At 45.3% G+C, this 72,089-nt stretch overlaps 1 protein-coding gene and 2 pseudogenes across 1 annotated transcript; 2 read left to right on the forward strand and 1 right to left on the reverse strand.

Annotated features, from left to right (window-relative positions):
* Nucleotides 1-14,079: 14,079 nt before the first annotated feature.
* LOC146863056 (TBC1 domain family member 1-like) lies at nt 14,080-53,073 on the reverse strand (the record flags this gene model as incomplete). The annotated part of the gene is made up of 5 exons (XM_085643142.1): nt 14,080-14,186; nt 16,468-16,566; nt 18,227-18,457; nt 51,441-52,872; nt 52,924-53,073. Coding segments are annotated over 5 exons (2,019 nt in total), but the record flags the coding sequence as incomplete, so codon positions are not given.
* Nucleotide 53,074: 1 nt separating this feature from the next.
* LOC146863057 (TBC1 domain family member 1 pseudogene) lies at nt 53,075-57,042 on the forward strand (annotated as a pseudogene).
* A 14,236-nt stretch (nt 57,043-71,278) lies between these two features.
* On the forward strand, nt 71,279-71,924 carry LOC146863058 (uncharacterized; annotated as a pseudogene).
* The last annotated feature ends 165 nt before the right edge of the window (nt 71,925-72,089 follow it).

The following is a 72,089-nucleotide window of genomic DNA, read 5'->3' on the forward strand; positions in this document are numbered from 1 at the left end:
GAAAGAACTGAAAACGAAGGTCCTCTTGCAGCAGGCTTATCCACCACGTGGAGGACAGAATAATTATAGGCAAACACAAGGTGTCTATCAGCAACCCCAACAATTTCAGAATAATCAACAAATGAATGGGTATTATCAACCACATATCCCTGTAGGTCCCAATCAATGTTCATATTGCAGAGAGGAAGGTCATTTCAAGTATAGTTGTCCTAAATTAATGCAGCGTACTAGTAATGCGTATGGCGCAAGAGGTAGAGGTGGTCAGCAAGCTCCTAGAGGCAGAGGGCGTGGAAATGTTCCCCAGAACGCGCGTCCTCTTCCACCTCAAAATACCATAAATAGCTTTGATCAGCAAGCCAATGCACCTGGTAATACAGCTCAGTACTATAACAATGATTATTATGCAGAAGACGACAATGTGGAAGGTAATGATTACTAGGACAGCCGTAGACAGAGAGAGGGAGTTGTTTCAGTGCCAGTGGATCAGAGCGGACCATATGTTAAAGTGACTACAGCGGGTGTAACAGAGCCCTTTCTGCTAGACACTGGTGCTGCAAAGAGTTCAATCATGCATTCAAAACTCCCTGGGGCGCCTTTGTCTGGCGAAATGAATGTTTCAGTAGGTTTTTCTGGCGCCCCAGTTAGGAACCCGATTTCTAGTCCTATGTCACTTTCTGTTGGACCTTGCGAGTTAAAAGCACCCCTCATCCTAACGACAGGTTGTGGTGAAAATCTGTTAGGATTAGATTTGTTAAAAAGATTGCATGCAACGCTATATTGTTCTCCCTCAGGAGTACAACTTACATTAGGTAAGAAGGTGATTTCCCCAATGTATTTGTCTAAGAACGCAATGCCACCTGAGTTGTCATCCCTTCCGGATGTCCTTTGGGCTACTGGTCCCAATGATGTGGGTCTCTTGGAAATACCGCCATACGTGGTCACTTTAAAAGCCAATGTCAGATTGCCACGCATTCCCCAGTATAAGATCTCCAATGAGGGTCAAAAAGCGTTGTTAGCAATTGTCAGTGATTTGATTAAAAAGGGTGTAATTGAAGAGACAAGAGGCAACGTTTGCAACAGTCCTGTTTTACCTGTCTTAAAACGAACGGACCCTTCACAGCCACCTGTTTACAGATTTGTGATTGATCTTAGAGAGGTTAATAAGATTGTTGTGCCACAGTTTCCAGTTGTCCCTGATATAACTGCTTTGTTAACTATGATTCCAGCCTCCGCTGCATGGTTCTCAGTGATCGATCTAAAGAATGCTTTCTTTAGCATCCCAATTGCAGAGGAAAGCAGAGCCATCTTTGGCTTCAGTTTAGGAGGTCGCAGCTTCCGCTTTAAACGCGCTCCACAGGGCTACTGTGAAAGTCCATCAATATAGTCAAGCTTTAAAAGCGCAGCTTGATGCACTGGTTTTACCCAGTGGCGCTATCCTTATTCAGTACGTTGACGATTTACTAATCGCCGCGGATACTGAAAAGATTTGCAAAGAAGCTACATTGTCATTGTTGCGTCATTTGTCTGCCTTTCATCACAAAGTGTCTCTCTCAAAGCTGCAATATTGTCGACAAGAAGTGACCTACTTAGGTCATCTCTTATCGAAGGAGGGAAGGAAACTGACCCCAGAAAGAATTCAAGCCATTACACAGTTGAGTGTGCCAAGAACACAGAGAGAAGTGCGTGCTTTCTTGGGCATTACTTCATACTGTAGGCATTGGATTCCAAATTTTTCTTTGCTGGCAAAACCTTTGTTAGCATTAACATGTAAAGGCACACCGAATCCTATTCCATGGTCTGCAGAGTGTCAGGAAAGTTTTTGGGAATTGCGTAATGCATTATGTTCAGCTCCTGTGTTGGGTACCCCTGACTACAGCAAGCCTTTTACATTGTATGTTCATGAAAAAGATGGTTGCGCATTATCAGTGTTAACACAGCCTTTTGGCGACAGACCGCGTCCATGCGCATATTTTTCGTCAACCTTGGACCCGGTAGCGAGGGCATTGCCAAGTTGTCTGAGAGCCACAGCCACCGCAGCTATGTCTATTCGACAGTCTGCTGGACTAGTAATGGATAATACATTGATTGTTATGGTTCCACATGCTGTGGACACATTGTTAAACAGGACCAAGACACAGCACTTAACTAGTGCGTGATTATCCGGATAGGAGTTGACACTGTTAGCAAATCATATACACATAAAGAGATGCAACACGTTGAATCCAGCTACACTATTACCAATTCCAGCAGACCTAGATGAGATTGAGCAACATGATTGTCTGTTCAGAACAGAAGAAGAGACAAAAGGGAGAGTAGATCTTAAAGATACTCCCCTGACTGAGTGTGATGGTACCTTATGGGTGGATGGTTCGTGCTTCAAGCTTCCGAATGGTGATACGACTGCTGCATATGCTATCACGAATTTGCACACGATTGTTGAAACTACACGTGTGCCACATAATCCGGCCCAAGCAGCAGAATTAATTGCCCTTACAAGAGCATGCGTGTTGTCTGAAGGAATGAAAGTGAACATATATACGGATAGCCAGTACGCCTTTGGCGTGGCGCATAGTTTTGGGAGATTGTTGAAAGAACGTGGGTTCCTGACTTCGCATGGAGCTAAAATTCAGAATGGCAACTTGGTGAATGATCTCCTTGAGTCGCTGACCCTACCGTTACAAGTTGCGATTATGAAATGCAGTGCGCACAAGAAAATCACTGATGATGTTGGTCGTGGTAATGCGTTTGCTGATGAAATCGTGAAAGAAACAGCAAAAGATGTGAAGACCCGAATGTATGTTGCAGGCCCTGCAAGATGGGTTGGTGATGTTGGAATGTGTGAAAACACAATAGAGAGTGTGAAGTCCCTTCAAGCTGAAGCCACGGAGAAAGAGTTGAGCAAGTGGAGAGAAAGTACGGGTAAATTGGATGAGAATGGTTGTTGGATTGATCTGTCAGAACATAGGCGATGGTTATTAACTGATGCATATGTGCTTCCAGTGGTTACTATGGCACATGGAATGGCACATATCAGTATGAAAGGAATCTGTAAGTTGTTGGCTCCAGTATGGCAGAATGCTGGAATTCCCAAGTGTGCAGAGAATGTAGTCAAGAATTGTATGGTATGTTTGAAATACAACCCTGGTAGGGGAACCCCAACTCCAGCTGGTCATTTTGCGCCTCCATCATATCCATTTGAAGTTTTGCAGCTAGATTTTATCCACATGGAAAGGTGCAACAACTTGAAGTATGTATTGGTTGTTGTTTGCGCTTTTTCAAAATGGATAGAAGCATATCCCCTAAAGGACAACACTGCTTTATCCACAGCCAAAGCCCTTGTGAAGGAATTTTTTCCTAGGTTTGGAATGCCAAGAATGGTGTGGAGTGATAATGGGAGTGAGTTTGTGGGTCGAGTGATGAAGAATGTGTGTGAGGGGTTAGGGATAAAGCAAAAGTTCCACGCTGCAAATCACCCCCAATCAGCTGGATTAGTAGAGCGCTACAATGGCGCTCTAAAACTTAAACTGGCCAAAATCCAGGCGAGCTCCGGTCTTAAATGGTCTGACGCTCTGCCTCTAGCGCTCCTGTCCACCAGAATGACCGTACACTCACGAATGGGACTTAGCCCCTATGAAATAATTTTTGGCCGCCCGGCCAATGTATCGGGTGTACCAAGACCGACGAAATTCAGCGAAATCGAACATCCAGTACTGCTTGATTACTTGTATGGATTGACGGCTAAATTGCGTGTTTTACACCAACAGGTGCATGATACTCTCCCCCAGGCCTCTGAGGCTCCAGGACACCCTATCGACCCTGGCACGTGGGTGCTCATCAAGAATTTCCAGCGGAAGAGCAAAGATGAGCCCCGTTGGATTGGCCCTCACCTCATACTTCTGTCTACAAGATTAGCTGTTCGAGTAAAGGGGAAAAAGAATTGGATCCACGGCGCCCACATCAAGAGGATACCTTTGCCTCTGCCGTATGACCAGTGGGTCCAGAGGAGGGTATCGCTGACTCTGAAACAGACACTGTACCTCGTTTTGTGCCGTTCAGTGATGCACGCGTAAGAGGCACAGCTTCAGCACAAGAAAGTGACGATATTTTGCAAGAAGCTGTGCCACCGTCAATTCGATTGGACACCACAGAGCCTGAACTCTTGTTTCAAGATCAGACAGTACCTGGCCATTTCCGCTATAACTTAAGACCAAGGCATTTGGACAAATAAATATTCTTTTTCCTTACCTTTTTGTTTTTGATACCATAGCTCTCCCATCTGAAGGACTTTCTTGATTTTTGTTTTTCGAACCACCATCCGGGTTCAGCCGCAGGGTCGCGGTGCCAAGACTTTGGGGTACAGGCCGAAGACGTTAGGTCAACGGTTCTGGTTGGTCTAGGGCGTTCCCTGGACTGACAGGCGTACTCCTTAGCGGAAGATACTCACCCGCCGCGAGCGGCACGATTAGAGGATGGAGTTTTTCAAGATGGAGAGACTCGCTGAGGAAATGAACTTTAAAGTAAAAATATGTAAAATAATGAAGAGCAAACGTTTTGTATTATTATGTCTGTTTATACTATGTAGTATGATTGTGTTTACCGTAGGATTTGTATTCTCCTCCTCTCAAGAGCCCATTGCACCCACTGTACAGCCCATACCTCCTCCTACTGTCTCCTCACACTCTTTTCACCCTCTGCCTGAACATGAACAAGCTAGACGATCAGAGTTTGTAAACAACTCGTTTATTCAGCTCCTGCACCAGCACCAGCTAGTCATGAATACAACCAATTGCTGGGTGTGTGGTTTAATGCCACATACCATTAATAAGGGTATTCCTTATCTAGTGCTGCCGTTTAGTTACAATGGATCGTCATGGGCATTCCAGACCATGTTTAACTTTGCATTAGACGCCTACTCCCCGCGACAACCGCGTTCCATCAGACCTAGCACAAATAATAAAGCTTTAATGAAAGGAGTTGCCGATATGAGCAGAGATATCGACGCATACTCATCTATACCCAAAGATGAATTGAGAGCTTATGTAGGGTGGAACGCGACGGGGTATAGTATTAGTCTGGGTGAAAGGCAGCGAAAAATCTCATCCCCAATTTGGGTCGTACCCCACATAGGTCGGTTCTGTTTACAAGGTAATGGTCAGAATCCAAGAGCTCAACTGGGGAGAAGTGACTGTACTGAAACGTACACCTTTCCGTCACTGTTTTCCCCTGTGTTTTTGGCTGCCAAGGGTACATACTTTGTCTGCAATGACCGAGCATATACATGGTTGCCCCCTGACTTCTCGGGCACATGTTATATCGCAAATCTGCTACCGCCGACATTTACTGCTGCCTCTGACTATCACAAGATCAGAGTTGTGAGAGGCGTGATTAGTAAGGAGGATACTGCCGGTCAGGAAGCGGGTGACTTCTTTTTGGGTTTCCTGCCGTTTTGGGGACCTATGGTCAATAGTAGGAACCTGAGACAACTGACTCGTGTGGTTGAATCCACTGTCAATGTGACGGCTGGTGCCCTTGGTAATTTGACAGCTGAGCTCCAAGCGGATCGCCTCATGACTTTGCAGAACCGCATGGTTCTAGACGTTATACTTGCAGACCGCGGTGGGGTATGTAAGGTTATCCAATCTAGTTGTTGCATTTTCATACCAGATAACGCTCCAACAGTTTATCAAGCCATCTCCAAACTGCATAGAATATCTGAATCCATACATGTGGATAAAGGAGATTGGTCACTGGTGGGGTGGTTCTGGGAACTGATATCTGCCTGGGGTTGGAAGACTCTGATGGTCATTGGAATGATCTTAGCCATCCTTTTCCTGTTCTGTCTGTGCATACAGTGTGCTCCTGCGATATGTGGCCTCTGTGCTACATTATGTGTAAGGAAATCTGTATCGAGGGACGAGCTAAGTAATAGGATGATGCTACAGCAACATCTCCATGACTTCGTGAATATTGACCTAGACTCGGATTGATGTGAGCATAGTTATTGCCTATGTAAGGGCAAAAGGAGGGTCTGTGGTACTTTGAAATTTGGGACCGCGTGGGAGACAGGGCCCTACCCCTGTCTATTCCGGTATTAGCGAACCGCGAATGGTCAATGCGGTATGTACAAGTGCTTTGTGTAACGTTTTAGCGATAAATGCACTGTGTACACGTTATTATACATTGACTACGTGGGTTCCATCTTAGAGCGGTGGCCATCTTATGGTTGCCCTCACATAGGCTACACATTATGAGCAAATACGGGCCTTTAGAACACATGTGCCTTCCTTTGACTTCTCTGTGACCTGGGCAGCTTGGCTCCGCTGCCCCAGGTCAATCCGGTCTCACGAGCTCCCCGTCCTACGGCCACCTGTGATTAGCATCAGGGTTTGACACACCATAAAGCCTTTTCATCCCACACAAGCCTCCGGCTAATCTCTTTCACACCTGACTCTTCCTGCTTTATGGCTTGTTTTCCAAACAGGAGATGCTCGTGTTTATTGGGGCCTGTTGATATCTGATGTGGGATCTGAGCCTTGCTGGGTAAATAATTGTGGGCTGGCTTAACTGGAATGTGGGATGATCATCATGACTCTGCCTTTTCGTTTGTAATGTATACATGTGAATGACCATGCCATAAAACAAGGAATGTGTGCCTGAAGCATGATATTTTGTATTTAAGGAGAAGCCCGTTTGTGTAACTTTAAGCAGTCTCCTGAGAACATACATGCTGTTGTACTTCTCGGATACCTGTAATTGGTCTGCAGCCAATAAACTGATCTTTGACTTCACCCAGAAGACTCTGTGTTTCTGTAGGTCTGAAGCAGGAAGAACCCGAAGTCTTAGGGTGTGTTCCCCTGCACCGCTGGGCTTTAAATTCCCAGTACTTCACCATTGAACAAATCACTGGGTAGGACTTGGCTAGATGCCCTAAGGTGGTACTATTGGGATGCCCAGCCCACGATATCTACCCCCTTTATGGAGACCATGGCAGGCTCGTACCTCACTTACTCCTGGCAACTTAGCAAACCCTCCTGTATCTTTGGGGACAGAAGTAGCCACCACTGGAACATAAAGGGATCGATAGACTATGGTGGGTCTTGAGTATGAAAATCTGTTTCATAGCTCAAAGAAAAAGATTTTACCAAACAGTTGCATCGCCTCCTGGAATACTTTAGCAGAGATTTCAAAGACTTTTTCTGCCCTAAGCGGCTCTGAGTACTGAAACTCCTAGCCACTTCCAAGTTGGAAGACTATCACACTGCTATCTGTCGGCAGTCTGATAATCTACTAACCTCTGGCTGGGCTACCAATGACAACTGAGCGGGTGGAGGACTAGGCAATACTATGACTCTACTATCAATTGACTCGGGAAGGCGGGGTACAGATAGGGTGGGCGAGATAGGTAGGGAGAGAGGAGGGCAATTGTGGAATTCTGTTTATTGTCCACCTCTGGATTTTTTATGTTCTGTCCTATCAATCTGCGGACCACTGGAATGTTTTTCAAAATGTCAATAAAAATGCATTTAAACCTAAACGAGGTGTACACTGCCCACATATATCTTATCACAAGTACATCCCACCACATACGCTGTATATGTAGTGTTAGTGATTTATGAGCATGCGATTAATGACTAATGTATGGCAATCATTGGTTATATATGAGTGCTTATTAAAGGACATAAACATCTTTTTCTCAATAAATGATTGGAATACATGCCATAGTGGATAATGGAAGTACATTTAATTGTTTATTAAATGTTGTTTTGATATCGATCTTTTTCAAGGGGTGTCTGCCTTCTTATGAATGTGTCCATAGTTTTGTTTTTTCTAAATAATGTTTTTTTTTAAAATCTTTAATTGTAGGAGGTCAAGGATAGATCGAGGTAATTAATATAATTAATATAAATACTGAAGACCTGAGGCTTATATTTATATGTAGTAAATTGGAACACTTTTGCTTCTAAGGTACAATTATGGTTTATTATAAAAGACGTTTCGATGAGCAAATAAGTATTCAAGGTATTATTCCAAATGTAATTATGGTCCAGATGTATCAAGCGTTTTCCTGTTCGCAAATGGGCCGTTTCGCAGAATCGGCCCGTTTGCAAACTGGAAAAAGCCTTTTGGGATGTATCATCTCAAAAGGCATTCGCAAAATAGGGAATCGCAAATTTGGCAATGACCTATTTTGCAAATGCATTTAAGAATCGCAATTTGCGATTCCTTAAATGCTATGCAGGAAGAAAAAAAATAAATAGCGACCTGGCTTTAAGGAATCACAAATTACCACCAACTCCAAGTTGGTGGCAAATTGCAAATTCCAAGAAAAATCCACTTTTTTGCATTTTACTAGGTGCCATGTGGCATACATAAATGCCCTTACAGCATGTATGTGCCCCACATGTGCACACATGGGGTGCAACAGGGTGTCCATTTGGCACCCGTGGACCCTTGAAATTGCATGCGCAATTTGCGAGTACCTATTGGGTACTCGCAAATTGCGCATACAATTCCCATTCATTCCTATGGGCCTCTAGGCATTGAAAATTGCATTAAAGTTCATTTTCCAAAGGCCTCTTGGCCCATAGGAATGAATGGGAAGCCATTCCTTATTTATGACTCGCAATTTGCGAGACGCAAATAAGGAATATGTAGGAATCGCAATTATTATTGCGAAACCTACATACATTGCATTTTGGGATGGAATTGCAAAATCCCATATTGGTACATCTGGCCCTATATGTTTTGTATAATAGTGTATTCTTTAGATGATGATCAGATAACGGTACACATACAGCAAACTAAAAACCAATCTGCCCCTCTGCGACCGGTATTTTTGCATTTGGCATGCATCATCACAAATGCAAAATTTGCGATTACTTAAATTGCGATTGCATTTAAGGAATCGCAATTGTGATTCCTTAAATGCAATGCATTAAACTAAAAAAAAATGTGTTTTCGCAAATCTGAATCTCAAATTACCGTCAATCTAAAGTTGTTGGTAATATGCAATTTCTTTGAAAAATGCGTTAAAGTGCATTTTTCAAAGTCCCACGTTACACACACACACACACATGCCCATGGGGCATGTGTGTGCGCAACATGTGGATAAATTGCACCCTTGCACCCTTAAAATTGCATGCGCAATTTGCGAGTACCTATTGGGTACTCACAAATTGCCCATGCAATTCCCATTCATTCCTATGGGCCTCTGGACCCATAGGAATGAATGGGAAGCCATTCCTTAATCACGACTCGCAATTTGCGAGTCGCAATTAAGGAATGTGTAGGAATCGTAAATTTGTTTGCAATTCCTATATGCATAGGCAATTGTGATTCCTTAATCGCAAATGAATATATGTTGATGCATGTGCACCAACATTAACTGAATTGGACGGAACAGGATGGAACATTGATTGCTTTTGGAAGATTAATTTTTTGGATTTTTTGTGCAATAATATAGGCAATGTACTTTATATCAGGAACTCAAAGGTTTACCAAGACTTACTCTGATGATATTTTGATTTTTGTTCCTTCACCATTGAACGATAATAGAAGGTCTGATGTAGAGATACTTACAATTGTATAATAAAGTGCTATTTGAAGGTGAAATATCATTGGTCCAACTCGATGAGGCGAGTTCCATGTAACCCAGACATCTGGGTACTTCTGTTCGTAGTTTTATATGGTTTATTTATTTTTAACGTAATCGTTTGTAGACATATATATATAATATATATATATATGTTATATGTATATCTAGTGGTAGCCCTGAAGAAGTTTGATTAGAACGAATTGTGTCGGCAACAACAAACCAATAAATTGTTCATACTACAATCAGTTTCAAGTATAGATGAATTATTAATAAATGAATGGTTTTATTCCTAAATCGGATCTTCTTGCAAGTTGTTCAGAGTTAAAAAACTGATCTCCTTAATGTGATTAATATTTTCTTCACTAATGATTTAGGCTGATTTGGTTGATATATATTGAGTAATGCATTTATTGTTTAAATTTAGAAATGGAGACCTTATGGTTGGGGACTTTAGCCAACAGGTGCCAGGAGGAAGCCCTGGACCCACATACAAGCAAACATGCATACGCACACATACACATGTTGACATACACACACACACACACACACACACAGCACAACCATAGGCAAACGCACACGTTCATGTAGCCCTTAGTCACAGCCTCCCAAAAATACACCAACCCAGCTGGCTCTGCTTCTCGTTTATCTGCCCCTTTCTTCTATTGGTATGGCGCCATGCTCTTCTTCTCCTCACCTTATGCTCCACCTTTCAGCATCATGACCAAGTGATAGCGCCATGCAGGATGGAACAGGGCAGCAATATCTTCCCTCGGCAAGCCCTAGGAACCTTGCACATTTGCAGTGTTACTGACAGGGCAGACAATGCAGTACATTGAACTGATCGCCATGTGGGTTATTGTATATCTCATAGAGATGGGCCAATAGGTTTCAGATAGTCATTATAACTGGTATGTGAGCAAGGGGTCTGTAAGGACTGTGCATGTTCATATTTGTACATACACTGATGGCGAGCAGTCTCAGAGCATGTGCAAATATGTACATGCGCAGCTAGGGCTGGAGGGAGCTTTATCCTCTGAAAAAGCAATATTTATTCACCCAGTGCTATGTTATTCATTATTCCCGGGTAAACTCAAGGGTTTGTTCTTGGTCATACCAGAGTAAATCCGAGCTCTGTTTTTGATAATAACCAGACTGATTTACTCATTTGAATTCCCTGACTATTTTACACTTGAGAAGAAACCCACTGAGCTGTTCAACCTTGCACTCAAGCCTCTGAAAAAATAGATCAGTGACTGGGCTGCCACAGCATAACCAACCTGCTACCGGGTAGCCTTCTGTCTGCCCTTAGGGCCTCAGTAACTGATTGCAGCAAACCAGGAAGTTCACGAAACCTACAGAGGATACACAAACTTTCACTGTGAAATAACATTGGCCATAGCACCGTTTTATTCATAATGTAGCACTGTCTTTGTGTTCCACGTCATACCTCAGCTATGCGTGTCAGCATGTGCCATCCTGATCATCTGCATTTTTATGTTCATAACATTTTCTCTCTCACTTTTGTACCTATTAATAAAAACATAGGTGGTGATTTCAAACCTTTCAGTAATGATGTAGCTGTAAAGGAAAATATGATAATTGCCAGATAATTGGGTTACTCAACATCTGTTCTACTGCTCATCATTACAAATATTTCCAGTAATTGCAAGGAGCTGAGTGGTAATAGTGAGGTGTCCCATAATAGTGCACACCTCGTGGAAATGTCTACTTCATCCCTTTGGCGCCAGCGGAAACCAGAGGTAAAGACCGTCAGAAACAATATTTCCACCGTTTACTCCAGAACATCTCTAGACATGTTCAAAATGTGGAGGAAATAAATGCTGGTTATGTTAATCACAGGCTAGCCATTGCTAGAATATTTTCTGGACATGTTCTAAATGATGACCCTATTATTTTTTAAAGTTGTACCTTTGATTGAACATTAAGATTCACTGTAATTACATGTGTAATGTGGTATCTGAGTTCCAAACCTCTTCCACCATCTGGAATAATCCTTAATTCTTTTGCTCTCTACTCTTGGTGAGTCTAATAAAAAAGGGCAGTAACTTAGGTATGCAATTGGAGTGCAGTACTACCAGAGGCCCTGAAGGATCAGTTGTAAACAACAGTTGCTTTAAGTCACTAACTGCACCACGACCATTAGGAAAAGGCCCACCAGCGCTCTAGACCATAATTGTCATAGGTTGCCTGGAAAATATGAGTTGTGAGTCTTTAGTAGAGCTGTAAGCAGTCTTCTTCAGTCTTCAGATATGCAGAAAAACATTCCAGAAGAACGAATTGGGTGTTATTAGACCTCACACCATATAATTCATATAGTTCTATACCGGTAGTCTGACCATCCAATTACAACTTTGGTGGTCGGACCACCATTGCACCGTTGCAACTGCCAGGGAACCGCCTTTACTGGTGGTGGCACAGTGGTCAGGGGCACTGAAATGTTCTGGTGGTGCCGCTGCAGCACAACCATGCATATTACGAGTTTTAGGACTGCCAGAAATATCATTGAGGTCTTTACTCTATGGGGATACATGCAGGGGGTCACAACATGTGCATGGAGATGCATGCAGGGGGGAACAACATGTGCCCCCCTATGTGCATGCACCCCAGGTCCGGCATGACATAGACTTTACAGTCCATGCCATGGAGGAACTTTTTTTGGTGTTCCCATTGCAGTGCCTATTTTCAGAGGCCCTGCGGTGGGACCGCCAAACAAATCCTGCCAGACACGAGGAACCTTAAATCTGGCAGGCAGTGGTCACTTTAATTAATTTGTAATTTGTAAAGTGCAGGAATCCCCGTGCTAAGGAATGGTATAGGTAGGGCTAGGCAGGTCGTTCACTGGAACAATTCAGTCTTTAGGGGTTTCCTTAAGTGTAGAGGATTGGTGCACTTCCGTATATGGCAGGGCAGTTGATTCCAGTACACGGGGGCAAGATAAGTAAAAGCTTTGCCCCCTGCCCTAAGTTTCCTGAAATGGGGAAGGGCCAGCAGGGCTTTGTCACCACAGCAAAGAGATCTTCAAGGCAGGTAGTATTACATCTTTTCGGCAAGATAACTAGGGCCTCTGCCATGTTGTGACTTATGGAGTAGATTGCAGATTCAAAACTTCATTCTCTGGTGGATGGGAAGCCAGTGAAGCTGACGTAACAATGGCCAGGAAGGGGTTCTTGAGGGCATGTTGAGAGCCAGATGGGCTGCTGTATTCTGAACCACCTGCAACTTGTTTAGCATAGCTCTGTTGGCAGACACAGGAAGGGCATTGCAGTAATAGAGGTGGCTATTAATTAAAGCTTGTATTAGGGTCCTGCGGACAGTTAAGGGAAGGAGGTTCAATACTCTATGGAGGAGTCTCAGTGTATAGAAACCAGTACCTGTGGTAGCCAGACCTTAGTCTCATAGTTAGGTCAAGGTCCAGGCGGACACCCAGGTTTTTGGCTACATATTTTGGGGATAGGAGCTGGCCCCAGCTCTGAGGGCCACCAGTCGGGGGACCACAGGGTTTTGCTTTACTAAACAGCAAGATTTCAGTTTTGACTGCATTGAGCTAAAGGAAGTTTTGAGTCATCCAACCGGAGATTGCACACATGCCTTCTGCAAAACGAGATTTGGTAGAGATTTTATCGTTATCAAAAGATAAGAGAAGTTGAGTGTCATTCTCATAGGAATATGGGGTGAATTCAAGGTCTCTGATGATCTGGGCAAGGGGGGTAATGTACACATTGAACAAGGTAGGGCTGAGACAGGAGCCCAGTGGAACCCCCTTAGTAAGCTCAAGAATACAAGACCGAAAAGGGCTCAAGTTGACAGTTTGGGTTCGCTGGTCCAGGAAACTGGCGAACCAATTGAGCGCCAGTCCCTGGAAAACTGTCTCATTTAGTCTAAGGAGTTGCATCTGGTGAGCCACGGTGTCAGAAGCCATGGACAAATCCAGAAGTACCAGCAGCACCGCCTTATTGTTGTCCAGGGACAGTTTAATGTGATCTGTGACACCTATAAGAGTGGTTTCGGTAGAGCGGTTAGGTCTGAAGCCAGATAGGGAGTGGTCCAGTTTACCGTTGGATTCTAAATGTCCCATAAGCTGAATGTTAATATGTCTTTCCAGGAGTTTCCTCATGAGTGGAAGGAGAGAAATGGGAGGATAGTTAGTTAACTCAGTTGAGGGTAGACGAGTCTTTTTCCGAATCGGGAGGACTTGTGCTGCCTTCCATTCACGTGGGAGTTTCCCTTCTCTAAGGGAGGCACTTAATATCATACTGAGCATCTCTTCTACTTGAGGTATCGGCAAGACATGAAAGCTCTCTAGGTAGCCCTCGCTCTTACACTGAGTTGTAGGCACTAGGGCTGAAATATCAGGGAGTTCAGAGCTATTTGGAAATTGGTTGTAGATTATATTAATTTTATCTCAAAATGGTTGGCAATGTTATCACATATTGACTGAGAGGGGGGGGTCTGATTTGTGCAGGCTATGGGGTTGGTAAAGGAATTAAGAACTTTATAGAGTTCTTTAGTGGAGTTGCCCGCTTGGTGTAGCCGGGAGACGATATGTTCTTTTCGTGCCTTTTTGATGTTCCTGTGGTAGAGCGCAAGAGCAGATTTATAGATGATATTCTCTTTCTCCACTTGAGTTTTTCGCCATGTTTATTTTGCAGTTAGCTTTTTCTCTCCGGAGTTCGGGGGTGTACCAGACTCCATGCGTCCTGTGGGAATTGGTATGCTGTTGTTTTAATGATGCCAGTGTATCTAGAGCCTGTTTCACTGCCTCATGGAATGAATTAAGCTTGATCTCAATATCAGCAGTTTCTACATATGTCGGGGTATAAAACGTTCCCCAAAGGAGTCTTGTGTAATCTTGTGCCATTGTCTTCTAGAATTATGGAGGAGAGTAGAAGGAATGTCACTAGGTAAGATACCTTTTAGCTGGAAATTGATCAGGGAGTGATCCAACCAGATCACTGGGCAAGGTGGTTCTGCAGATATGCGAGGAGAGTTGGAGAGGATAATGTCCAATGTGTGGCCCGCTGAGTGAGTAGACCAACATTGATCATTACTAATCCTAAGGAGGCCATATCTGCACATGGGTTTGGAGGTGCGGGAGTGGGCCACCAGCATGGCATGGCGGTATGCTCCCGCACCCCCAAACTCATTATCAGGCCTCAATAGTAACATTATTTTTGGTCTTTTCTTCCATTGTTTCCCTATCCTTCTTCTCCCACTGTTTGTGATGTCGGCACTGTTATGTATTCTACAAAATCTTTACAGAGGGCTGTCATCTGCATGCTTGCACATTTGCTCCAAAGACATAGTTGCAACCTTCTTAATGCAGAGAGAGGGTACAGGTGAGTTGTAGGTTATCTGCCTTGGAAAGTTGGGTTTAATTTGGCATGAGTCCAAGGGAACCTACTTTCTCCCCAGTCACCTTACATGTACAAATCTAAGTGACTTGCGTCTAAGCTAAATGACTTTTCATTTCAGTTATTTAACAATAATAACATTGAGAACTTCATCACTTAATATTTCTGGAGTCCATCGTTCCTTTGTTGTTCACTCACCAGGAGGCTGTTGGAGATCAATGGATGGACAGAGTTCACAGGAATCTATCTTAAGGGCAGGCCCCTGGCACTCTGGTCCACACAATAATGATACATTTTAAGCTATATAAGTAGAAGTTCAGAGTCCATGAAGTAGCCAGGAAGCAAGAAGATTTGACCTATCATGAGGCCCAGCTGCCATACTATACAAATTGAATTTTCTAGTAATTCTGCATGATTACGCTACATGGAATTATGCGAGTTATGCAGAACTGCAAAGTGAGGGCGGTTCCTGGCAATGCCTGCTTGGGTGGTCATTTCTGAATTTGGCGGGTGGCATTTCCGTCAGGGCAATGGAGTAATTTACTTTGTCTCCCTGATGGAGAAATTGCCCTCCCTATGGCTCATCCAATTCTAATGGATTTTCTTTTGTATCTAAGGAGCAGTAGAACAGTCTTGAAATACCTAGATGCATTTCTTTCAAATAGAACTCATTCATTCTCATTCAGTCTGTTTACTTTCACTTCTCCTTCACTTTTATACGGAGTTCCAAAGTTGCCTACCTACTTACCTTGGGTTAGATTTGTAAAACTTCAGGAAACAATTGCTGTAACACAATAGATTCACGGTATCTAAGCGTAGTAGGAGAAACTTCATCAGTAGTAGGGTAGGGATGTTTGTATTTTCCTAGACAAAATGGAGCTGTCTCCGATTCTCACTCTTGCCCAGGTGTCCATATACAAAGGCTGTATAGCTTTTAAAAGGTGAGCCGGGATGCCCATTAATAATAAAGTTTGCCACAGAAGATTGAGATACACTCAGTCAAATGCAGCCTTAAAGTCTACGTAGCACAAATAAAGGGGTTGATTTTTGTGCTTGAGCTTGCCCATTATTAAGGATAGTGCCAGAATATTAGTTGACGTGCCGGCCCATTTGGTAAACCCAGTTTGGTTATGGTGTAAAATCTGGTTGTCATTGGCCCACTGAAGCAGATCTGTGAGTAGCAGACTGGCAAAGTGTTTTGCCTCCCTATCTAAAAGTGTTATCAAGTGATAATAATCGCTGGTTGATGTGGGTCCCCATTCTTGAAAATTGGATTGATTTTAGATCCCTCCCAAGAATCTACACTAATTTGTTGTTGTAAATATGGTTGTTAAAATGGCCAGCCAGTATGTTGGATTTGTTTTAAATAGGGCTTGCGGCAGACCATTTGGTCCCGGGCACCATCCTGCCTGCCCCCTTGGATGATTTTGTATGTTTGTTCTTCCAAAAAGATGTACGGAGTGGTTTCTGGACTTTGGAGTGGAGTTATTGTAACCTGACCGTGTCTGTCCGGGGATGTAGGAGTCACTTCAGGAGAGTCTCTGAAATGGTCCTTCAGGAAGTTGACCCAGCTGTCCTCCATTAGATTGGAGCTAGTTGCTGCAATAGGGGTTTTGTTCATACTATTAACCATTTTCCAAAAGCCCCTTGATTTTTTTTTTAGCAAGATACAGAGACTTGTTTTGCAGTTGATTGTTCTTCCCATATCATTTTCCGATCAATTTTATTTAAGCGTTTCAGGGATTTATGTATTTTAGGGTTGGCCAGATGCTTCTTAGACTGTCTTCTGATTCTATTACGCTCCTTCCTGAGTGCCCAGCAAAAGGCAGATACTTTGAGCCTTCTTTGGGCTTCTGGGTTTCCTTTGTATTGATGAGAGGGTGGTCCACTTTGTTTGTGTTGGTGAGCTATTAGTTGACAGTGAACAGTGATCATTTGGTGATCAGGTTATGATAGTTCTTGCTAAATCAAAAATTTGCTAAGCTTAAAGCTGAATCCCCAATACTTTGTAAAGTCTTCTCTGAACAACGGAGCTTGCGGTTGTTAATTGCTCCGAGCTCTCCCGGTAGACGGAGTGCTTTGTCATGGAGTTGGTTTTACGCTTTGATTAATATTTGCTGTTGCCCATGGTCACAGTTGTTTGTTTTGACAATCTTAAATGAAGTGATTATGTTATGTTATGTTATGCTAATAGAATTTATAAAGCGCACTGTTACCGTTAGGTGTCCTGGCGCTGAATGCATTGCCTACTGGTCAGATAAAGGTTAAATTATGTAAATAAAATTAAGTTTAGTTTAAGAAAAAAGCCAGGTTTTTAGGCCCCTCCTAAATTCTAGGAGTCCAGCTGCTGCTCTAAGCTGCAAAGGGAGGCCGTACCAGGCCTTTGCAGCACAGCAGAAAAAGCTCCTACCCCCCTAACTGGCTGTTTTAACACGTGGGACTTTTATCAACACTGCCTTGGTTGAGCGAAGGACCCTAGGGGGGGTGTACCATTGAAGGTGTTTACTCATGAAAGCCGGCCCGCGTCCCTCTAGGGTTGTAAAGACCAGGCAAAGAGCTTTAAAATCTATCCGCTGTTTCATTGGTATCCAATGAAGGTCCCGAAGTCCCTTCCTTACGGAGACAAACTTAGGGATACCCAAAAGGACTCTAGCGGCAGCATGTTGTACTATTTGCAGTCGATTAAGCTGCCTCTTGTGAATGTTGAGGTATAAGGCATTACAATAATCTAGACGGAACATAATAAGTGCTGTTACTACTGTCCTGCGGCTGTCATCCAAGAGGAAGCGCTTAATTTTTCTCATGATCCTGAGTATGTGAAAACAGGATGAGACCACCTTACCTATCTGATCAGCAAAGGACAGTCTAGAGTCCATCATTACTCCCAGATTTTTTGCCTTACCAGTAGGAACTGGGGGTGAGCTCAAAGATTCTGGCCACCAATTGGTTGACCAGAGATTTGAGGGATTACCAAAAATAATCACCTCAGTTTTCCCTGCGTTCAGCTTGAGACAGTTTGCTGACATCCAGCCGGCAATGGACTGCATATAGTTGTAGCAGTCCCGACCGGTCACTGCCTCTTTGCCTTTTTGAATGGATAGCACTATTTGAGTGTCATCGGCATAAGAGTTCAATTGGAAGCCAAAAGATCGAATAAGGGCTGCCAAGGGAGAGACATATATATTGAATAGCTTGGGGCTGAGCGCTGAGCCCTGCGGGACCCCACAGGGCAAAGAGAAAGGTTTTGAGCAGTCAGTACCCATGTCCACTGTTTGAGTTCGATCTGAAAGAAAGGATCTTAAGAGGGCAAGGGCCTTGCCAGTGACTCCCTTTCCGCCTAAACGGTCCATAACGTCATCTTGGGTGAATACAGCAAGTAGGTTCATGTTAAAGTCTCCTGTGATTATAATTTCTGGGAGCAGCAGATCTTGCAGGCTGGCGAAGAGGATACTTGAAAATTTAGATACAGTCATAGTCATGTTTCCCAAGTCTGGATGTAAACAAAGATTTATCAGTAGGAGTGGGTTATTTCTTCCTCAGCGCTAGTTCAGGAGTTTAATTATTAAGATGTTTCCATCTTCCGATTCAACCAGTTTGTAGTGATTCTGCAGGTCCACACCTATAAATGTGGCCAAATCCCCTTTTGGGCATCCTGAATTCTTACTTTTGATTGCCGTACTAAAATAGCCTTTAAAGCCGTCCATGGCAGATGGTTGTAAAACCCATGTCTCTTGAAAGCAAATTAAGTGATTGCCTTTAAGAAGATCTGGAAGATTGTTATCCAATATGTGGACTGTACACCATTGATATTCCAAGAACAAATGCTTAAACTTTCCAATCGATTCGATGCTGGAGATTTATTAAATGTATTATTTTTGCCAGCTTTCTAGTGTCATGAACAGGTGTCGTTGTGAAAGGAGGCAGTAAGCCAGCCTACGTTTAGTTTTATTTTGTCATTATTGATTGAGGGTGCTGTTGTGGAAGATTTCTTTAGGATTGAGTACAATTGTTTGATCACTTCTGTAACGTTTCCATTTAAGTTTCCCATTGGAGATGCAAGCGGCGTTGGATAAGCGACAGGGGAGGCACAGTTATTTTAATGCCCTAAGCCAAGTAGCATTCCTTTTCCTGAAGAACCAACTTTGCTGGGGGGCTTCATGTCCAGGTCAGGAGGGTGGATTATTGAGTGTCACCAACCGAGGAGGCCAGAAATTCAATTGATTCCATTTCTGCTGTAGTTATCTTATCGAGGGAGGGTACAGATTGCAACAATTTCAGGATGTTACCCCGGTTGAGGATGTCGTGCCTCCCTCTCGACTGGTATATTGGAGAAAATTGTTTTGGAGAAAGAATCAGAAGATAAGACGTCATGATCAGCCAGTTGCCTAGATGCCATGTTGGCGTCCGTTTTGGTTTGACTTCCAACCCAATGGCTGGGAGGATTGGTTGTATCCTGAGTAGGATTGGTTGAGGGCTGTCTCGATCCACTCCTTTGGTGCAGTTTAAGGTCTCAGTTCTGAATGTGCTATTAAATGAGTTTGTTTGTTGTATATGGGTCGCTCCCCTCTAATCAATGTCTCAGAGGATTAGTTCCATAGGAATACTAGGGTCTTTGTTTTATGATGGGCTAGGTATCACCCCTTCAGTGATGGGGGGTTCTGCGATGGACCTACTTCCAGGTGGTACTTCTAATGTTTTGTCTAATAGTGGAAAATCTTTTATCTTCTCTGGGGGAGACTTGGTGCTTTTTGGTGGATCTGCTTCTTGTGCAATGATGAGTTTGTTGTTCCCCACATTTTTGTAATGCTTGCCCCTGGAGACATTACTAGGTTTATTCTTTTTTTGTTTCTTGCTTTACGGAGCGTCTTTCTACTTTTTTTTATATTACAGGTTCTAGGGGCTCTTTAAGTTCAGTTTGGGGTTTGCTGACATCTTCTGCACAATGTGTCTCGATGGCTGGGTCTGGGGGAGTTGTGTGCTCCAGTAAAGATGCTGTGCGTAGAATTGAGTAATCTTTCAAGAGCCCTTCGGTATTTTTTAATCCCTCCCCATGGGATTTGAGACTTATTTTTAGGTCTTCTGTAAGTGTTGTTAGAGCTTCAGGAATTGTTACAAGTTTGTTGCCCACTGGGGCACTGGTACAGTCTATACTGGTTGCAGCCGCATATGCTTGTGCACTGGTGATCAAATTATTTAGCTCTCAAGGCTGAAAAGGCCATTCAATTCAGTAGATCTACTTACACATCCATTTTGTTGGATGAATATGTTAGAGCATCAAGGGTCAGCTGAGATGTTTTAGTAGAATATCCCAAACAATCCCTGGATAGTTGTGGTGAAACCGTGCATTGGGGGATGCCCACAGGTTGCGTCTCCTGTGCTTTTTGAGTTTTTTGAATGGTTAGTACAGGGGCCCTTATGGGACCCGGGCAACCCGGTTGGAATTCCAAGAAATCGGGCTTTTCATGCAGTGTACATTTGGTGACCAAGCTGCTTTGCCCTTTTTATTATCTTTGCTGCTACTTCAATTGGAGGTGGGGCTCGGTTCGCTAATAGCAATCTGGCAGGGGTCTGGAGTGACTTTTGTTCTGGAGATGTTGGTGGCAATAGAGACCCCAGTGAAAGAGTTTCCAGGTCGCTGACTGAGCCCCAGCTTACTCTTTGCTTGCCTCTGGTTTATTCTTGGGCACAGAGTCTAGGGGGTCCTCCAGATGATCTGAGTTTGAGTTGGAGGTATATGAAAGTCTCCCGTAACTTTTTGTTGGTGAGATTGGATCTGGGAGAGAGGTCGAATCACTTGGTGTGGCAAAAATGGCCCCAAATGGATCTTTTAAAAAGTCATGAGTGCTACTGATGAGATTAGAGGCTGGTATGTACTTGCTGGGTTGGCCTTCACGCTGTTTGCAGTTAACAGAGGTTGATGTTTCTTCTTCCTTTTGGACAGCATGTGCGGTACCCTTTCACGACCTGACCACATATTGGAGCCTCTACACTTCTAATACTTCTTAGTGATTTATTAGAAGCTTACTGCTATTCTGAACAGGCCAGCAAGGAGGCTTGGTTATAGGCAGAGTATTGGGGTTCTGTAGCAAAATCTTTGGGGCAACCAATTCGCTGGCCCAATATGGAGGCAAAGTTGTAATCCAAACAAGGACGGTAGGCTTCTTTAAGATTGTAGGGCTTAGCTTATGTTTATTTATATTTATTTTGAGATAGCTGGAGTACAAGATTGGTTAAAAGTGTAGGGAAACACTCCTGGACGAAAGCTGGACCGCTTTACCCCTAGCTGAACCACTTCCGTGAACTCAGGGCTCTACCTTCATCAGCGAAAGACTAAATCACTGGCCCGTCACCTTCAATAAATGACGTCCTCCTATAACTGGTTAGTAGTTTAACCCAATCCAAACATAAGGCAATAGAACAGTAAGAGAACACTTCTGTTGTAGAAGGATTGCTCCAGTATCTAGAGTGCCTATAACACGTATGTGATATCTTCAAAGTTTTGCAAGCAGCACATCACCCAGCATAGGACTTGAAGGACCTCAGTGCCAGGCCCCAAAAACGACTAAAATGATGGGTTTTAATGTCAGGCAATGATGAGATGCCACAAGGCACTGCTCAGATGAAATTCAAGTCAGCCCCTCAGAATCTAAAGAAGGAAATTCTATTTCTTGATGATCTAAGGTGTACGTAATGCTCTCATATCACACTAGTGATGTTAGGAGAACTTTAATTTACTTATACTTATCATCGGCTTTTATATAAACCTCCTCCAGTTATGGCACAAAGGCAACCAGTATATGAGGTTCATGAAATGTGTGTCTCTTAGAAGTTTTGAGGTTAGTTTAATTTTCCGATGTGCTGGAAAGGTTGATTGAAGATGCTCTGTCAGGTCATACTCATTCTTTCAATGGCACCCTGATACACAACCGGTCGTGTAGGAGGGGGATATACTGCTGTATCTGTGCTGAGATCTCTGCCAAGAGCAGAATGAAGAGCATTACTCAGAGCTTACTAGAGACTTGATGTGTTCAGAGGAGGAGGGTAGCGCTCAATACGTTGTCTGACAGCGTACCGTTGGATGTTGTGTCCAGCTCATGGCTGAGCGTTTTCAATTGTTTTGTCATCGCCACCATTGCGCTCGCATAGAGATATGTTCTGCGAGCTGCCTGGCAAGTAAAACATAACGAAGAACATAAAACACGTAGGACATAAAAGACAGCAGCAGGATTGCGGCATTCAGTGTGGCATGAAGGGTGACAGATGTGCTTTTTCGTAGTTTGGCAAAAGAATGCTATGAATTCCTGAAAAAGGGCTTGGACACTTCTTATCATTATTTCTTTTCAAAATGCTGGATAGGATTCAAGGCTCCCAAATCAGGATGAAATACAGTATTATGGTTAAGGAGACACTTGATAGCTTTTATGTGTACTACTTTGAGAAGGGTGATACCATGGCTACTAGGAGGAGTCAATCAAGAAGGGAACTCAACAGATTCAACAGACCATTTTAGTATCCAATCCTTGAAAGGTATAACATTTTGGATTTAGGACCCACCTATTTTCCACCCCTTTCCTGACTTTAAATTGAAAAACCATCTAACTACTGTGATTTTATAAGCAGTGATAGCCTAAGTTAAGAGACACAATTGGTTGGATGTCAAAGACAACAGGTAGGAGCTCTGGGGTGTTGCAACACAATAACTCCAGACTCTCACGGCACCTGGTCAGAATTCTGCCCATTGTCACTCAAGGAATTGTCCAAGTGCAAGTTGGGCTGTCCGGGAGATCCATGCCCTGTACTGTTCTTCTGATTACTGGCCCCCTGGCTAAATCCATCTCTGAACCAGATTTCGAACTCCTCTCTGAAAACTGGTATTTACCCAGTCACCTGGAAACAAGCATTCTTGCTGCCTTTATTAAAGAAACCAGAGGCTGATCTAGCGGAGCATAAGAACTTCATACCTATTTCCCTACTTCCAGCACTGACAAACATTCTGGAGAAGGAAGTCCAGAAGAAACTGGCAGAATTCCTAGAAATGAAGTCACTTACATGACTCACAATCGGACCTAAGAGCTGGGTACAGCATGGAGACCGCGCTTCTTGAAGTCTCTGAAACAGTATGTGAATCTGTGGACCAGGGCGCCTCAGCGATGCTGGTGTTACTTGATCTGTCTGCAGCTTTCGGCACTGTTGCCAACCCACTTCTGCTGGAGAGATTGAGACATGTTGGAGTGTGGGGAAAAGTTTTCTCTTGGCTTCAGTCGTTCCTGGAGAATCACTAGCAGCAGGTGTTTCTACGTCTGTTTGTCTCCTCTCAGAACCCCTTGTTTGTGGGGTATCCCAGGGTTCGGCGCTAAGCCCGCTATTATTCAATGTCTACCTTGCCCCACTGTTGATCCTTGTTGAAACATGGGGTGTGAGGGTAGTGTCCTACGCTGATGATACTTAGCGAGTGTTCTCTTTCAAAGAACACTCAAAGGTGGCCTTTCACAACTTCAAGCATTGCCTGAGAAACACATTGGCTTGGATGAATGAGAATTGCTTAAAGCACAATGCTGAGATAACTGAGGTCTTGTTTTTCAGTCAGGCGGCACCACCACCGTCAAGTCTGTGGTGCCCACAAAGCTGAACCCACCACCTATTCCGGTGGAATCAGCCAGAAATCTGGGGATCAAATTCGATAAAGACCTCTCTTTCAAGACACAGGGGCACCATATCTCTTCCAAGTGCTTCTGGAAGTTAAGAGCTATCATGAAATTCTTACATTTCCTGACAGAGGACTGCAGGAAGACAACAGTCCATGCCCTGTTGAACTCTCAGCTGGACTATGCCAACAGTCTTTATCTGGGGCTGCCAGCATATCTCATCCGCAGGCTACAGATAAATATGAATGCCGTGGCGAGACGGATTCGGCAGGTGCTGCTTTGCCATCACATCTCCCCTCAGTTGAGGCAACTCCATTGGCTTCCTGTTAGCAGGAGGATTGAGTTTAAGTCACTCACTCTGCCCTGCAGAGCAATCAGAGACCAGGGCTCGGGTTATCTCAGGCAGAGATTGCAATTATACCATCAGGATCGGGCACTGAGATCAAACCACCTGTGACTTCTACAGGTTCCTTGCTTTCTTAAAGCCAGGAAGTTGGCAGATCATTCACAGTAGAAACAGCAAAACTTTAGAAAGCTTTGCCTGACCACCTTCACATGTTGGATTCTGAACAGGCTTTTAGGAAAGCGTTGAAAACCTGGCTTTTCAATCAATCTTAATTGACCCGCTCCACCCCCCTCACCGAAACCACAACCATCGCTGGGACTCCTCAGCTGAGGTAGCAGTGGGCTCTACAAGTTGCATTACTATTATTATTATTGTAAATATAATGCTCCATCTGGTCAAAAAATGGCTACCACTACATGAATTTCTGTTAAGCATCACAAAACACAATCCAAATGGAGTCCAATATTGCTGCTTATTTAACTTAAAATTAAGTTAAAAGCAGTAGTGCCTCAAGAAGCTCACAATCTGATGCATAATAACGTAAAATTGGTCAGAGTAAAATGTTAATATCTCTCCAACAATATTTGAATTGAGAAAATTAAAGCAGTCTTATTGGACGAAATCAATCAATCTGCACGCAAAAAAAGGTGCTCACTTGCCCAAAAAGATTCACATTAGACACTAGTCAAAATTTCTTTCAAGGTATAACCCAAAGATGTGTCTGTATGTTCAAGACATGATGGATTAATAAAAATGGGAAACCTGACAACAAAAAAGACATTCTGATTCCATTGAGCAATTTCAAATCGCCCCAATTGATAGGTAATGCTTAGGCAACCACCGGCAGTAATCTCGATTACGCAAGTTCTACTGTTCCCCATTGCACTACTTACAACTTCAGTTGACTCCACTTCCTTTATTGAGGTAGCCTTTAACATGCTTTTTTCAATGAGGAATGCAGATTATCTCCTTTTCTGTCTTCCTTTTTTCAGTCATCACACTAGGTTACAACAAGGAAGATGCAGGTCCAAGGACTGCTCCTGGACACTATATCGCTGCTTGTATCAGGTGGCTGCTAGAGGACTACCATACTCAGTTTTACTGTCAACCCAGGATTGGGCATGTCCCCAAAGGTCCAAGTGTCCTCAACTTGACCAATGTGGAGATGAAGAGCTTTACAGAGGGTGTGTATCAAAAGGAGTAGGAAAACCCAATATACCCTTGGAGGCTTGGGCGATAAAGCTAGAAATAAGTTGAAAAGTGTTACAGAGGGTGTGGCGGCGAGTTATGGCCATAGCGTGCAAAACGGGAGGGATCACATGGCAGGCTAAGGAGCTCACAAGGGATGTTTGTTAGCTGATGGGTGCAGCAGGAGGTCAAAGGAAGGGTGTGTAAGGCTAATTATTTCACTAAATCATTCACAAAAACAGTCATATGAGCGACATTGGTAAATAGTTTAAACATATAAAAATAAACACAGATTAGCATTTAAACATCATGGGCCAGTCTTCCAACATCACGGCACCAAATAGGGCAGGAAGGAAAAACAACCCCCTTATCAGACAGGGACCGAATTGATAGTTTGTATGGGCATCAGGCAATGATAAGATGCCCCAAGGCACTGCTCAGGTCGTGAAGCAGAATGGGACAGGGGCATTTCCTTGCTCCCAGCCCATGATAACGCCCTGAGGCCAAACTATTGCTCTATCGTTAAATTTTTGATTTTAGGGGAAATTCTTATCTTACAATTTATCACCAGTGAGGGCTGCGCATGAATGTTTTTTTTTGCTCCAAACGTGGAAAAGAACCAGGTTGATATTTTTTTATGTACAACATGAAACTTTGTGTCTGGCTAAGGCGATCCCCATCATCTCATGTGGTACTCCAACCTGGTAGTGTAACTGACATATTTAGAGGTTTAAGGCAATTACTTTAAGAATGCGTTCTCACCTACTAGGTTCAGTCCCTATAGATGCACTGAGAACCAAATCAAACCTTTTGTCTGCATGGACTCCGTTCTTGATGCCAATTTGGTATGCTACTTTAAAGCTTCCACATCCTATGAATCCATATTAGCCACTCAGATAAAACAATTCAAACACAGTTTTATATAATTGTGTAACAAATGGTTCCTTTGGTTAGAATGTTCTTTTTTGCTGTACAATTGGTCAATATGGCTTATGTCAAGTTTAGGTTCTAATACCAACTATCTGATCTGAGCAAACAAGTGGATGAGCTGAATTCGTCACAAAGACCCCCCTTTTGCCAACATGCCACAATTCTTGACGTGAATGGCTGCCAATGCGCTGAGTATAAAACTGAAGCCAGAATTTGGATAAGGCTTCCTGAAAGCTCACATAGTCTTGTTTAAATTATTGACTGAACTGGTAGATGTTCTGGTATACCAGAAAATAAGCATACCTGCACATTTTGTAATTCTAGGGTAATAAAAACCCAAGTGCACGTAGTGGTCCAATGTCAGAACTTTAGAGAATTGCCTAAAGACGTGTTTCATTGGCATCATCCTAATTTACTGGTAACATTTGGTAAAGATTCGGTCAACTTTAATAAAAAAGAAAATATCATGTGAAGTCAGTGTTTGGCAAATGTCAATCTTTTAGGTTATTTAGTGTACTTTATGTGGATGTAAACTAATGTGGATTTTTTATATGGTGTTATGTAATGGAATAAAACATAAAAAATTATAAAAGCATGCCAGTAAAATGAATCCTGTACAACCACCAGTAAGCTTTATGCTTTTTTTTAGTGCTCAGAGGCTGTTCACCTCGAATTTAGGGCCTGATTTAGATTTCGGCTGATGGGTTACTCCATCACAACGGTGATGGATATCCTGTCTGCCGAAATATGAATCCCATAATATCCTATGGGATTTATATTTCGGCGGATGGGATATCTGTCACCTTTATGATGGAGTAACCCATCCACCGAAATCTAAATCAAGCCCTAAGCCTTGTGCTTTATTCAGCCATGCTGAGAGTATTTGGAATACATTGTTATTCACAAATGTGCAGTCCCTGAGAACCTGCAGTCATCATCAGCATGTCCATGCTTCAGGTGCAACGCCTCATGGTTATGCAATGTGGTCTTGTATCACTCAAAGTGTCGGCCATATTGGTTTCTTACTTTGATCCTCACACTCACTTCTACACAAACGTGGTAATGTCCGAAGAATATTTATCCATTGAGGGGATTTCTAACAAGGAATTCAATTTGTTTGTTATCCAAAATATATTTATATTTGTGCTTTATATGGTCTCTACTTGTACTTTTGGATTTATAATCAACATTATTGGAAGGGAAGCACTTCTTTTCAAATGCAAGTCTTTTGTGACTTTAAGGTAACTGCACATTTTTCCACATGGGGAAACTATAACAAACTAGAATGTTCAAAGTCTTTACCTGGGTTCAAAGACGTCATTGTGAACTAGTCAATCATCTGTTGGTGAAGATTGGGCAAAGGACTAACTCTCTTCCAACAGTGTGCGCCGCACAAATGTTATCTTAGTGCCTCCATGGGCTTTCCTTCGTAGCCCAAGAGAACTTGCCAGACACTGGCGGCAATTGAAGGAATATTTCCTTAATTACATGTAGTTAGACCTGGCATCATTGGCATGAGTCTCTCCTCCATTTTTTTTTCTGGTTGTCTCCTCTGTTTACGATGTTTTTGCTGGATTATTGCTTTGGGCACTGTGCCACTGCTGATCAGTGCCACAGTGCAAGTGCTCCCTATGTTAAATTGTTACATTGATTGGTGTTACCATGATTGGCTTGGTTGACTTACTGTTCAGACCCTAGTCTAGTGCACTGCGTGTGCCAAGGGCGTGTAAGTTAACTGCTGCTGGTGGGCTTGCAGCACTGGTTGTGCCACCCACAGAAGCAGCGTGTAAAATGTGTCTCAGGCCTGCCACCGCGGCGCCTGCGTGCAGTCCCTGACTGCCATGTCGACTTGGCAAGGAAACCTACTTGCCAGTCTCGAAACCTTCACTTTGCCACATTTCAGACACCTCTATGGTAGGCCCTAGGGCAGGGTGCATTGTTGGTAAAAGGTAGGTCATGCCCTGATGTGTGTGGCATGACCTAATAGTGAATTACAGCCATTTTCGTTTTTCACTATTGAAGGGCTACCTGCCTCCCATAGGCCAGAATGGGCAGACGGATTATTAACTCCATTATAATCTATCTGACTCAGGGAGCATGGTAGCAGGTCGAGTTTAGTATCCCTGAACTCAGGATTTAATAACACACCCTTTAGGATGGATGGTTTTTAAATTCTATGTTTGAAAATAGCCCTTTTAGAAAGTGGCTATTTTCTTGTCCAACTATCCACCGGTCTCTGCTGGTTTGGTGTGTGTGTCAGGGGCTGGGTGGCTCCAGAGGTCTGAATGGGTCAGTGTGGGGTGAATGAGGCATTTACACATAGAGTGAGGGAAGAGTAGCCTGCCCTGCCTGACACAATTCTGGCTCCACCTCCTGCTGGGCGACTGATAGCCCTGCTCCTGCCAGTGACAATACTGGCTCCGCCTCCTGCTGGGCGGCTGAGGACTCTGCCCTGCTCAGTGAATAGGCCAGGTGCCTCTGCCTGGCAACACCCACAACAAACCTGAGATGGGGGGAATTTCCCTGCTTGGACAAAGGGAACAAAGGAGAAAAGGGGTATAAGAGAAGGACCCCTGAACCAAGAACTCAGATCACTTCTGACAAGGAAACCTGTACCAAGGACAAGAAGCCTGCTGATCTAAGGACTTGCCTCCCCTTTCTGCCAGAGTGCTGTTTTGCTGTGGAGGAACCTGAAAGCTGCTTCTTTATTTTTGCCAAGGAACAAGGAGAGAGGAACTTGGTGTGTACTCTCTGAACACTTGCTAGGAAATCTCCAAGGGCTGGAAGAGTGCCAGTCTCCTGCTGAAGTCACAGGGCCAAAGGACTTCACCATTTTGCTGAATTGCTGGAAAGTGTTGTTTCCAGTACACAAGGGAGAATCTGCAGTCTCGACGCCGCCGACGCCGCCGAATCCAGCCCGACACCGTGAGTAACGGCTCCAGTGTCCCGAGCCTTCGACGCCGGCCGCCGGGCCCGATCGACGCCAGCAGCAACGCCAGTGAGCAGTGGGTATCGGCCCCGGCTCCAAGTGACCCCGTCTCGACGCCGGTATCGACGCCAGTGAGGAGTGAGTATCGGCTCCACCTCCAAGCGACCCCGTCCCGACGCCGCTGCTGATCGCATCGACTCGACGCCCTTCTCGACGCCGTGAGCGCTGCTCCGGCCCGACATCCCTCGACGCCGCTGCAGATCGACCCGACTCCGAGGCACGATCGACGCCGACCTCGACGCCGACATCTCGACGCCGTGGATCATCGTCTTCTTCGTTTCTCAAGGTACTGTACTTGTGGGGTCTGTTGCAACTCCAGGCTCGACGTAGCGCTCCTCGCGGTCGACGCCGAACCTTGGGAATCTTGTAGACTCGACGTCGTGTGACTCCTGTGGGGGTTACATTGTTGCCAAAGAACTGTGCTCAGAAGAATACTTTGCTAAAGAACTATTTGCCAAGAAGAAACCTTACTTGAACTATTATTTTTTCCTTCCAAAGAGTATTTATTAAGACTGTGGTATATTTTTGTCGTTATTTGGTCTTGTGCTAAGCCTTATATAAAAATCCTATTTTTATAATAACTTCTGTGTCGTGTCCATCTGTAGTGTATTCACTTTATTACTGTATGTGGTCATAAATGCTTAACACACTGCCTCTGAGATAAGCCTGTCTGCTCTGCCAAGCTACCAAGGGGGTAGCAGGGGTTATCTGAGTGTGTAATCCCCTTTCCCTGACTAGAGTTGGTTGGTCCCTATTTGTCAGAAGTGTATACCTCTGCCAACTAGAGACCGCCGGTTCTAACATTGGTGGTCAGCGGTGAGGATTTGAACTTTGCATTTATGACTCATGTGCAGTGATTAGTGTACGCTACATAGTGAAAGCAGACCATAACGCAGCCACAATCTGTTTTTGGTAGGATATCCTATTTTTGTTCTCCGCTTCCCTGGAGCTTATTTTTTTTTAAACACTGCCAGTTTTGACCATGGAGAATGCCGGAGCTGCTACACCTGTGGAGAATGTTGTGGGGGAATTTGATAAGGAGAAGATAGATTCCTACACGCTAAAAGATCTAAAAGGATTTTGCAAGCAGTTTAAAGTTCCTACCACAGGTGTCTCAAAGAAAGAGGGCTTCCTCAAAGCGCTGAAGGCCTGGTTAGCGGCCAGAAATCCCTCTGACCCGGTGGTGGTACCGGAAGAGGAAGAGGAAGAAGAAGAGGAAGAGGAAGAGCCCACAGGTGGGCCAGTGTCATCTCCAGGCAGCAGTGTTTCCTCTAAGAGCCTTTCTCCTGAAGAGTTGGAAGACAGGGAGAAGGAGAGGGAATACAAGTTAGAGATGGCAAAACTTAAATTAGGAGGGCAGTTGGAATTAGAGAATGCAAGAAGCAAGAGAGAAGCTGAAATGGAGAGCAAAAGATTAGATTTTGAGAGAGAGAAATTAGCGTTTGAACGTGAGAAGATGGTGAGGGAGATGGAGCTTAAAACTAAGAGTTTAGAGTTGAATCCCTCTGGTGGCAGCACTCCATCTGTGCCTGCAGAAAGTAGGTTTTATTTTCCTAAGGATGTGATCAAAGATTACAGTAAGAATGAAGATATTAGCCAATGGTTTAAAGCATATGAGTTAGCATTGTTGGCCCACCGGGTCCCTGAGAAAGATTGGGGAACGGGGTTGTGGAGCCGCTTTACAAATGAAGGGAGAGATACCTTGTTGAGCATGCCTGAAGAGGAAAGGGCGTCTTATACTCATATGAAAAATGCTTTGATGCTGAGATATGGCTTAACTCCAGAAAAGTACCGACAAACCTTTAGAGAATGTAAGAAGTTGCCTGGTACTACGTGGGTTGAATATGTGTCTTTTTTTTGCAGAGCCATGGATGGTTGGATAAAGGGTAGCAAGGTTGATAGTTATGATGCTCTTTATGATTTATTTGCCTGGGAGCACTTGTCTAATAACTGTTTTCCAGAGCTACGCCAGCACCTTGTTGATAGCAAGATATCTAACCCTAGAAAACTTGCTGAGGAGGCGGACCGCTGGGTCAGTACCAGGGTCCACAAGGGTACAGTGGGAGACTCAGCCAAAGGTGGGCAGGGTCCCCAGCAGAAGAGTGGGGGGGACAGGGGTAAACAGAGGGAGTTTCAGAAAGGGCCCCAAAGTAGTCCCCAAGGGAACCAAGGGAAGGGTTCCCAGCCTCCCCCTGTAAAGAAGCCAGAGGCCCCGACAGGTAAACCTGTTCACAGGGGCCCCATGACCTGCTATGCCTGTAAGCAGGTGGGACACCGTTATTATGATCCCCAGTGTCCCATGAAGGATTCGAATGCACCGCCGCGTGCACCCCCTCGTCAGGTAGCGAGTGTAGCCCTGGGAGGGGATGAGATGGGTGCCCCCGGTGGGTGGGGTCCCGCAGAAATGTCCCTGGTCTCTTTAGGAGACGTGGAAATGGTCCCTCCAACCCCTCTGCCTAATAACACTAAAAAATATAGGCAGTGGGTGACCATTAATGGCCATAGGGTGGAAGCTCTCAGAGACACCGGAGCGAGTGTGACAGCTGTCAAGTGTCACTTGGTGTCCAGAGAGCAGGTGGTCCCTCATGCATTCTACCCCGTTGTAGCTGCTGACAACTCACAGAGTCAGTGTGAGGTAGCTCAAGTTCCTTTTGAGTGGGGGGGGGTCTCAGGTACTCTTCAGGTTGCTGTGAGGCCCGCCATGCCTGTTGATTGTCTCCTGGGCAATGATTTGGAGGACTCCCCTTGGGCTAAGGTGGAGAGAAAAGCGCATCTGGAAATGTTGGGTCTGCCTGAGTGGGTGTGTGCGACCACCCGGTCCATGTCAGTTAGTAAGGGTGTTGATGGGGCCCTGGAGCCTGAAAGTATGGCCCAGGTCCCAACCGTGAAGAGAAGAGGCAGGGGGCGCGGGAAACCGTCCCCCATCGTTCCCGCGGTCCAGGAGGGAGCAGACCCTGAGGGGGATGCCCTGGAACCGACAGGAGAACAAGTGGCCGAACTGGGAGACCTGCCCGAGCTGACCCATTGGCAGCAGGATGGTGGTCCCTCCAGGGAGGAATTTTGTGCTGAACAGAAAGTGTGCCCTTCTCTGGTGGGTATGAGGCAGCAGGCCTCGGCCCAAACGACAGGTGATCAGTCAGGGTCACATTGGGTCTACTGGGAGAACGACCTCCTGTATAGCGAGCCTAAGGCTGCTGAGCCTGGGTCAGCCTGTGTGCTGGTGGTACCCCAGCGCTTCAGAGCCTTCCTACTGGGGTTGGCTCATGACGTTCCGTTAGCTGGACATCTGGGGCAGGACAAGACCTATGACAGGCTTGTCACCCATTTTTATTGGCCCCAGATGAGAAGGGATTCAGATATCCATTGTAGGACCTGTTAAACTTGCCAGGCAAGTGGGAAAAGCGGGCGGAAGCAGAAGGCTCCCCTCCAACCTTTTCCCGTTGTCAGTACCCCCTTTGAGCGAGTGGGAATTGACATTGTGGGGCCACTGGACCCCAAGACAGCCATGGGCAACAGGTTTATCCTGGTCTTGGTGGACCATGCCACCCGGTACCCGGAAGCCATCCCTCTCCGAACAGTGACGGCCCCCGTGGTGGGACGGGCACTGATGGGTGTTTTCTCCCGCATGGGGTTCCCCAGAGAGGTGGTGTCAGACCGGGGCACCAACTTCATTTCGAATTATATGAAGTCTCTGTGGAAGGAGTGTGGGGTAACCTACAAGTTTACCACTCCTTACCACCCTCAAGGTAATGGGCTGGTTGAGAGATTCAACCGGACCCTAAAAGGCATGATCATGGGTCTTGAAGAACCAATGAGGCGTAAATGGGACGTCCTCTTGCCATGCCTGCTGTTTGCTTACCGTGAGGTGCCACAGAAGTCTCTAGGGTTCAGCCCATTTGAGCTTTTGTATGGTCACCCGGTAAGAGGACCTTTGAGTCTGGTTAAAGAAGGCTGGGAGCAATCTCCCAGGAAACCTCCCCAGGATGTATATAGTTACATGCTGGCCTTCAGGAACCAGACTCGGCGCTTCAGAGATCTTGCTCAGGCAAATCTGGAGGCCAGCCAGGAAGAGGTGAAGCGGTGGTACGATCAGAATGCCACTCTGGTTGAGCTTCAACCTGGACAGAAAGTTTGGGTCATGGCCCCTGTGGAACCTTGTGCGCTCAAGGACAGGTGGACTGGACCATTTGAGGTTGTGGAGAAAAAGAGCGATGTCACCTACTTGGTGGACTTGAAGTCTCCCAGGAACCCCTTAAGGGTCCTGCATGTCAACCGGTTAAAGCCCCACTTAGAAAGGTCCGAAGTGGGCATGCTCCTTGCCACAGATGCTGGGATGGAGGAGGAGAGTGAGCCTCTTCCTGACCTCCTGTGTGCAAAAGAAAAAGATGGGTCAGTGGATGGTGTTGTCCTCTCTGACACACTGACCCCTGAGCAGCAGCACGATTGTCGCCATCTGTTGGTGCAATTCCCTGATCTGTTCTCCTTAATCCCTGGTGTCACTCAGTGGTGTGTCCATGATGTGGACACTGGGGACAGCACTCCTGTGAGGCACAAGGCCTACAGGGTGACTGAAAAGGTCAGAGCATATATCAAGGAGGAGGTCTCCAAGATGTTTGCCTTGGGGTGGTTGAGTCCTCTAGCAGTCCTTGGGCCAGCCCAGTGGTCTTGGTCCCAAAGGCTGCAGCGCCTGGTGCTTCACCAGAACTTCGGTTCTGTGTGGATTACCGAGGACTCAATTCGGTCACCAAGACTGACGCGCACCCCATCCCCAGAGCTGATGAGCTCATCGATCGGTTGGGGGCTGCCCGGTACCTTAGTACGTTTGATCTAACGTCTGGGTACTGGCAGATCGCCTTGACTGATGGGGCAAAAGAGAGGTCTCCATTTTCCACACCAGATGGGCACTACCAGTTCCGTGTGATGCCCTTTGGGATGAAGAATGCCCCTGCCACATTCCAGAGGTTGGTTAACCAGGTATTGGCCGGGCTGGAAGATTTCAGCGCCGCCTACCTGGACGATATAGCAGTGTTCAGCGCCAGCTGGGAGGAACACTTGCGCCACCTCCAGGAAGTGTTGTTGGCCCTGCGCAGAGCAGGCCTCACAATCAAGGCTAGTAAGTGCCAGATTGGGCAGGGTTCAGTGGTGTACTTGGGGCACCAAGTAGGGAGCGGCAAGGTGGCCCCCCTGCAACCCAAGATAGATACCATCCTGGCATGGGAACCGCCCAAAACCCAGACTCAAGTGAGAGCCTTCTTGGGTCTCACGGGTTACTACAGGAGGTTTGTCAAGGGGTATGGCAACATTGTGCACCCCTTGACCTCGCTGACTTCCAGGAAGCAGCCGAGACTTGTGATCTGGACTGACGCCTGTCAGAACGCCTTTGACACCCTGAAAACTGCAATGTGTACAGCACCGGTCCTCCAGGCACCCGACTTTTCAAAAGAATTCATTGTCCAGACAGACGCTTCAGAGCATGGTGTGGGGGCTGTTCTAGCACAGATGAATGAGGAGGGCCGAGACTTACCTGTAGCCTTCATCAGCCGGAGGTTACTTCCCCGGGAACAAAGGTGGAGTGCGATAGAGCGTGAGGCATTTGCTGTGGTCTGGGCGCTGAAGAAGCTAAGACCCTACCTGTTTGGGACTCACTTCCGGGTTCAGACAGACCACAGGCCCCTCAGATGGTTAATGCAGATGAGGGGTGAGAACCCAAAGCTGTTGAGGTGGTCCATTTCCCTACAGGGGATGGACTTTACGGTGGAACACCGCCCTGGTACAGATCACGCCAATGCTGATGGTCTGTCCAGATTTTTCCGCCTTAGTGATGAGGACTCCCTAGGTGAAGGGTAGTTCTCCCCACATTTCAGCTGGAGGGGACATGTGTTAGACCTGGCATCATTGGCATGAGTCTCTCCTCCATTTTTTTTTCTGGTTGTCTCCTCTGTTTACGATGTTTTTGCTGGATTATTGCTTTGGGCACTGTGCCACTGCTGATCAGTGCCACAGTGCAAGTGCTCCCTATGTTAAATTGTTACATTGATTGGTGTTACCATGATTGGCTTGGTTGACTTACTGTTCAGACCCTAGTCTAGTGCACTGCGTGTGCCAAGGGCGTGTAAGTTAACTGCTGCTGGTGGGCTTGCAGCACTGGTTGTGCCACCCACAGAAGCAGCGTGTAAAATGTGTCTCAGGCCTGCCACCGCGGCGCCTGCGTGCAGTCCCTGACTGCCATGTCGACTTGGCAAGGAAACCTACTTGCCAGTCTCGAAACCTTCACTTTGCCACATTTCAGACACCTCTATGGTAGGCCCTAGGGCAGGGTGCATTGTTGGTAAAAGGTAGGTCATGCCCTGATGTGTGTGGCATGACCTAATAGTGAATTACAGCCATTTTCGTTTTTCACTATTGAAGGGCTACCTGCCTCCCATAGGCCAGAATGGGCAGACGGATTATTAACTCCATTATAATCTATCTGACTCAGGGAGCATGGTAGCAGGTCGAGTTTAGTATCCCTGAACTCAGGATTTAATAACACACCCTTTAGGATGGATGGTTTTTAAATTCTATGTTTGAAAATAGCCCTTTTAGAAAGTGGCTATTTTCTTGTCCAACTATCCACCGGTCTCTGCTGGTTTGGTGTGTAGGTCAGGGGCTGGGTGGCTCCAGAGGTCTGAATGGGTCAGTGTGGGGTGAATGAGGCATTTACACATAGAGTGAGGGAAGAGTAGCCTGCCCTGCCTGACACAATTCTGGCTCCACCTCCTGCTGGGCGACTGATAGCCCTGCTCCTGCCAGTGACAATACTGGCTCCGCCTCCTGCTGGGCGGCTGAGGACTCTGCCCTGCTCAGTGAATAGGCCAGGTGCCTCTGCCTGGCAACACCCACAACAAACCTGAGATGGGGGGAATTTCCCTGCTTGGACAAAGGGAACAAAGGAGAAAAGGGGTATAAGAGAAGGACCCCTGAACCAAGAACTCAGATCACTTCTGACAAGGAAACCTGTACCAAGGACAAGAAGCCTGCTGATCTAAGGACTTGCCTCCCCTTTCTGCCAGAGTGCTGTTTTGCTGTGGAGGAACCTGAAAGCTGCTTCTTTATTTTTGCCAAGGAACAAGGAGAGAGGAACTTGGTGTGTACTCTCTGAACACTTGCTAGGAAATCTCCAAGGGCTGGAAGAGTGCCAGTCTCCTGCTGAAGTCACAGGGCCAAAGGACTTCACCATTTTGCTGAATTGCTGGAAAGTGTTGTTTCCAGTACACAAGGGAGAATCTGCAGTCTCGACGCCGCCGACGCCGCCGAATCCAGCCCGACACCGTGAGTAACGGCTCCAGTGTCCCGAGCCTTCGACGCCGGCCGCCGGGCCCGATCGACGCCAGCAGCAACGCCAGTGAGCAGTGGGTATCGGCCCCGGCTCCAAGTGACCCCGTCTCGACGCCGGTATCGACGCCAGTGAGGAGTGAGTATCGGCTCCACCTCCAAGCGACCCCGTCCCGACGCCGCTGCTGATCGCATCGACTCGACGCCCTTCTCGACGCCGTGAGCGCTGCTCCGGCCCGACATCCCTCGACGCCGCTGCAGATCGACCCGACTCCGAGGCACGATCGACGCCGACCTCGACGCCGACATCTCGACGCCGTGGATCATCGTCTTCTTCGTTTCTCAAGGTACTGTACTTGTGGGGTCTGTTGCAACTCCAGGCTCGACGTAGCGCTCCTCGCGGTCGACGCCGAACCTTGGGAATCTTGTAGACTCGACGTCGTGTGACTCCTGTGGGGGTTACATTGTTGCCAAAGAACTGTGCTCAGAAGAATACTTTGCTAAAGAACTATTTGCCAAGAAGAAACCTTACTTGAACTATTATTTTTTCCTTCCAAAGAGTATTTATTAAGACTGTGGTATATTTTTGTCGTTATTTGGTCTTGTGCTAAGCCTTATATAAAAATCCTATTTTTATAATAACTTCTGTGTCGTGTCCATCTGTAGTGTATTCACTTTATTACTGTATGTGGTCATAAATGCTTAACACACTGCCTCTGAGATAAGCCTGTCTGCTCTGCCAAGCTACCAAGGGGGTAGCAGGGGTTATCTGAGTGTGTAATCCCCTTTCCCTGACTAGAGTTGGTTGGTCCCTATTTGTCAGAAGTGTATACCTCTGCCAACTAGAGACCGCCGGTTCTAACACATGTCAACCATAGAAGATGAGAACTTATCACCAGAAAATAATCTTATGTCTTTCTCTCAGTCCTAAAGGCCTCAGAGTTTTGGGACAAATACAAAAGAACATAAGAACACTTGGTGAAAGATTTACTTTTGTTGATGCCTTGGCTGGTTTAAATTCTTATTTCACCTCTACTGTTTATGTTTTTATCGATAGATATGCTATGTTTAAGAAAACATGAAAAACAAAGTTGATAGATAATTATGCTTCAGCTGTAAAATATTAAGCATAAATTGTTGCTTCAGTAATTTACAGATTGCATTTATTTGGGATCAAATTATTATGAATTTTAGTAATAACATTTTCAAGATATATTTTGGGTGACTCACCCTTGTAATATGTTACATCTATTGTGTCAACACGATTTGGGCAAGGAAACTTAGGAAGGAACATAAATCGTATAAGGGTCCAAAATAATGGTTACGGAAAAAAGTGAACCTCGGGTTAAGTGTTGTAGGACTGGGAGTTCCAATCATATAGCTTTTAGCAAACATTCTCCTGCTATAAATCAGAGGCACTCGAGGATGTGACTTATTAGGACATCTTGTGAGGTTAAGGTAAAAGATAAACAAAGAACAAAGGTAAAATATATTTACCTTTGTGTTCCTAGAGTTGTACAAAGACAACCTGTATATGAAATAAGCGGAGTGATGATTTACACATTGTTACAAACTTGGGTTCAGAGTATAAAATCATTTATGGATAAAATAGGTGGGAAATTAGCATCTTCAGACATGTGTCCTTATAGTTAAACTGGTGACTTTATTTCAATACTAACCTGTATGTGGCAGAAGAGACTCATCTATGCTAGGTTGGATTGATCAACGGTCCTTAGATATAGTTCTAGAGCATAACAAGAGAGATTAATATAATGCTAAATAATCTAGGAGTATTTTCTAGACACATAGGCAAATTATAGGGATTTGTCAATAAGACAGTTTTGAAGAATGATGTACAGCCTAAAGGTCACAAGGTTAGAAGTGTACTAATACTGTTATGGGATGAAGTCGCATGAGAGTTAAATACAGTGCAGGAAGCAGGAACCATTGAACCTGTCAACTCATCTAAGTGGTTACTCAGATTGGTAATTGTCAGAGGAGCCAAATGGAAAGATCAGACTTTGCGTCAAAGTTAAAGATCTAAAAAAAATAATTAATTGATAGAGGTAGTGAAGTGAGATTCTACTAATGAACATTCAACAGCATACAATCAGCCTGGAAGCATGAGAATTCTGAAATCTATAAGACATTGTGAAATTCTGCTAACATACCAAATTAAATACACACAGGAATAGGTTGTTCATAGACAATTTCTGAGCCACAGCAGATTCTTGAAGAGTAAACCAGACACTGCAAAGTTTATGGAAAATTTCGCCTTATGAGAAGTTTGGAACTATGCCTGTTAAGGAAACGGTGCAAATTTGGCAGATATAATACAAAATTGGGGGGCGGTAGAGAATGCATCTGGACAAGAGGATTACTATGGGTTGCGTGAAAGGGAAGATTTTGACATTATGCAGTGAGCCGATGCATATAGTGATGTTTTAGTGCAAAGTCAGAGTGAGGATTTGAGAAGGGAAGGTTTGGTAGGTATTGTTTGCCCGAATATATTTTAAGACAATGTTAACAAAAGGCTTATCCTATATCTAGACATATTTGTATACATGGAACGTTGCATGTATTTGTACAATAAATGTGAATGCTATCTCCCAGAACCCCTTGGTAAAAAACGTCTCGGTTGATCACTGTTACCCATTTATAATTCTATATGTAGTATATTGCTTCCATTGGAAGTCTTTGGCGTGAATATATGGATCAGATTCCGGTTAATCAATGCTGTGACATCACAACAGAAGTTTAGCAAAATGGTTAACTGTTGTTGTGACGTCACCTAGGGAAAGCGCTTGCTTCCCTTTCTCCCACCAACTTGCCCTGGTCTCCAGAGACCAGAGTGCGATGGTGGAATGGCCGTTGGCGGTCTCACATGCTTTCTCTCACTTCTTCTGTGAGACCACAGACTCGAGGAAGATGAAAAAACACGTGGGCACTGTGCAAGTGCCAACCATCTACTCCTGTGATAGTGCAGGTCTCTGCAGAGCCATGCTGAGAGAGGAAATGAAGCCAGGCTGAGAAGCAGCTCTCAGAGATGCTTGTCAGCATGGTGCTGTCTATCTGCTGTCGGTGTGAGCATAGAGAACATGACTTTGGGCTGGGGGGGGGGGTGCATAGAGGGTGGTGGGGGTAGGGGGCAAGAGACAAGGTATTTTTTTTAGTTTCGAACGGGATGGCAGGGAGGTTTTTGCAGAGAGTGGTGGAGGTGGGTGGCAGAAGGTGGGATATTATTTCTTTAATTTAGGGTGGGTGGCAGGAGACCAGTTTTTTTTTTTAACCTTTCCTTTAATAAGTTTTATCGGGCACCCCCCCTCCCCCATTACGCCCCTGCCCCTGCATAAATGTTGGAGGCAGACGCACATGATTTGGGAGATGGGAGCTATACGCAATATTGAAATACAGATGGGTAAAAAGTAAAGAACATGGGATGTTATTCACCTTAAGGTTCTAACTGACATAATAGACAACTCAAACGTTGCTCTCTTTGTCTCTTGGATGTCACTCAGAACCCTTCTGTGAATTACATTCCCGCTATTCTCAGTTGCCCATGTATAATTCTATACATTATGTATGTCTTTCGTTAATCGTTTGGTCGGAAGAGCACTTCTGACCAGGCGGGGCGAGGGGTAGGTTCCCGGCACCAACTTCTGGACGATGTGATGTTAACTTTTTGCAACGTGCATTCCTCTGCCTGCTAGTGGAGGGAGTCTGACCATAACCCGAATTGGGTTTGTCAATTCTAAATTCATTGAAAAGGTACCTCATTGCTAGGTCTAAGAGTGCTTGGTTCACCTTTGAGTAACCAACCACTGTGTAGATAGTGTAGTATTCTTGGTCCTGACGAATTGCCACATGATTTCCTACACTTCAAGCGAGAAACATGTTGACCATTCACAATCAGTCACCTCTGACCATTATATCAGCGGTGAGACTATCTATGTTTTTAATTGAGACCAGTGGGCTCGCAGATTAAATTTGTTTTGGAGCACCACTGCGCCTCGTTTTATCCTTCCTACACCCTTCATTCACATCTACACCACAAGGTCCCGTACCCACACTTTACCTAACGGCTTGGGAAAAAGATCTCTGCCGAAGACCCCCTCATAAGCTGCCCCTCAGGCATTGCAGCGCCGGCCTGACGAGGAGAAAGCACTATGATGAAGGATGACACCCACCCAGGTGTGTGAAGACACCCTGTCTCTACTTTATGGTGGTGGTGTTGACCAACCCAGTCTCCTCTTCCACCTCACCCCATAGGAACTGCATACCTTTCTTCTTATATGTATTCGGTGGGCTTGTATGCTGGACCTTTAAGTGCCCGTGATCCCTCTTTTTTAAGAGTTACCTTGAACTATGTCACTTGATGGTTGGAGAGGCATGGCTTGGCCAAGCATCATGGAGATGCACCAGAGTGAACTCTTCTGTCGGCCCAGACAGCACCAGCTGCTGTGACTGCAATGAGGTCCCAGAATTCACAGGTTGGAGGCTGCTAAATCAGAACTGCAGTGGGCAGATACCACAACACAGCCCTAAAGCCTGCAATTTGACCGGGGAGCATGAAGGGACTTTGAGCACTCTGTGGAGTTCCTTCAAAATGGCACCCACAGCCTGACCAGTGTCCTGGAAGGCTGTGGCAGGCCTCATGGCAGGGCTCTGGGACATCGCAAGCATTAAACTGCTGCTGCTCGGTGAGCCCTTGCGGTCCCAGCTCCTCCTGTTAACTGATCCCCAAGTGTCTGACCTCCTATTTGCCTTTGGGTGGAGGCAGATTGAGGGCTGCAGAGCTGGTTCCACACCAGGTAGGCACCCTGACACAGCCTGACGGCCCACGACTGGGCCGAGAAGTGCACAGGAGGGGTGATCCGCTCCACTGGCACAATTTAACATATAGCTACAATTTAATCTGCAGCCTGGGGACTGGTTTGGACTCCCTTGGGCCCTCACCGCTGGACTCTAAGATGCTGTGTGGTAGAGAGGTGAGCTGCCCATTGGGCCATCGTAGCCCTAACCTGTCTGACAGAACTCTATAGGAGTACCCGATTCCTGGCTTCACCGACAGGCGGGGATGGGTTGAAGATGCTGGATTATGCATATTCCGTGGACTGCCAGTGGTAGATTCACTCATCGAGCTTACCCTTCCCACCCCTGTCTGAGTGATTGCTGACAGATTCCTCGACAAGCACAGCCACTGGGAAGGGCGGTAAAGGACCTGGAGGGTGCCCATCCACTCACCTTCTTTTCCTTTGACCTCTTTTCCCTCCATGAACGATAATTCAGCAAGTGGGGAGCACATAAGACGATCCTGCTGTTGTTGCTAGGAGGAGGAGCTGACAATTGATGACAATGGTGGTGTGCACGAGACTGCTCACTCCTCCTTACTGCACTGAGGATGTGTCTTATAGCAACTAGTTGTAAACCACCATCATGATCAGTAAGGGTGTGGGGGCCAACAAGTAGACTTCCCTCCTCCACTTCTGTCAGTGGCTGAAAGTTCTCATTTACTGACACCTTCCTCAATTTTACCCGCACTGTGGGCTCCTGGTTGCAGGTGCTCCTCTACAGGCAATGTAGGATGATAGTGGGGTGCCAATGCCAAATGACTTTTTTTTCCAAGTGAGGTGTCCTTCCTTTATGACTGATAGAGTGCCGACGCTGGGGAATAAGTGAGGAGTGACTCACCTGCACCTAGTACAGAGGATTGCTCTCCTCCTTACAGAGTTCCATGGCATGAGCTGCCTAGGAGCCATTGCCCTGTAATGGACAGAGTCCCAACTCCTGTTGACAGCTGCTTGTGCCGCCACTTCACCCTGCTCACCAGAGAAGATTACAAATGGAGGTGGATTACTGGGAGAGGCAAGCTTTTACATCAACCTAAAGAGGAGAGGCTTGTGACTGTATTTCAGCACCCCCTACAGAACCAGCAGAGAAGTAGGAATAACCAACAATTGATCAGAATACAGGGGGCAACAAGAATTCCTCCTTGGGCAGGAGCTATTCTATTTTTCCAGATGGACATGGCCAAAGCACCCAAAAAGCCCATAAGAGTGATGGAATGGCAGTGGCAAATCACATGGGCGTCACCATGTGTACAAGTGGATGCAAAATTCCCAGAGAAGTAGATTTAGAGGAGTCAGCTCAGATCAAACTAGACACGATCCTTGAGTCTATTTTAGAGAGCAGTCAAATTATGGGAGGCAAAGTTGATGCTCTAGCCATCGATCTTGGACTCTTATGCGGTGACTAGGGTAAGCTATCCTACAGAGTCCACCACACAGAATCAGTAATCCAAGAGTTGCAGCGCGAGACCTCTGACCTACAGAAGCAAATGCACAAATTGACCGACTGGGTCAACTTTTTAGAGGGCCACGCTGAAGAAGCAGAGGACAGGGCCAGAGGTAACACCTTCTTCAACATTGAGATGCCCAAGGAGACAGAAAAAGATAACCCCTACAACTCATCAAATCTTGGTTTGCTAACACTGTGGCTCCATAAGGGCTATCTGCCTGGTTTATTGTCAAGAGGGCCCACCAGATCCCAGTAAGAATTCCCCCACTGGGAGCCACTCTAAGATCCATGGTGACCAGGGTCCTCAAATTTCAGGATCCGGAGGTAATCATCCAGTATGTCAGGTGTCAGAATCCCGTTCAGAGGGCCATTGGGCAAGTAGGGGTTACTGGGCCCAACTGTAGGGGTTGAGGTCTTTTACCCCTGATGCCTTGGGCCAAACCCTGAGTCCTGAGCAACAGGGCCAAGTACCTCTTCAGCACTTAACTCTCAGGAATAGTATCCTTCAAGCAGTTCAAGGCTTCCTCTGAGAGAGGTGGATACAGGAGGGTGAACACAAGTTCACAACTCAAAATACACTCAGCAGCAGCAATAAACTATTGTATATTATTGCCCAGACAAATACTCACTTTTATGAAAAAAGAGTAGTATTTTATTTTACCTATATTAACAAAAAGGGTAATACGTCATTCACAAACAACTACACAATCAGCTTGAGACCAGGGCACTAGTGTTTTATAGGCAGTTCCGTATGTCCCTCTGCCTTCTGTGGTTATTCCCTATTCACTTTAGGCAACATCCAGTGTAAACCCTACTAGTAGTCCGAGTCTAAGGAGTCAACTCTCACTCTGTATCCAAGTTAAAAGTGTTCCAGTGCCGCAGAGCTATCTAGCAAGCAGGTTACCCCGGGGCTGACTGGCCTAAGTTCCTGAGCGTACCCCTTCTACGGGCACCAAAATGCCAGGGGCTGGTACAGATGGCACATGGCCCAGGTGGCCCAGGTGCGCTACTCTCGACAGTCCCTGAGTTCATCACTTGCGGTCATGCTCCTGGATCGACATGAGGTTCCTTGTAGCTCCTCCTGGCAAGGTAAGTCTTTGGTACATCCCATGGTGGGTAGAAGGTGGTGTAAAGTTCCTGATGCTGAGCCCTCATCCCGATGTAGGTGCATAGTGTTCCTACTGTGGCCTCACTCATTTGGCGCCTCTCCTGGTCAGGTCACACTTCTTCCTAGTCCCAGTAACCCACCCTGGCATACACAAACACGGTCACCATACCGCCACTGTACACGGTACCCACCCTATCATCACAGCAGATGCCTGTATTTCGTCCCATCCTGGCATACGGGGCACCGACCCGATTGGCACAGCACGTACCTGCACTGCAGCCCCTCCTGGAAAACAGGGTCACTGTTTCTTCACCATGTAAGGCCACAGCCCGCTCCAAATTGGCATATTTAATTTACTTATAAGTGCCTAGTAAAGTGGTACTACATGTACCCAGGGTCTGTAAGTTAAATTTTACTAATGGGCTTGCAGCACTTGGTGTGCCACCCACTTAATCAGCCATGCAAATCTGATACTGGTCTGCCACTGAAGCATGTTGGTGCAGTTTTAAATTGCTCTTTCGACCTGGCAGAATAAACCTTTTGCCAGGCCCAAACATTCCTTTTTAATACATATACGTCTCCCCTAGGGTAGGTCCTGGACAGTCCAGAGGTCAGGGTACAATGTTTTTAATAATTTGGATATGTGTTTTTAAGTTTTACTTGTCATGATAATGTAAATCTACTAAATGTGTTTTTCACTATTGCAAGGCTTGCCTCTCCCTTAGGATAACATTGGAGTTAGCTTAAATCATTTACTAAGCTGTAACTTCCAAATGGAAGCAGGCAACCAGTTCATGTGTATTGTATTTGGAATTGTAATGTACAGTCCTCTCTTATGGTAAAGTCTGCTTTTAAATTACAATTTTGAAAATTCCACTTTTAGAAAGTTGCCATTTTCCTGCCTTAGCCAGTTAGGGACTGCGACTGCGGCGGTGGCGGTCCTAGGTACTCCCACAACCTGACGGTGGTCCACCTGCCATATTTAGATTATGCAGCTATATACATGAGATGGCGGCTGCAGAAGTCTTCTTTGTTGGCATACAGTTCTCCATTGCCGTCATGCCAGCAAGTTTGCGCCAAGCCACTTTTTATGTTCCGTTGTGCTAGTGGTGTACTGGCGACTGAGTCCGGATGGAGTGAGGCAATGGTGGTGTGGAGACAGGTAAGTACTACTTATTTTCATCACAATACACATATATTTTGTGTATCTGTCAATATGTATATGTAGGTAATGTGTATTGCCCATATTTTTAACATCTAGCATTTCACACCAACAACATACACACACCACTGAATGTACACCTACACCTACCACAAAAGCCTACCTTAGATCCTGGCGACAACGGGGTGGCTGAGCATCGTGGTCAAGTAGCAGCAGCACAGGAAGGACCTGGACAATGGCGTTCAAGATGAAATCAGTGGTGAGACCCTGAAAAAAGGTACGTTTTCACCTCTTTTTCTTTGATTCTTCCAAATCAAGCTTGGAGATTTCCAGACCACAGTTGCCTCGACAGAAAGGCACATTGTATTCTAGACAGAGAGAAACTTGGCAGGACTCCCTCCAAAAGCTGCCTCTGCCTCTGATGCCGTCGACACGGGAGAAAGATCCTGACGGAGTCTACAGGGCTGCTGCGGTCTTCCTGCCAGTGATCAGCCAACATATAAATTGAGCGGGTGGACTGCCACGTCGGCAGGTAGGAAGACTGTGAAAAAAGGGGTGGTTAGTCAAAATATCGAGTTTTTAATATCGACCTACAATAATATCGAGTTGTTAATATCGTAGGGACAGAATATCGAAGTCAAGAATATCGATGGACAGAATATCGACCCCAAGGTAAGTAATATCGATGTAAATAATATCGAAGTACTTAATATCGATGTAAGTAATATCGTAAGCAAAAATATCGATGTCAATAATATCGATATTTATATGTATTTTAATTGTATGTTAAAGATTATTGTAATGTATTTTAATACATTTAAAAATAAATGTTTAGAGATTAATAATTATTTTAAAGTAAATTTAGCGTTTTAGTATCAGAGCGGGTTGTGGGTTTATAGGGGAATAGGGTGGGAAGTAATTTAATTATAATTAATGAATTAATATGTTTTGTTTAATTGGTATTTATGATTAATTAATTGTTAATTAAATTATTAATTGTAAATAATTTTATTAATTGGTTAATTATATTAGTTATAATTAGTTTATTATTAATATTTATTTATTGCGATTGTTAATTTATTTATTGTTAATTAATAATTAATTGGTGATTTATTTTTATTAAGTGATTAATTGATAATTAAATTAATTATGTGAATTTATATGTGTAGTGGGTTGTGGGTTTATAGGGGAATAGGGTGGGATGTAATTAAATTAAAATAATTAATGATATTGTTTTTTTATTTGTATTTATTATTAATTAATAGTTAATTAATTATTAATTGGTAATTAATTGTTATTAGTTAGTTAAATATAGTAAATATAAATAATTTATTATTTCATTTTATTTGTTGTTATTGCTAATTAATGTATTGTTAATTAATAATTAATTTGTGATTAATTGTAATTTGGTAGTTAATATGTATTAACTAGTAAATTAATAACTATATTAATTATGAAGAATGTATTATTAATTGTAAATTGATAGTTAAATTTATTGTGATTTTTGTATGTGTAGTGTGTTGTGTGTTAAAGGGGGAATTGTGTGGGATGTAATTTAATGTTATTTATTAAAATATTTAGTTTAAATTATTTGTATTTATTAATAATTATTTTGTAAAGTAATTATTAATATGCAATTTTTTAATAACAAATTATTTAATTGGTTATTATGTTCATTGAACCCCTACGCTATCCAGTGCTTTCCCAACTGTTTCACTATCTGGAGGGGGAATAGTAATTTGTACCCCTACGCTATCCAGCGCTTTCCCTACTGTTGCACTCTCTGGAGTGGGAATAGTAATTTTTACCCCTACGCTATCCTGCGCTTTCCCTACTGTTTCACTTACTGGAGTGGGAATAGTAATTTGTACCCCTACGCTATCCAGTGCTTTCCCTACTGTTGCCCTCTCTGGAGTGGGAATAGTAATTGTTACCCTTACGCTATCCAACACTTTCCCTACTGTTGGACTCTCTGGAGTTGGAATTGTAATTTTTACCCCTACGCTATCCAACGCTTTCCCTACTGTTGCACTCTTTGGAGTTGGAATAGTAATTTTTACCCCTACGCTATCCAACGCTTTCCCTACTGTTGCACTCTCTGGAGTTGGAATAGTTATTTTTACCCCTATGCTATCCAACACTTTCCCTACTGTTACACTCCCTGTAGTGGAAATAGTAATTTTTAGCCCTACGCTATCCAACATTTTCCTTACTGTTTTTTTTGTTGGAGTTGGAGTAGTAGTTTTATTTTCTCTGATATTTAATATGTTTTATATTATTTCAGCTAATGTAATATATCATTAATAATAAAAAAATATTCAAATTAAAATTATTCTTTTTTATTTGCTATATGTAATTATTTAATATTTATTAATGTTATTGTTTTATGTGTATAGATGTATTGGTAATTTTTTAACAAAATTAATAATTTATACGTTACTAAAATAATAATTAAAACTAATTATTTCGTAAGTATATATATTATATATTATATGTATATGTGTAATTAATGTTTTTATTAAATTATATATATTAATTATTAATTTTAAATATTATAAAATATATTTAATTATGTTTATTTTATTTATAAGTATTATTTGGTTTATTTTACATATATTTTTAAACTAAAGAAAAAACGATATTTTTTACTAAGGATATTTTTGACATCGATATTTAATTATCGATATTTTTGTACTTACCATGTTGTAGATAGGATGTCGATATTCTTGATATCGATATTTTTGTTCCGATATTTTTGTAGGTCGATATTGTGACCTTCGATATTTAGTCAGTGATTCCAAAAAAGGAATGGCGGGGCCAGTTCTGCCAAGATCTAAATAAGGGCCTTAGTGCCTACATCTTGTCTCTGGGTCACATAACAGGGTTTAGCAAGCAGTTGGGCTTTGTGTATTCCTCTTAGACAGCCATACAGAATAAAGAGCCTTGGTGTGCCTGGATAGGCCATCACTGGCAGGATGGGAGGGTGGAGCTGGGCATAGTCCTTCTTACACTTGAATAAGTTATGTCCTGTCTCATGCAAAGGGGTGCAGACTCCCTGTAGTTAATCTGAACCACTGCAGGGGATGCAGGAAATCTGTGTACTTCAAATGAAAACCTCTATACATTTCTCCCACTTCAAGGGAGGCACCTGGTATAAAATACTGAACTTCACACACCAACTCACCAGTACACCTATGGACCTGTGGAAACTCTGCCAGGAAGAAAGACTGCCATTCTGCCAAAAGGATTGCCACTCTGCTGGACCGCTGCCCTGCTAGACTACTGCCTTGCTGGACTGCTGCCTTACTGGATTTCTGCCCTGCTGCTCCTGCCTGAGTTGCAGGGACTGGGCCTGCAACTGAACCCAGGACTATGACAGTGACTCCAAGAGCTAGTCTTCTGGTCTCCTGCTCCGAGCCACAAGAAAATACCGGCTCTCAACCACCTGACCCAGCCCGCAGATCCAGCTGGATCCAGCCACTGGCTCCCAAGTGGTGCTCTGAGATCCTTGACCCTTAGTGTGGCTTACGTAGTGCTGAACTGAGGATTTTGGGCTCTTCACCACAGGGAACTGGCCCATTGGCGACAAAACATTATTGCTCACCCTGACTGCCAACCCGAAGTTCCGTCGACCTGATTCTTTGCACTACAGCATTATCTGCTCGCGGGGACCACCACCGCGAAGCTCTGGCCTGACCGTTAGTGATGATGACACAATATTGACACTACAGCACCTACCATCGGTGATGCCAAGCCGACTCTTTGCGCTACATCAACAACCATCAGCAATGCTTTGCTTCTCCTCATAGCCCCCTCCACCACGAACAGGACTCTTTGCGCTGCACTGAGAAGATAACTTTTTAGCAAGGTGAACCTGGTCCCTGTTTATGACCCTTGGCCTAAACTTGTGACTGTCTCCTGATCTCACATGCCCAGATACCCGCAAGTGGTGCTACGAGCTTTTTGCCACTATTTCAACTTCAATCTTTAAATTTGCATATCTCCAGTTCTGCTGATTGTGACAGATTGCTTTCAAGAAGACTAGAGGGCAAAGAAGTGGACATTTCAAAAGGAAGCAGACTCCCAACATAAACTTCAAAGATTCAGACTCTAAATCACAATTAGAGTGTGGAAGGGGACCTTGAAACCCCAAAAACTGTCCACTGACAGCAGCCAGTAAAGCTGTGTGAGGAGGATAAGCTCTGCAAGACGTCTGCCTTAGACCAGGACTGGAGGGCAAGGCCTGCTACTCTCCCTGGTGGTGATTGAACCCTTTGCTGCTTGGCTTTCAAGGGCTGGAAAGAAAAGAGGTATCCCAAATGGGGACTCATGTGATTTTCCCTCTGTGCAGGTGATTTACTGCTGTATATTTGAGATGTGGTGAGTGACCTTAACCCAATCATTATGAGCTCAAAAAAATCGGAAAAGGGTCTGGGTTGATGGAGAGTTGGGGAAAAACCTCCCTTTACCTGTTAGGACCACGGAACACCTCGATCTGGGAGGGCCCTGCTGAATTCCTTCCCAAATGAGAGTGTTCTACTTTCATGTACCTAGAGGTACAAATCTACCACACCAAGAGCGACATCTTAGAAGCCAATGTTGGGTGCACTATATTGTTTCTCAAGCTGTAAGTGGCCTTTTGGAGGTTCCTCCCACTCACAACAGCATTTGGAGTAGGCCATGGTTGGAGACCTGTTTGAAAGGAGGACACTAATCCCATTTGACTTGCTGACGGACATGACAGGACTTTCCCCTGGCTTGTTTTTTGAGATGCAGAGCCCTCTTAGCAGAAATGCGTGCACTATGGGGAGCTGCAGATACATGGCTACTTACAGGCTCTATTTTAACCCCTTCGGCGCTCATGACGGAACGGTTCCGTCATGAGCGTCGGTTGAGCTGTGCTCATGACGGAACCGTTCCGTCATGACCACGCCCGCGCAAGAAACGGTCAGCGCTGAGCGGGAATCGGCGCCGCATCGAAGGGGTTAAAGGACTCTGGTGGGAGTCGTATAACATGGCTATATAAATCCTTACTGGACATAAATGGAGTGACCCTACTGCAGCTGAAGCACAGATGAGAAACAGACTCAGACCATTCGATGTGTGTGAAGGACTGGGAGAAAATCTTAGAGTACCCAAAGAATGTCTCTTGGAACGCTAAACTTCAGCAAATCCAATATTACCAATCACTCAGAGCTTAATGTTCCCACACACTATTTGTAAATTACAGTTACACTGACTGATTAATTGCCCTGCTGCCATGTAGGCACAAAAGGATTCCTCCACATGATCTGGGACAGCCCATGTATCACACAGTTCAAGAGCAGGGTTGGTAATACATTGAGAAGATGGCAGAGAGGAGGCACTATATAATGCTTGATGCCTGTATTCTGTGCCTGCCCTCCCCCACCCCAAATTGGGCAAGACAGGGACATGATTTACAGATTTACTATTAATCCTAGCTAAAAGAGCCACAATGATGCCATGGAAATCTACTATTGGTCCCCATATTAGACAATGGGAGTCATCAGCAGTGAAATGTGCAGGGAGTAAAAGTACAGAGCCACTCAGAGAAGAGGCCAGGGGTCTACCAAAAAGTCCTTATCATGGGAGAATGGGGTGAATTGTATCTGTCCTTCTATCAAGAAATAAAAGATAATGGGAAACACCCATAGCGTGGGCATGGATATTCTTATTACTTCTGTTTTAATGGCCATTGGGGGGGAGGGTGCAGAAGTATATCCAGGGTTCATATAATGAGCCTGAGCCATCTCTTGATCTTCACTGCTACTGCGTATATTTACCATCTGATGTATGGTTCTTTCCCATACCTTGTGATGAAGCTCCTCTCCAATGCACTAAAAGCAGTCAATACTCAATGTACGCATAATAGTGCATGTAAACCCAAAAAGGACACTGTTCCTGTGGCCAGGCGCAAAAAGTCACCCATGCCCAAAAAGAAGAGAAAAGGAAAAAGGGTGAAAGGAAATCCTAGGTGGAGGACCCACTCAACTAATGGAAGACCACTCTTTGTCCTTTAATGCCCTCACACACCCCAAAGGGTGTCATGCTTCATCATCGGGCAGTGCTTCTCGTAGGGCCGGCGCTGCAATTCCCTACGGGCCCCCGAAGGGTCACTTTATCGGAGATCTTTTAAGGACTGCCGGATGATGAATGCGGGTGTGGGGGGAGTGGGCCCTCTGTGGAGGATAGAAACAGTGCATGCAATTGTGTGAAAAATTAATAAAGGGTCATCATGCAGCCAATGTAAAACAGATGTACCCTTAGCAGAATCTGACTGCTAAATAAAATGTTCCCCTGAAGGCATACTATGCCCAGGTGTCGTTGGTCATAGGTTGACATGTTTCGCGCCTCTATCGCCATAAGGGTCGTTTGCACTTCTTCAGGACCAGAACTACAATGAAAGTGCACGTGAAACACAAAAAGTAAAATGCCCTCCATGCAGATCAGGGCGGTAACCTGTATACCCTCACTGTGGTTACAGCGTAATGATGAGAGCCGCTCCTGATCAGCACCTCCTTCATATCGGTTTGGAGAATCAAAGGATTTCTGCGGTGTTGCTACACGAAGGAATATCTGCTGTCTCCATGAATGTCTCCGAGTTCTTACTGGGCTTTCACTGTTAATGTCCGCTTCATCTGGCTTACAACCCAAATCATCCTGCTTGTGAGGGGACTCGGTGCTCAGCGAGTGAAACCGTGTGAGTTTTCTTTGTGAAACCGATGGAGCTCGCTCGACTATATCCACGCTCTCTGTCCTCTGGACCGGGAGGTGGCTCAGCGTGTTCGCCCTCCGTCGGAAGGCTGGGTGGCAGAGTTCCTCAGACTGAGAAGAACATTCACTCTTACTGTCCTGGGAGAGGTTTCCCACAGACCCAAGAGGCTTCAGTGGGGACTCAGGAAGGTCCTCAGCTTCTGCATCACTGATCAACTGTTCAGTGCTTGCACTGTGCAATGAACCAGTCAAAGGGTTGTCAAAATCCAAACTTCCAGATGTTTGCTGCTGTATTCTGGCTTTACTACCCCTTGATAAAATATTTTCTAAAGATTCTGTCAAAGATCGCTTGGCCTTGCTTGTCAGCATATCAAGTCGGAACCGTGGGCCAAAGCTCGGCAGCTCCGGGGCAGAATGGTCTGTTTGCGACGCCTGCTTCGTCTCCCAACTGTGGGTGTGGCTTTTCTGTTTCTCCTCGTACAAGCACCGCAGGATAGAAATGATCATCTCATTCTCTTTCTGGTCAGATCTTGGTCTAATTTTCTGAACTTCTTCAAAAACTGAAGCTTGCTCCTGATTATTTAGCATTGTCAGGTGCTTCTGGAGCTCCAATCTAGTTTTTGCTGGATGAAGTCCTTCTATCTTCTCACACAGTTTCTGCAGACCTTGCATTGGGCATCCTTCACATACCTGGACCTGGACTTTCGAGTGTTGATGTGATGCTGCTACGGTGAAGGCCTGCTTCAGCGTCAGCATAATTTCATCCACCAAAGCTTTGTTTGTACACTGAAAAATGTAACAGACAAAATGGAATCCTCCATTGTCTAAAGGCTCGCGGCAGATAAACCCAAAATGATCCACATGTTGGATTCCCTGAGAGCAGAAGGAAATTTCTTTGAAGTTTTTCTCTATGGCAATTTTTTTGGTGTCAGGGCTGATCAAGTAAACTTCCGACTGGGCGATCGTAAACAGCATAGTTCGATTTCCTTCGATATCCGTTGGCTGTAAAAAATTCCGTCCCTGCGTTGCTGGGGTTTCGATATCTAATGATACTTCCTGCTCCTCAAAAGAGCCAGAAAGACTACTGCTGCCACTTTCTTTCCATGCCTTTTTTGAAGCCCAACTTCGTAGCCCAGGCTGAGACGAGGATTTTCGGAATGGCTTATTATCATCTTCTTCACTGAAAGGAGACTGGAACATGGACCGAAATGTCGTGTGCTTCAAGAATCCCAGATCACTGACAGTTTCTTCCTCTTGAGAACCCAAATTGTCATCAGTTATTTTGGTATTACTGACATGGTTAAATTTTTCAATGCACTCATCAATAAGTGCTGGAGGGGGCTTCTTATGGGCCACAGTCACTCGTCCACAGAACAGCACCTCAAACTTTTTTTGCCAGGCTGGAAAAGTAGCTCGCCAAGAAGAATCCCAAGCTCGTCTCTCCGATGTTGATGATGCTTTTGCTAAAAATGTTGAGGTGCTGTTCTGTGGACGAGTGACTGTGGCCCATAAGAAGCCCCCTCCAACACTTATTGATGAGTGCATTGAAAAATGTAACCATGTCAGTAATACCAAAAAAACTGATGACAATTTGGGTTCTCAAGAGGAAGAAACTGTCAGTGATCTGGGATTCTTGAAGCACACGACATTTCGGTCCATGTTCCAGCATCCTTTCAGTGAAGATGATAATAAGCCATTCCGAAAATCCTCGTCTCAGCCTGGGCTACGAAGTTGGGCTTCAAAAAAGGCATGGAAAGAAAGTGGCAGCAGTAGTCTTCCTGGCTCTTTTGAGGAGCAGGAAGTATCATTAGATATCGAAACCCCAGCAACGCAGGGACGGAATTTTGTACAGCCAACGGATATCGAAGGAAATCGAACTATGCTGTTTACGATCGCCCAGTCGGAAGTTTACTTGATCAGCCCTGACACCAAAAAAATTGCCATAGAGAAAAACTTTAAAGAAATTTCCTTCTGCTCTCAGGGAATCCGACATGTGGATCATTTTGGGTTTATCTGCCGCGAGCCTTTAGACAATGGAGGATTCCATTTTGTCTGTTACGTTTTTCAGTGTACAAACAAAGCTTTGGTGGATGAAATTATGCTGACGCTGAAGCAGGCCTTCACCGTAGCAGCATCACATCAACACTCGAAAGTCCAGGTCCAGGTATGCGAAGGATGCCCAATGCAAGGTCTGCAGAAACTGTGTGAGAAGATAGAAGGACTTCATCCAGCAAAAACTAGATTGGAGTTCCAGAAGCACCTGACAATGCTAAATAATCAGGAGCAAGCTTCAGTTTTTGAAGAAGTTCAGAAAATTAGACCAAGATCTGACCAGAAAGAGAATGAGATGATCATTTCTATCCTGCGGTGCTTGTACGAGGAGAAACAGAAAAGCCACACCCACAGTTGGGAGACGAAGCAGGCGTCGCAAACAGACCATTCTGCCCCGGAGCTGCCGAGCTTTGGCCCACAGTTCCGACTTGATATGCTGACAATCAAGGCCAAGCGATCTTTGACAGAATCTTTAGAAAATATTTTATCAAGGGGTAGTAAAGCCAGAATACAGCAGCAAACATCTGGAAGTTTGGATTTTGACAACCCTTTGACTGGTTTATTGCACAGTGCAAGCACTGAACAGTTGACCAGTGATGCAGAAGCTGAGGACCTTCCTGAGTCCCCACTGAAGCCTCATGGGTCTGTGGGAAACCTCTCCCAGGACAGTAAGAGTGAATGTTCTTCTCAGTCTGAGGAACTCTGCCACCCAGCCTTCCGACGGAGGGCGAACACGCTGAGCCACCTCCCGGTCCAGAGGACAGAGAGCGTGGATATAGTCGAGCGAGCTCCATCGGTTTCACAAAGAAAACTCACACGGTATCACTCGCTGAGCACCGAGTCCCCTCACAAGCAGGATGATTTGGGTTGTAAGCCAGATGAAGCGGACATTAACAGTGAAAGCCCAGTAAGAACTCGGAGACATTCATGGAGACAGCAGATATTCCTTCGTGTAGCAACACCGCAGAAATCCTTTGATTCTCCAAACCGATATGAAGGAGGTGCTGATCAGGAGCGGCTCTCATCATTACGCTGTAACCACAGTGAGGGTATACAGGTTACCGCCCTGATCTGCATGGAGGGCATTTTACTTTTTGTGTTTCACGTGCACTTTCATTGTAGTTCTGGTCCTGAAGAAGCGCAAACGACTCTTATGGCGATAGAGGCACGAAACATGTCGACCTATGACCAACGACACCTGGGCATAGTATGCCTTCAGGGGAACATTTTATTTAGCAGTCAGATTCTGCTAAGGGTACATCTGTTTTACATTGGCTGCATGATGACCCTTTATTAATTTTTCACACAATTGCATGCACTGTTTCTATCCTCCACAGAGGACCCACTCCCCACACACCCGCATGCATCATCCGGCAGTCCTTAAAAGATTTCCGACAAAGTGACCCTTCGGGGGCCCATAGGGAATTGCAGCGCCGGCCCTACGAGGAGCACTGCCCGATGATGAAGCATGACACCCTTTGGGGTGTGTGAGGGCATTAAAGGACAAAGAGTGGTCTTCCATTAGTTGAGTGGGTCCTCCACCTAGGATTTCCTTTCACTCTTTTTCCTTTTCTCTTCTTTTTGGGCATGGGTGACTTTTTGCGCCTGGCCACAGGAACAGTGTCCTTTTTGGGTTTACATGTTACTATAGGGAGCATGGACACTGGGCCTTAATTAGCTCTCTGGTCCCCCCTCTCTCTCTTTTTTTGTGATACGCATAATAGTGCAGCCTAGCTATTAAGGGTGTTAATTTGCTTTTACACTGGGTGTGACACATGTTCAGCAGTCTCTTCGATAGAAAAATGCACTTCACCTGGTCAGTAACATTGTAGGGACACCCTACCTATGCTCAACTACATTAATATCACAAGGATGGTACCTAATAACTTGATTAGGATGGTTGTTGTTATCTTGTGAACAGATGACTCAGCGAATTTACTTTGTTAACGCACCTTGGCTAAGTCAAGATGTATTTGCTATTGTTATTTCACTTCAATTATGTATTTTGTATTACCAAGAAATGCAAAATAAAAAATGTTTTCTAAAATGTCAGTTGAAGGTTGGATTTGTGAAGTGAGGACACACTGCTCTTGTCCTGCACATATAAGAAATTGCCTCTTCTCTCTGCCTTCCTCTTTATAGCCAGAACCGCACAAGGGTGAACCTCACCGAAGGGACAGGGAATTTCAATTGCCCCATACCTACAAAAGTGAATCCTACAGAATTCCATTAAATAAAAACTCACAGCACAACCCCTCTGATATGTTTAATATCCCCGGACATGCCCTATCTCTTACTCATTTCTCGAAAGAAATAGGGGCATTACTCAGAAAGTAAAAAGTGAGCACACTTGACATGCACCATTTGTGTGCAAACTTAAGGGTTAGTACAGCAATCGAACGCACATCCTGTCCTTTTCCACCTGGATGAACGAGAAAGAGAGCAATAGACGTTGTCAACGCCAACAATAGAGCTGATGACAGACTGCAGGGATAAGGCTTTATGGGACGGGAGAGCCCGCGAGTACAGCAAGCTGTAAACTTGGGGGCGATCCGCCCTGCGGTATGTGATGAATGTTCATCCTGGTTTACCCCCCTTGAATCCTGACAAGTGGGGCTTGGAGGCGCTCTCGTCCGTCTGCAGCGCTGTCTGCGAGGAGCGGCTCCGCCAGCGCCGGGCTCTTCCCAGGCCAGCCAAGCCCTTCTTGGGCGCAGCCCAGAGCCCGCCTGACATCTTGAAGCTTAAATAACCGTGAGGCATTGTTACTCCCTGGCAGCAAAGTGCCTCGCTCCGCCTGATTGGGCTAATTGCTTTGAAATAGGATATATTATCTATAATTAGAGAGATCTTGGAGGAGACGGCCTGCCTCGGCTTTCATCTTTTCCAAGTGCATCATAATGTCGCGATCAAATTAATTTGGGCCACTTGAAATAGTGCATTCCTTTCAGGCCCGGCTCTTAAAGGGACAATGACGCCTTTTCACTCACAATTACTACTCTGGGAATCCTTTGGAGAGCCCGCCGGACGGCTGCACCCTTTGCGGTCCTCCGTCCTGAGTGTATTTTGAATCCCCCCTAATGGGTGTGTTTGTATGCACGCTTGTATCCAGGGTGCCTGTTTGTGCTCATGTTGAATTCTATGTTTATGTTTGTGCTTTTACATATGTGTGTGTCTAGTTCCTTTCATGCCCGCTTAGTTTCCTATTTGTGTGCGTTTCGTCTTGTGTTACAGGTACACCCACGTTTGTATGTATCGTTTGAATTGGCTTCTCTGTTGGGGATGTTTGACAAATTTGACGATGTTTTGTGAGAAAGCTTTAAACGTGTTTGCGCCTGGTTTCTGTGTTTTGTATATGAGTTCGATTGTGTATAGAGTACCTTCGTGTAAGCGTGTATATGCAGTACTGGTGTGTGTTTGTGCGCGCGCGCGCTCGTGCGGTTGTGTGCGTGAAGACAAACCTTCTGAGAGAGAATTTGGGCCCACATTGAGTAAGCTTTTGCACGGTCCTTGCCCCGCGCAAGGCCATGCTAGGCAACACAAAGGCTTCATTAAGTAAGCTTTACAAAGACACACAAGAGAGTTCCACCGCCTTGCATGACTTTCTAAAGAAAGGTAACACAAGTAGTGGCTTGTGCTGTTGTGTTACATTTCGTAGTGGTAGGCATTCCATGGGTGGAGCGAGAGCATTCCCGTGCATACACCCAGAGAATGTGAAGAAATCCCAGATTTACTGAAATCAGTAAACCTAGGATAGTGCAAAAATGGTGTGCCAACCTGACCATGGCGTAACTAGGAGAAATATGCTCATTTCTCCTCGTTACATCCTCTTTCTATGCGTTATGTATTCTGCATGACGCATAGAAAGTGGAAATTACCTCTTAGGTTTCGTTTTGGGGCAAAAAGGGATCCCTTTCTGTACATAAATAATCTTGCTCTTAAAGAAGATCTCTTTGCACTGTGGTGCAAGGGTGTCTGTGTCGGCACTAGACAGCCTCAAGCGTGCCAGGGCAGTAGAGAGCTCACGAACGTCATATAATAGAAATGGTGCTGTTTAGCTCTCTTCCAGCTTTCATGACCTTTTCGTAAAAAGGGGCCATGGGAGTTATTTACAAGTTTTTGCCGTAGGGCAGCGCCGCTGGCCTACCTGCCGCGCTGCTCTATGGCACAAGAAAAGGGCAGGAATGTGCAGTTTCTTTCAGATACTGCGCATTCCTTTCCCTTTCCCCTGCACTGGCGCACAATGGGCTGCCCTGCGCCAATGCAGGCACCTTTGTGCCAGGGTGCAAGGGTGCCTGCACCATGCCTCAAGAGGGTTTTTCCTCTTTTTATGTGCAGCATTCTGCAGCACAATTCTGCAGCACACATATGAAAAGGAAAAACGAGGAGAAAGAAAGGTATTTCTCTTCATTGCGCCTCCCTTACATCTCCCCGGGGGAGGTGTAGGTTTTTGGTGCTGCCCCGGAAGTACATTCCCAGTAAATCTGGGGCAGGAAACGCCCACAGGAACATCCACTGCATGCCCCTTTAATGCATTAAAGGGAACGATATTTGCAAGGCCGCATTAAGCCACACAAAGTGGCTTTGTGCTGCCTGGTAAATATGGAGCAGACCCCAGCTTCACCAGAGCGTCGCAAAGATGATGCTCCGGTGGCGCAACCTCATTATAAATTAGGCCCCTAGTAAGGGACGGACTGGCCGTAGCAGGCACTGGGTGTTGCCCCGGTGGGCCGCCAGGGAGCGGGCAGGTTTTGGGCCCCCAGGGGCATTTTTGTTACCGGGCCGGTATTATCAGGCCCCTGTAACAAAATCGGGCCTAGCAAACAGCTCAGTCGCTCCCCCCCCCCACACACCCCAAGGGGGGCCAGCCGAGCAGTTTGCCAGAGCTGGTTTCTGTTCCCAGTCCGCCCTGCCCCTAGTGTTTACATTAACACCTCCTTTAAAATGCCCATGTTTCAGTGGTGCCACCCTTTATGGTATTAACCCTGGTAAATAGCAACATGGACTTCTCTCAGGGAACATTTACCACTATCCTGAAACGGGGTGTAAAATTTAACTTTAGTGGGTTTACGAAAAAAAAAAACGTTTAGTGGGTTCACGTCTTTAAGACAACAATTTACCCTGAGTATCATCGTGGTGGAAGGCAGGATACAAATACAACTAAGGTGCGTGTAAGTTTGTGTGTGTTAAAGAGAGAGAGCGGGAGCCTCAGTAATATAATCCGTATATTTATTTACACACAACATACTGCATGGGCTATATTTGCCTGTTCCCCCTCCCCCCCCACACACACACGCACATAAGCAGCAACTCGCCTTGAAACAGACATCTGTGTGGTTTGTGATTGTACATCGTGCACATTTCTTTCTAGGGATCACATATCACATTTTTGTGCGTGGGGATTCGTGGACGTAAGTGGGTGAATGCCTGATCCATCTTCCCACGCAGGACCATTTCCCCAAACCTCTGGGGTGTCTCACGATCTAAAGACATCGGTTCCTGTGCTTTCCGGGACGCCCCTTGTCCCGTGTTTCGGGGTGTCTCCTTGCGGCACGGGGTGTCTCCTCGCTTTCGTTCCGTGATACCTGCGCACTGCTGCCCTCATTTTTTTTCTTTTTATGGAGTGCTTCGCTGACAGCTTCTAAATCTGGTGCTGCCTGTCATGCCCTGTCTCCGGGAGCCCGGCACAAAAGCCCCCTTTCTTGTGCACTCCCTTTGCTACCTCTGCTCGCAGTCACCGCGAGGTAGCGCGCACAAAGGGGCCAACAATGCCCGGCGTTGGCTCCGAGAGGCCTTTCTCCTTCCAAGCATCGTTTGTTGCATTCTCATTGAAATAAAACGCTCTGGGTAATCGTTTTCAGAGCACATTCATTATATTAAAGGGGCTGTTTAGGATGCTAATTGCCCAATATTGTTATCTAGCGCCAGTGCCCTACTGCGCGTCACATTTTCCAATCCAAACACTGGGCTGCAACAAAAACCAGACGAGAATGGGATCAATGGCGCCCCCTCCCCTCCCCTGACCCACACCCCCTCTCTTGACCAGAGCTCCTCCGCTCTGATCTCACAAAGAGGAAATGTCAGAGAGCAGCCAGGGCTGCTGGGAGCGGAGATCGGAGATAAAAGCGCAGATCAAATTGTCCGGTTCGATGTGCGCCCATCGCAGGGGCTTTTGCTTTCAAGAGGGTCGGATGTTAACAAGATTTTATTGACCAAGACTTATCTCCCGCAAAAAGTGCCTGGTGAAGAGACCCGCCGCTACCAAACAGACACAAACACACTGGCACGTATCAGTTGTCAGGCCACAAGAACAGGCACTGAGGCACACACGTAGCAGCACATATTAGCCGGCAATCCATAACAACAGGCACAAACACAGTAGCACACATCAGTTGACAATCCATAACAACAGGCACAAACACAGTAGCACACATCAGTTGGCAAACCATAACAACAGGCACAAACACAGTAGCACACATCAATTGACAATCCATAACAACAGGCACAAACACAATAGCACATATCAGTTGACAGACTATAACAATAGGCACAAAGACTAGCACATATTAGTTGACAGACTAACAACAGGCACACACCACTTGACAGACACTAACAACAGGCACAGACACTTTAGCATATATCAGTTGACAAACCATAACAGGCACAAATATACAAGCAAATATCAATTGACTGACCATAACAAAAGACCCAAACATATTAACACATATCAGTTGACAGAACATAACAGCAGCCACAAACATGCTAACTAGCAGTTATCAGTTGACAGAACGTAACAACAGGCACAAATATGCTAGCACGTATAAGTTGACAGACCCTAATAACAGGCACAAACACACAAACACATTTCAGTTGGCAGACCATAATGCTGGTGACCAACCTCACACAAGTATAGTCTGTAGATATCTCATTAGTTTGATATAGGCGGGCTCAAAGAAATGGGTGAGCTGTGTCCACATGGGCGTTTGGTGGCACATGGACTAAGAAGTCTGGATTCCCGTGCAGTTTTTTTCCTATGACCATCTGTACACGGGATTTGGGGATATTGGGCCATATGTAGGTAGCTAAATACCGGTCGGTAACGGCCGAAATTCGGTAAATATCCCGTTACCGACCAGTATTTAGTCAAGTGAGATGTAGGAGGCCAAAAACCACTTTTCGGTAAATATGAATCGGTAAATACCGATTCGGTATTTACCGATTCAGTAAATGCCACTTCGAAATATACCGATTCGGTAAATACCACCTCGGTATTTACCGAATCGGTAAATTTCGATTCTTGAATACCGAATGTTACCGATTCGGTAATTATTACCGAATGATTACCTACATATAACTTACCGATTCATAAATACCGATTCGGTAAAATTCGGTATTTATGAATCGGTAAAATATATTTACCTACATATGGCCCATTGTGTTTGGTTTGGTGTAAAGTAAACATTGTCACCACACACCTTGCAATTAAACTATCAGGTACACCGAAATCAAACTTGAATCAATTTTAAGAAACATCTTTCAATACTGGGATATGTGGTGGGGCTATTGTTCTTCCATGTTTGAGGGCCCTTGCCATGACCTTGGGGGGAGGGGGTCACACCTAATGCAACAGTTCATACCATTCTCTCTATACGAACTATGCTCCCTTTCACTGGATTAATACTTTAGCCAGATCTCTTTTTCAGGACATGGCTCCTAGGTCTCCTTGGTCCATTGCTGATGAGCTGCAGCAGTCCAGGTTTTTAGTTTGAATTCTGGAACGCATAGGCCTGATTTTATAATGAGAAGCAAAAGTACAAGACCCAGAATCCAACGAAAATAAAAAACAGGACTAGCACAGCCAGCCACGCTTGTACCTGTGAGACTTGGCTTTCAACAAAATAAAACCCCACCCTCTAATGCCACTGTGTGAATTTAGCCTTATGATCTGCCCTATTGATTATTTGTTGCAAGACCCTGTACAGCGCTGCACTGCCTCTGGGCTAGGTTCATGCAATACAAACACTACAAACATACATACGTGATTTCCAGAATTTCTAAATAATTAACAGCGCAGTGTGTGTGGAATAGTCTTGGCTTGTGTTTGTAATGCATATATTCTTATCAGTGGGGTAACACAAGGGACCAGAGATAAAACTACTGGGACAAGCTACAATGGATAATCATGAAAATCATGAAGATTATGCACACATGTGTAATAATATATATATATATATATATATATATATATATATATATATATATATATATATATATATATATATATATATTACCTACTGGCGATAGCCAGTAGGTAGTTATAGTTAGGACCACGTTTCCATAGGAAAACCTCAACATTCTATTTTGAATAACTTTGGCGCCGGTCGACGAATCCTCGCGAATTTCTCAAAATAGGTGGGGCGCTACGCTCCGCTCCTACCCTGAAAGTCTCGGGGGGATCCGTCAAGCGGGGGCTGAGATAAAAGGGGGGTCCCAAAACGCGTTTTTCCCATGCATTTTTCCATAGGACCTTTAGAACGAGCTACAGCCCGAACGGCTGAACAGAATTACTAGAAATTTGGCAGAGAGGTAGTCCCTAGGTCAAGGAAGTGCCTTTTGTAGGTTTGGTGTAAATCTGTTCAGTAGATTCTGAGAAAATAGCCTTTAAATCAATATATATATCTGAGCCAGCTTACGGTACGCTTACCGTACGCTTACGGTAAGCGTACGGTGGCGTGCGCGAGCGCGATTCTGATTGGCTCTTAGATCTTAGTAAACATTACCTACTGGCGATAGCCAGTAGGTAGTTATAGTTAGGACCACGTTTCCATAGGAAAACCTCAACATTCTATTTTGAATAACTTTGGCGCCGGTCGACGAATCCTCGCGAATTTCTCAAAATAGGTGGGGCGCTACGCTCCGCTCCTACCCTGAAAGTCTCGGGGGGATCCGTCAAGCGGGGGCTGAGATAAAAGGGGGGTCCCAAAACGCGTTTTTCCCATGCATTTTTCCATAGGACCTTTAGAACGAGCTACAGCCCGAACGGCTGAACAGAATTACTAGAAATTTGGCAGAGAGGTAGTCCCTAGGTCAAGGAAGTGCCTTTTGTAGGTTTGGTGTAAATCTGTTCAGTAGATTCTGAGAAAATAGCCTTTAAATCAATATATATATCTGAGCCAGCTTACGGTACGCTTACCGTACGCTTACGGTAAGCGTACGGTGGCGTGCGCGAGCGCGATTCTGATTGGCTCTTAGATCTTAGTAAACATTCGAATCGGCCGAAACCAGGAAGCGGCGGCCGCCATTTTGTCTCTCGCACTGAGTGTTGTTTATCAAACATGATGGCCAAAAACATGTTACGGGGCTGTTTTGACAACTCCCTCCCACATAGTCATGTTGAGGGAGTCCCCAAACATCCCCCAAGTGCAAAAACGGTTTTATTTTTTTTTCGGCAATTTCGCGGGGTACGCTTACCGTACGCTTACCGTAAGCGTACGGTAAAAAAATAAAAATAAAAAAAACACTATCCACACTTACCCCACCCCCTGTGCTTTTGGTGGCCGAAGGCCACCAAATGTACAGGGCTTATGTTAAGGGCAAAAAACACTATCCACACTTACCCCACCCCCTGTGCTTTTGGTGGCCGAAGGCCACCAAATGTACAGGGCTTATTATAAGGGAAAAAAACTTAGCATTTAAAAAACCGTACTAATTCACTGAAAAAACCATAGGTTTCACACACGTTATAGTTAGGAATTAGCATTTAAAAAACCTTGCAAATTCACTGAAAAAACCATAGGTTTCACACATGTTATAGTTAGTGGAAATTTTACTGATAAAAAACCAATGAAATTCCCCCGTTATAGTTAGTGCAGGCAACTATAACTCACGCGACTGCAATCCTCTGCTGATGACATATGTGTCTTTATGAAAAAAAAATATTTGTAATATATGTATAGCTAAAAATGTATGGAAGAAGACATGGGCAAATAAGTGTCTAAATACAGTATTAGCATCAGCAGAGGATTGCGGTCGCGTGAGTTATAGTTGCCTGCACTAACTATAACGGGGGAATTTCATTGGTTTTTTATCAGTAAAATTTCCACTAACTATAACATGTGTGAAACCTATGGTTTTTTCAGTGAATATATATATATATATATATATATTTACACATACATACATTTTTAACAGACTTAAAATAAAATATTACAACAGTTTGTGGATGTTTGGTAGTCTTCGGAGTGTCTCAATTGCTCCAGTTCTCCTCTTCACAACACTCTCTTCTCTCAATCAGTCATTCTCTTTTTCTCATCATATCTTTCTGAAACACTCCATAGCAAATCCCACACCTCAACACTTTCTTTCTTCTTCAGCGCCCTCTTTTCACTCTCTGCTGCATGTACTTCCTTGAATCTCCGTCATTTCGCTCCTCACATACACAATGCACCCACTCACCTGTAAACATTACATTTTCTTTAAATTTCGCCTGGCAATATTTTGACTTCTACATATCTCCTTCGTGTATTTTCCCATTGAGTCACATTTACAATTGGTTCACCTTACCATTGCTCTCTGCGCTCTGCAAAGAGGCCAAGGATTGGATGACCACGTATTCTGCGCTCTGCAAAGAGGCCAAGGATTGGATGAGCACATATTCAGAACCGCTTTAATAAATTACTGACAGGCACTGTGAGAAACTAGCACTGCCTTTGGCCTGCACTCCACAGGTATCATTCATGTCCCATTCAAAACACCCTACCAACCCAACCTGAAATCACACAGATACACAGAGGATGCTCTTCACAGTACTCACTATACATGGGTAATGTGATGTGTTGCATGGAAGCAACACAGAAACTCGCCATCCTTGAAAAAGGAGATACTTCTATGGAAGCGCGAGTCAGCAGAAAGGTCAAACATTTTTGCATATTTATATAGCGCGAACTCGACCCGAAGGTATTGGAGCGCTTTGCATGAGCCCCGTATTTACATTACACATTCAGGAACGGGGAGATTAAGGGCCATATGTAGGTAAATTACATTTACCGATTCTTAAATACCGAATTTTACCGATTCGGTATTTATGAATCGGTAAATGTAATGTAGGTGAAAAAATACCGATTCGGAAAAGTTTCGGTATTTTAGAATCGGTATTTACCGATTCGGTAATGGTAACTTGTTTCCCATTGATTCCTATGGGCCAGGAGGCCCATAGGAATCAATGGGAAGCCAGTTACCATTACCGAATCGGTAAATACCGATTCGGTAATGGGGGGAGCACAATCAAGGGTGGTAGGGTGTCACAGTGACACCCTGTTGCACCCCTGATTCCTGCATGTGTGCACATGTGGCACACATACATGCCCTAAGGGCATGTATGTCTGCCACATTGCACACATCTAAGGGCCAAATAATGCATTTCCTAAGACATTCGGCATTTACCACCAACTTTCAGTTGGTGGTAAATAACGAATCCACACTACACCCACACACTCCCCCTACATCTCATTTCAGGATTCGGTATTTACCGAATCGGTAAAATTACTGATTCGGTAAATTACCGAATCCTGAAATGTCCCTCCTACATACCAAAAGCCTGAATACCGGTTGGTAACGTGATTTTTACCGAAAATCGGCCGTTACCGACCGGTATTGGGCTCCCTACATATTTGCACAGAATGTGGACGCGACCTCGAGGATCGAACCCTGGTTTCCAACACCAAAGTCGGCAGTTTAGCCGACGGACCACAGCCTCTCCCGAGGTTCTCAGATTGAGAGAGCAGTGCATGTTGTTGCTGACTATGGCTGTCACCAGTGGTAGGGCACAAGAGGGACAATCGTTGATGGAGGCACCGGCCCTACCTGCCCCTTCCCACCGACGCCACTACTTCCGACTAAATACCTAAACTGTCGCAAACTCGCAATATAAGATAGTCAGTGAAAAAACTGAGCAGAGGAATATCCTTCTTCAGAAAAAAACCGGGAGAGACTACAACTTGGGTTATTTTTCGGTCCAGATGTGTCTGTGGCAGTTAGCAGTAGGCGAAGGGGCGTTTGTTCTCAGTTTAGATAGCCTTCTCCTAAAGGTGAGATACACACGAACACAATAGCGAAGGGACGGAGGTTGTGCGTGGGGTTCGACAGCATCAAACTGGTCGCGTAAGGCCAACTTAGTTTACGTAGCAACTGAACAGTAACTCTGGCGCCCCATAAAACTCTTCCCAGGCCTCATAAAAGGTGTCATCGTTGCACAAGAGTTTATTGTGATTTTATGTGCACTTTGTGTTTGGCTTCAGCTAGCGGGAGTCCCTCGACTTTGGCTACTTATTAAAAGGCCGGCCTGGCCGGCAGCAGTGATGCCGGCTCCTCTGCCTGGGATTGTTCGGCCTCAATAGGCCGCTGTCCCCGCAGGGCTCCCCGCATGCGGCGCTGACCTTCCCCGCGCCCCCTCCCGAGCCGGCCCTTTGATCAAGCCGCTGCTGGCGCCTAAAAACAACATCCCTTGTCTGCCCATTAGAGGCGCTGACTAATCGTGACAGATTGTTTATACTCGCAATTAGCAATGCAGACGCTTCCCTGAAAAGTCACTGGGCCCGCGCCGAAGGCTCGCGAGCGGCCGGGGCCGGGGAAGGCCGCATTCCCAGCAGCGTGCAGGGTCACTCGGCTAGTGAGAAACCAACACGTTAGGGAACTCATACGTTTTATAACAAGTCTTAGTAATACATAGGCGAAAGTGCCGTACTTGTTAAAGGTAATTGTGAAAGGAAAGTGGTTGAATATTCAAATACTCGAGGTTGGCTGCAAAAACCAGTTGCAATGTTTCTCTCTGGTGACCTAGAAAGTACATCGTTTCACGCAAAAGAGCCACAGCATCGATCATGAATGATTGCCACTGGTGACCCAGCGCCAGTTAGTTTCATATAGACGACCCACTGGAGAAAAGGCATCATTGAAAATTGTACGCAAGAACAACTAAAGAACAGTTTTAACTTCTGTGCCAAGACATCATGGTTGCATTGCTAGTTGTTGGTCATTCAACATTTCTGTGCCAGAAAAGAAAACGCAGGAACGGCTGCTTATACATGTCGAAGACAGTAGTTTAGCAAGAGTGCATTGGGCCCTGGTGCAGGAAAGGAAAATAGCTCCTTTCTCTGCTGCTGGGGTAATAAAATACAGCAATCATTAGGATTCATTTGACCACTCAGGGATCGGGTTCCTGGTGCCACTACACCTGCCCCACCAATGGCAGCTACACACATTGTCGAAAAGTGTTTTACTTCTTTGGTAGAGTAAAGTATACAGGAAAGAGATTCTGAACCATACCATACAGGGCCGGCTTTAACACTGGTGGCGCCCTGTGCGACAATGTTTGTTGGCACCCCCCAAATGGCCTACCTCTGCCACGGATTCCCTCACTAGCACCCTACAACAGTGCCTCTCAAGTCTCCATAACCATTGTCTCTCAGATTCATTTAGTTCTATAGCACCACTCATACCAGTGTAAGGTGTTAGAGCACTTTACATCACACACACATTGCACAGAGACAATCATATGTGTATAAATCAGTGTATAGGAAATGTACATCAGACAGGACTACAAGGTGTAGTGTAGGAGTGACATGTCATTTATACTGGTAGTTTAAGAGTCCTTATTTTAGAAAAGCACAAATTCAGAATTTAAAACGTAACACCATTGTTAGGGGTTCTCTTTTATAATAAGAATTGTTTTCTACCCAAATGAACTCTTAGGGAAGATTAGAATAATGAAAGACTGTGCAAAAAACATATAGCTCTAACATATACCTTGCAGTTTGCATGCAGCTCTTTGATGACAATCAATAGCTCAATGTTCTATATTAGGAATTTAACTTAGAAACTACAAATAACAAAAAAGAGCTCTTTTACAGAAGCAGTAACCCACTGACCTATTTACATTATATGCACTTTGTGATCTGCATAGTACACGTTTTTAGCAGCAGGCATTTTAACCCTCTGCGCTGCCTTTCCATGAGTCAAAACTTCAACTAGACAAACCTCCAGTCTCTTTCCAGGAACATGATTAATCACTGGAGTTATCTTGAAGTTTTAATTGATGCCTGAAAATTGCTGGAGGCCAGTAAGCAGCAGCAGGTGCTTTTAAATTGTTAATATACTTGCAAAATTGACGCCCCCACCCCAAGCCAGCGCCCGGTGCGGTGCCACCAACCGCACCACCCTAGAGCTGGCCCTGATTCCATACTTTTTAGGTCTCGCCTACGTAGCACTCGCACTGTCTCTTCGAGACATGCTGAATTCAGGATAATGTCATGAAGCTTCGCCCACTTTCCGCCTATCTTTTTGATTGGATCCTGTTCATGTCCTTTGTAAATGGTGGCTTTTCATTGGTCAATAGGCTCAGTAGTCCCTGCTTAGTACCACCTTTTTTCTTCTTGTAACTTCACATTAGGACACACCCTTTAACATGTGTTGTTACACTTTAGGCTTTAATTACAGCTTCCTAGCACTATTTTCTTAAATAGCTTTGTCCTGCCTGACACGCTCTCCCTCAACGCTTTTTTTCCTTCAATTTATCCAGCACAACATGCCTCGCAAGAATAATGCCGGCTGCGCTTTTCTTTTGTTATTTGCTGGCCGAACGCAGCTGCATGTCTATCTTTTTATGTTTATTTATGTGTTTTTTTTCAGTTCGCTCAAGGAAAATTCTAGCGCGACACCGCTGAGAGAGTTGATGTTGTTACACTTACAGGCAGTAAAGAGGCGCTGCATGCTTTTCATAAATCACAAGCTCTGTGCAGGGGTCAAAAAACACATGGGTAGTCAAAATTGTTTTGGCCCCTTCGCATAAGCCTGCTTGCACTGCAGGTGTGGCCATTTTGATGAGGGTTTCCATAATTTAGTTGAAATGGCAGTCGTGGCTAGACTCCCAACTGCACTACATGCGAAAAAGCCAGGTTTTTATGGTATACCTTTAACGGCCATCATGCAGTGGTAAATGTTGAACTGTGGACAGTGCAATCTCAAAGAGATCTTAAACTACATTGCAGAAAGGCAGACAATTGCTATACCTTTTCACAAGCCATAAAAATTATGACAATATGTAGCAAAAAAGCATTTTTTTCCTACTTTAGCTGAAATGTTTATAGAGATCGAAATTGTCTTTTGCAAAAGAAGCTGAATAAAAACATAGTGCTGAGTTCATCGATAAAGTGCTTGAAGTTTCCAGGCTCAGGCTCAACCTACTGTCTGCCAAGCGCGACCATGGGGAAGCGCGCCCTTAGGGCCCGGCCTCCCCGCCCCGGGACACACCCCCTCAGCGTGGCCAGCAACCTAATTGGTTGCTGGCCACGAGAATTTCTTCCGGGGCACCACGATGTGGGCCCAACGTTGACTTCCAGTGGGAGGCGAGTGGAGGTGGGGCCAGGGGGCTATTTAGGCCCTGCTCTCACCTCCACTCTTCCTCTGTTTGCTGTGTTTCCTGACCTGCCCGGACGCCGAGGATTGCTGTTATCTCGCGGTTAGCTGTTTCCCGTGAATCGGCGTGGTCGTCGAGTTCGTCGGGTCGCAGTTGCGTGGAGGGCCTTGCTGCTTGGTGTCGGTTTAGCGCGGTCGGTGGTGTCCTTGGTAGCAGAAATCTTTGCGGCGTCGCGTTTGGTTCAGGTAAGGTGTTGGGGGCGGTGGGGGCACGTGTGCTGCTTCCGTTGTTCAGGGGGCGGCCAGCGGAGTATTCCTGAGTGATTTTGTGGTCGCGGCGCGGTGCCCCTTCTGCATAAGCAGCGTAGGATCTTTAAGGCAGGCCCGGCGCGTCGCGAGGGACTCCCGGGGAGATTGTGTGGGCAGTGAGCTTTCCGAGTGGGCCCCAGCTAATACTAGATCGAGTGCGGGAGACTCGCCTGTGCACGCATTTAGAAAGCAGCGCGTAAGGCCAAGCAGAGTTTTAGAACGGATGGTAGTGCACGAGGGCCGAAGTGCGGTGCGGAGGGTTGCGAGCGTCTTCGGAAGGTCGGCAAGCAGATAACAGAGTCAGCACAAGTCGGCAGCATCGCGCAGGGGCTTTCTGCGAAGGCGTAGACAGACTTAAGCGCTTAGCGCCGAGCGTCCATTTGCGAGGGGTTTGTAGGAAGCAACGAAGGAGTTGTAATGTAAGGTCTGAGAATCTCAAGGTTACAGGTTTAATTCACGTGGATGGTAGTCAGTTAGATCGTTGTTGTGACTCATAAACTTGCATTCTTGAAGGGCGGTGGTTTTTAAACGTGCATTCTTGAAGGGCTGTGGCTCTTAAACTCGCATTCTTGAAGGTCTGTGGCGCATAAGCTTGCATTCGCGTCGAGTACAGGGGCTATATCCAAGGGTTTTGACGCTAATCAGGTCACAGGTTCAATGCCCATTGAGTGATGGTGTGAGGTGGGTGGATAAAGTGCATAATAGGTGTGCAGGGCATTGGTAAGCACCTGATTGATTGTGTATGATTTTGTATATAAAGTGTAGAATAATACGACATAGATAGGCCAGCTCACAGGTCAATTCCCAGCGCCAGGCAGGTAGAATCTTGTGGTAAGCAAGCAGAAGTCTTGGTCGATCCCGCGGGAATTGCAATGCCCCCTAAGAGGAACCCTAAGAGGAAGGAGGGGGAGTCTGAAATTGCGCAACTATTGAAGCTGGTGCTGGCAAAGCTGAGCAGGGATGAGGATAGTGAGGGTGAGCTGCCCGAGAATGCTGGGGGGGAGGCCCCTGAGTCGGACAGCGAGGAACTCCCAGAGCCATTAGCAACCGAGCGCCCGCGTAGGGCTATTGTTCCACCCAAAGCGGCCTTCCCTCCCTTAGTTAAGAAAGTGAAGGGAAACAAGAAGAGGAGGGTGGTGAGGGAAAGTGAAGGGCCAGTGCCATATGCGCCGGGGCCACAACCAGTGATACCACAGCCTCCACCAGGTCCTGCACCTGCAATACCTTCGGCACCATTGGCCCCCATACCTACACTAACCCCAGTGCTCAAGCCCATCATGGCTCAGGCAGGCCCACAAGCAGTGCCCCTACACCCAGCGGGGGGGGGCCGGGGGAAGGACGGGACGACGTGAGCGTTATTTTGGCCGAAATCAGGGGGGCTATTAGGGCCTTGACGCCAGCTACAATTACCCCAGTATCCACAGTCCCAGAGAATACACCAGTCACCGCAGCAGTAACAAGGGTGACGCCAGTGCCGCAGGATGAGGTAGTGAAAGGGCAGACACCCAGCGCACCAGCGGAAGGGGGGCAGTTGGCCAACGCTAGTATCTTAGCGACGGTCGCAACGCTTTTAGCACAGCTTACGGCGCCAGTGCCGAGCAACACAGCGGTGGCCCCATGGGCTTCACAGGCAGGGACGAGCGGGGTCCTAGCAGAGCTGAGCAAGCAGGTGTCCCTTTTGGGAAAAACGCAGGAGACAGACGCGACCACGAATGCACCGGCGGTGGGTCAAGCGGCCCCCGCACAACCTGCGTCAGCTGTGCCCTCTGCAGGTAAGGTAGTGGAAGGCGCAAGTAAGACCGGGGATGAATGTAAAGTTTTGGGCGGTATGGAAACGGTTTTGTCAAAGCGAGGTAAATTGGCAGCACACGTGGTGCTGGACATAAGAGAGAAGATTTGGAAAGGTGACTTTGTAGACATTTTCTCCCTCATTAGGCCAAAGAGGAGGGAAGAGGACAATAGAGATAAGGACAGGAAAGAGGGTTTCTTCAGAGAGAGGAAACCAAGGGTGGAGGAATCTATTACCAATTGGCTATTTGGTTTCAATGTTTTCTCAATTGTGATGCTAGAAAAGAAACCAGAGTTGGCTATACCCCTGATATGCTATGCCAACAAGATTTTAAAGGCTCAGGTCATGTATGGGGGTGTGGCCTGGTTAGATTATGACAGATTTTAGGTGGGCCAAGGTAGAGGACACCGATATGGGTTGGGACCAGACGGAGGTGAATGTATGGTTGGAAAGTGTGAACAATAAGACTCCCATGAGGCAGCCCTTTCGGACATCCCAAGGAGGCTCGGGTGAGAAAAAAGGGACATGTTGGGCATTTAATCGAAAAACATGCACTTGGGCCCCGGGGACATGCAAGTTCAAACATGCATGCGCTTACTGCGGCCACCCCTCCCATCCAGAGATTAAATGTCTCAAGAAATCTAAAGAAAAAGGGAGGGAATCCAAGCCTCCCCCTACACAATGAGTTACCTACCCCGGTCAATTTAGGGAAACTGATGTTCTGGCTAACTCAGTACCCTGACAGGAAGGCAGCCAGAATTTTGTATGAGGGGTTCTCTGTAGGCTTCCGCATCCCAGCGCAGGGGGTACCACCAGTGGACTATTGTAAACATTTATTGTCAGCACGTAT

Source organism: Triturus cristatus, chromosome 2_2 (genome assembly GCF_964204655.1).
Source record: "Triturus cristatus chromosome 2_2, aTriCri1.1, whole genome shotgun sequence".
Taxonomy (NCBI): Eukaryota; Metazoa; Chordata; class Amphibia; order Caudata; family Salamandridae; genus Triturus; species Triturus cristatus.